Source organism: Desmodus rotundus, chromosome 9, assembly GCF_022682495.2.
Source record: "Desmodus rotundus isolate HL8 chromosome 9, HLdesRot8A.1, whole genome shotgun sequence".
NCBI lineage: Eukaryota > Metazoa > Chordata > Mammalia > Chiroptera > Phyllostomidae > Desmodus > Desmodus rotundus.
In genome coordinates, this window is record NC_071395.1 from 32423875 (window position 1) to 32495963 (window position 72089).

The window sequence follows — 72089 nt, forward strand, 5'->3', positions numbered from 1 at the left end:
TCTAGACCAGGGGACTGTAGTTGAGGTTAGATGAATGCTTACCACGTGTGACCAAGTGGGAGGAAACTGCGGTGAGACAGGGAAGAAGAGACATAACTCACTTGTGTCTGGTGTGATGATGTTGAATCTCTTTTGCAATGATTTCTGTGTTATGTATGGGTTATGGGAGTTTGATCTTGCTCTATGCCAGCTGCAAATGCCTTTTGGCTCAGATTAAGTTGTGATCACTTCACTTTAGCACCTCTTCACTGGTGTCAGCATTTCCAGTTCATTCCCAGCTGTGGCTGCAGTAAGGCTTTGAGATCTCAAGAGCTACAGAATGCAAACCCAGGTTGCACTCTGGCATTTGGGGAACCTGCCAAATTCCATAGGGTAATGACAGCTCAATCATAACGCAGCACTGGACTCTCCATCCGTGACCCATTTTATTACACTGCGTCAGTGGCGGCTCTCACAAGTTAATTGGGTTCATTACAGCAGAAAAGGAAACAGGAAGATGGAACGGGACAAACTACTTCCACCCATATTTTATGGGGTATTTAAGTTGAAGGGAGAGATTCTTGGCTTTTCCACAGGCACCAAAGAGAAAGGAGATAGACAGTTGGGAAGAGAATTCTCATACACTATGCAGATTATTATGATTAAAACCCCCTAAGTAAACGGTGCTGCTGCGTATCCTTTACATTTTTGTCTTCTTGAAATCCCAAATGCTTTTGAAATTTGAAAACTCAAACTACTGGCCTAGGAAAGCCTAGAGAACCAGCAGACCAGAAAAGGAAACCTGGCATAATAAGAATAAACAATGATTCTGCTTAAGATGGATGTGAATTGTCAAAAGCAAGGTAAAATGCAGACAAATTTCAATCTCTCCAGACCCTTTCCAAATTCTGCTGCTTATCTTTTCTCCTCTGACAGCTCCCTAGAGCTCTCTGTCTCTCTTGGACAATTCTGGTAGCTAAGCTCCCTTCAGCAGTAGTTCTTAACCCCCCAGCGTGTCTTTGCCTTGTCTTTATCTTCCCAAGGGGTTTTCATTAAATCCTGGCCTGTGATAAGAATAATTAGACATTTTTCTTTAAAACTTTTTTTCTATTAAAGTCCTAACCACATGCCTTACATTTTTGCTTTATTTTATTTGTTTTATTTATTTACTTTATTTATTGTATTTAATTAACAACTGCATACTGCATTACTGTGCCCTGACTGAGAAGCTGTGACCCAGGCATGGCACCCTGTGACTCTGGGCTCCCACTTGCTCATTTGGGAGATAAAAACACTCATACTGCAGCGCGTTCATGAAATGATTGGATTCTGTAATGCCAAACACATAGTCACCATTCAATAGATTGTGGAACACATTTGTTTTTCTTGTAAAGAAGGTGCTGAGATATGATTTTTTATAAGTCTATAGAATTCTCTTCCCTAAGCCATATCAGCTACTAATATGATGTAAGAATAGATAAAAGAGATACATTTACCCTAGGTGTCTCCATCATCCTGTACCCAATAACCAAGAATTCCTCAGACTTGGCCATTTTCCAAGCTGCACTTATAATTCACATTTCAGTTCTGTATTTGTGTATGTAGGTGAAAGATATAAATTACCTAAATAAAAAATAATCTCTTTACTATCCTTACTGCCTTCCATTCACACTTCATGCTATTTCTCTTGGTCTCCCCTGAGGAAGTATATCTCCAGACAAAATGTGCCTTTTCTATAAGGCCCAGACCTGATTAATGTTCTTTTAAAGTGATTCCTTTTATAGACTAAGTGGAAATTAATCTCTATTTACAACCCACAGTGTGTGATTATATGCAGTACTTGATTATTTAATATTTTATATTATTTTCCAATCACTTTGTTTTTAAGTCTGACTTGTGAATTCTAGAACTTGAGCTAAGGCTTATGAGGAAAGACTTCCTAGAACTAAGGATATTTCACAGTGGTAATTGTTTATTTTCTTGGCTTAAGATAAGATACTTAATCATGTTGAAAGGTGTAAGAATTGTATCTTAAATAGTAATTAAACAAAACAAACCTCTACCACCATGATTCCTTGTTTTTTTTTAAACATAAATGGTTTAAGCCTTTCAGAATAGGCATTTGAATCCCAAGTCTCTACTACACTGGTTTCTAAAGCATGGTGTACCAAAAAATCCATTAGGGTGCAATAGAAATATTAGAATCTATGCTCAAGCTTATTTTTTAATCTAAAGAAATACCTTAGCTTTGTTGTGCTTAGTAAATTATTGTCACTGGTTCCTCCTCACTCCACTGTAGGTCCTATATATCCGACAATTGCATATAATGACCTCTATGCAAAGTACACTGGGGCAAGGGTGCTGGCTTTGCTGTGAGGAGGCGTTAACAGTGGTGTTTTCATTAGACCTTTTGATCATCTCTGCAAATTGCAACCTAATACAATTTTTATATGTCTCTGGTTATGTGGGTTATAGTTATCATTAAAACACACCCACATGATGGACGTGATGCTTAAAAATATTCCTTTTGACAAACTGCCACTATAAAACAATATTATAAATGCAAACCCAAGGGACCAAAGGGAAGACAGCATAGTCGATACATTTTCTGCTATCACTAAAGGTCTTTGTCAGCCACAAAACATGGTAAAAAAACATTAACAGTCTGATACTATGTGTCAAGTGGTCAGTCAAAAGGAAAACTTATCGAGGAGGCTACACAAAAGGGATTTACATCCTCCAGCTTTCACTCAAACCTTTCATTAAGTACAACATATATTGTGTGGTGAGCTATTAATTAATGATAGCATAAAGCTGTCATGTTTAACAGTTTCCAAATATGATTTCCTTTTTATTGCTTATTACCAAAGAATACTATTTTTGTGTATTTCCTAATGTATGTAACTAGCATGCCAGTATGCATATGTCATTTACAGGTAAATGATCAACAATGGAGAGTCCATGCACAAAATTCCTTTCCAAATAGGTGTGAAAGATCAAAATGTGGACACCGATACTCCACTAGAATACACGTTTCTTGCTACACTGAAAGACCCTTAAAGGCCGGGATCATAAATCATCTAGCCTGGAGTCCCTCAAGGAGTGAGTGAGTGGGGGAGTGTGTGCGTGAGTGAAGAGTCCAATGACTCACATTCCTCGAGACCAGGGCCCTTCAGCATCTACACCGGTCCAGGCAGCACTCACTGTAAAGACCACAGCCCCGAACGTACTCTGTCCCAGAATCATGGTAGCAGCAGCCTGGCAGAATGTCAGCCTTGACCTCATCAGATAACACAAAGATAGTGCCTTCTTTTGAAGTTCCATCTTTATTTTATACTGGCTTTTTGTCTGCTAGAAATGACATATTTATGGAAAAAAATACCTTTTCTTTGCTCTGGAAATTATCTCTACATCTATGAATACTTCTAGATGTGTCATTTTACCTATTTTCTAAGACTCATAGTTCTTCACTGATTACTAACATTATACGAAAAGGCACACATATGGTAATTTATGACCAGACTTCCGTGACATTGGAGTTAGGTGTTCCATTAAATTCAACTCCACATTTATTTAATTCCACCTGCCATGAGTTCTGTATTGTGATTCTCGTGAGCTATGCAAACAAGTCCTTGTCTTTAATGAATGCGTACTCATATTAATTTGGTAAGCACGCACACTTTTTTCTTTTTTTGGTATGAGGCTTCTTTTTTGGAGTTAGACATAAAATATACCTATAACCCGCATTTGTAATTCTAGAGGTATCATATTTTGTATATGTGATTTGGTACAGAATTTACTAATATTTAGTTATTCAATATGTACCGAGCCCTTTATAAACCGGGCACTTAGATAAGCAACAGCCTTTGTCTTTGAGAAGCTCCAAGTCTAGTAGGAAATACAGAAACACAAGTACATACATTCAATACATTGTAATTGATAGATATTTGGCTATGAGCAGCAAGATTTCTTACAGATAATACAGGACATCAGTTCCCCAGATCAACCTTCTCTGCTGAAACATCCTAAAACTTCTGGATACAGTATTAAATATTTTCTTATGAAAATAGAATATAGATACAAATAGAAGGATGAAGATTTGTCATCTTATAGACTTGGAGGCATGTGACCCCATCCTGTGCTTACGAGAGAGAGAGAGAGAGAGAGAGAGAGAGAGAGAAAGAGAGAGAGAGAGAAAACCCATTTCATAACAGCTGGATAGGAGGCAGAGGTGAGCATGCAGTGTCTGAAGATGATGAGGAGGCATCGCTGGCAGAGAGGAGCTGGGGCGCTCACATGACCCCAGGGTCCAATGTGGGACATAGGGTTTGAAACAATCTCTTCTGTCCCAGTTGAGAAATGACTCCCCTAATTAAGGAGCCAGAATACTTCCTAATTGAAACGGCTATTACCAATGACACCTTCGTATTCTCTGCTAGTTCAACTTTTCGTCACTGTTCCCTCCAGTGCTCACACACACACACCCCTTCACAGAAACATCTGACACAATTTCTCTTCAATTCCTTTGAGTCATAAAAGGAACAAAGAGGTAACTGATTCCTATATTAGACTGAGTCTTATAGGGAACATACAGACATACCATTGTTCATCTAATTATCCATTCCCTAATTAAGCAATGAACATTGAGTGAACACCTACTATGTTAGAAACTGCTTAACTGTCTCACAGAATCCAATCTCCCCTTCTGCATATTCATGATAGTATACTTTGGACTTTCCGCAGGATTCGAGCTTCCTAGTGAGATGCTGGCTGTGGGCTAATGTGAGCAACATCTGAGTCACTTCCTTGGAAAAGCAGCTTCTTGCCCCCCACTTTCTCCTTATCCCAATACAGGAATGCCGACGTGGTGCCAGTGCGCTAGCATCACCCTTTTGAATGAGGGCAATCTTGAGGCTGGTAGGGCAACAGGGCAGAAGGAGCCTGGGTCCCTGTGTGACCTTGAAAAAGCACAGCAACTGACCCGCCCTGGACTGCCAGCACACACCGAGCTTGAAAGAGAACAAAACTTCTGGCTTGTTTGAGCAAATGTGCCTTTGGGAATCTCTGTATCTTAATGGGTAGGCCAACTTTGCATGTGGAAGTATGGAAGGTTGTGTAAATATTTAAGATAACATTTTCTTAGGTATGAAATATTTGTCCCTTATACCTTTACAGTGTCAGGTTTCATTCATGCCTTTCCCTCTCCCTGTAATATGTGTAGAAATGCTATTTTTCTGTCAAGGGTTTGCTCAAGTGCCATTTCCTTGTCAGTTTTGTCTTTTCTACTGAGTCGACTCTATGCCTTCTGTACTGTTCCAGGTAATAAACTCTTGCTTCCAGTAAAAACTCCTTCTTTGCGCTCTCACAACATTATTTTTGTCTGCTATAATAAGGGTGCGTATGTTTATATAGTCTACTCGAAGCTTCAGAACAAAGACTATCGTCTTCCTAATTTTTCCATCGTCCTGACATCTAGAATACTGCCTTTAATAATACCATAAATGTTTGTGGGATGGTCACCGAATGCCAGCTTTACTCTTCGTGTACTTATCAGGCTAAAATAGATGTTTTTCACATTTAATCTGAAGAAATGTTCACATTTCCTCCTTTCCTATTTGTCAAATGGAAAAGTAATTGTTATTTCAAAAATTTCAAGAGGTCTTCTTTTTTCCAATTAGGAAGTACTAGCCTGCCTTGGAAATATATGCCAGAAAAGCTGACTATTGTTGGGATAAGATACTTATGATTGTAATAACCCTTTTAAAAGAAATGTCAACTGTTCCTGTTTTATTTTTCTCATAATAGAGCTATGCCCTATTTCAGGATGATGTTTTCAGGAGCCGGTATATGTTTTTATTTCCTTACATGAATCTTTCATCCTTTTACTGACATTTATTCTTTTGATGTAATTATCCTAACAGGAAAGCTCTGGCCAGGCAAATGGGTTGTTGTCTGCCTCTGAAGAGACACTCATATCTTGTTTCTTAGCTTTCAAGTTCTGTGATCAGGAACCCTCAGGCCCATTTTTAAGGAAGTTTCAGGCTAGTTGAGCTTCACTGTCTCCCAAAATGTCCAAAATGAGATTACATGATAGGCAAGATCAATTTACTAGAAGGTACTTAAGCAGTAAATCTGGAGCTTTTTGTCCAGTCACCATTTCTTTCAAGCTTTGTGGCAGAAAATTAAGCCACAAGAGCTTTGACAAATTAGATATTACTACATCTAATTGTGTATGTTTTAGCTTATCACACTGAATCACCGCATTGTAACTGACTCCTATGCCAACAAGGCCTTCGTTTAATCAGCGCAGTGCCATTTAACAGCGATTAATCACCCAACTAAAATGTCATATTAAGGTCACAGAAACTTGAAAGCTAAAAAGAGAACATTAAAGTCAGCTGATAAATAGGGGAAAGAGCACGTTGAGCCAAGGGAAGTTCTGAGCGCTTTGTTTTGGTAAATGCTGGTAGAACATCTAATGGGAAGTCAAGCTTAACTTTCAACTGAGATCAGAAAACTTTCGTTCACTAAGTTCAGAAGGAAGCCATTCTGCCAGTTCTTTAGTGAGCTACTCTCTATAAATAGGCAATTCCTGCCCACAGAATACTTGAAATTGGTGGTTCATCTCATAGGTATTTATATCTCCATGGATACCAGTTTATAATTTTTATTTGACTTATTCTTTGGGGATTTTTTTTTGCATGTTTTCCCTTGCTGTTTCTTTTTTAAGAATAAATAGATCAGATATAATATGGCACTTAAGACAAGATGAAATAACGTCATCATTTTACAGTCAGTTTCAAAATATTTATGAAAAGGTACAATGTGAAAAGTTTGATTCACTTCTTTGCAAGGGAGTTTGCATTTCCCAGAAAATTTGCCAAACTATTACAGGACAAAAAAAAAAGTGACTAAATATATTTTTTTATTTTTATTGTTAATACCCAAGAGCGTACTGTGTACTGTGCAAGAGGGTATTCTGATAAGTCCTTCACAAGACACAGCTTGTGCAAAGCAGAAATAATTTTACCTGAGTGGACCCAGAATAGAGGTTCCTTGAAGACCAGGACTCTGTGCCCCTTGTGGCTTGTCCCTAGCACTTTAACCACACCTGGCACTAAAAAATATTGCTTGACAGGCTCATTGACTCTGAAAACAGAGCTGTGGTATATGCTAAACAAACAAACAAAAAATGTACACCTAATGTCTTTTTTAATTAAGGAGTACTAGGTAATTACCATTCAGCTAGTAGACTTCCTATAGAATTTTAGAATATTTTGAAGTGTGATGAAACTGACTGTAATAGGAAGGACGGATTCAGTTTGCATGCCAGTGTGCCTATCAGCAGGGGAGATGTCCGTGTTTTGAGCAAGGTCCCCTGAGACTGCCATCTGGTTTGTACAGACCTGTGCGGTCCGAAATAGTACCCCCGAGCCACATCTGGCTGTTGAACACTTGAGTGCGACTAGTCTACATTGAGATGTGCTACAAATGTAAAGTGCATACTAGATTTCAAAGACAGCATAAAAAAGAACGTGAACTGTCTCATTAGTAATTTTATTACATTTTGAAATGACAATATTTGGGGTATGCTGAGTTAAATGAAATACATTATTAAAAGTAGCTTCACCTGTTTCTTTTCACTGTTTTTTTTTAAGTGACTACTAGGAAATTTAAAATTACACATAACGGTAGTGAAGAGTGGTAGACCAATGAAGAGTCTCCTATGTTGGTATCATTACTGACCTGGAGCAGAAGCAATTTGATAACGCAGAGGCGCAACACTTCCTAACTCATTGTAATCCCCTAAACCAGGCTGTGAGCCAGAGCTTTTAGCTCTCAGTCAAAGAGCTGGAGTTGTTACAATACCAAACAGAGACCAAATCTAACACTATCAACAGTATACTTGACAACTAAAGGATTACTTCTACAAAGATGGAAATTGGCATTATTCACCTTGAAAGAGGGAAAAACAAAACGCAATTTAATAAACATCTTTGAGGACATAGTGAAACAAGCTAAGATTGTAGCATGAAGGTTGCAGGTTAACTCAAATGATTGCTTAAGTGTCGGGTTGTTTAACACTTGAGAGAGGTTGTGACTCTTCTTTTTCTGGAGGGCAAGGATAACAAGGTAGGGCCTCCTCTGAAGTCTCAGATAAGTATGAGATTGTGGAAGACAATGTAAGATAGCAGCCCCAATATCAGTCCTTATTCAGATACTTGGAGTGCTTCTGAAAGTTGGTGACAAGACCGGACAAGATCACTAGCTCCTTCCAACACAATGAGCCTCTAATTGGAGCCAGATTTAATTCCTCTCCTCAAGTGTTAATAAAATTCACTTTAAAATGTATTCGTTTGTGACATTTTACCATTCTCTTATAAAATTTGCATATTAAATTTGTCAAAATATTATATCTGGGACTGGATTGAAAGCCCCACCCTTGTGAGCATATAATTATATTGTACTTATTATATAACTAAATGAGTATATGTGCTACAGGACATGTAGCCATTTACAAATATTTGATGAATGAATATATATGTTGAATGATAGTAAAAAACCCAAACATCTGCTCTTGCACTGTTTAGGTGGGAAAAGTAGCTAAAGTGGCAGAAATCCCCATGCCCCCAATTCTGGTTCAATACATGTGTATATAGCAAAACCTTGATAAGCACATGCTGCACTTAAGTGTAATACAGTTTGGATTTTTTGCCAGTGAGATGTATTGCTGGATCAGTCTTCTGTAAGTTACCAGTAATTTCTGTAAATATACTGATGTTTTAAAGTCTTTTACAAGATAAGTTCTTCTGGTAGTATGGCTTAAAATTACTAAGTGAAGGAATAGTCACTACATATATCAATATGAGAAAAGCAAATGGAGCCCCAAAGCTCTAATAAAAAGCATTCTATTTAAATAGAAGTCCCTGATCAAGTTAAAAGCCTGGCTTACAACCTGTGATGCATTACCTGAATTCTACAATCAAAATGACTTTTTGAGTGGAAGCCTTTGGTTTTCGCTGTTTTGTTGTTTTTTGTTTTTTGTTTTTTTTTAGAAAAATGTTTCCGGCCTCAGTTTTTATAGTGTTTAGTAAACTTGTATGCTGGTATCTTTGGCAGATCACAAGTTTATTTGCTCTATGTGTATATCCACGCATTAATTTTTAAATGGAAACATCTGAGTTTTCAGTGGCTATAAGCCAATCTTAAGTGAGAAAGCAGTGTTCACACAACACATGATACAATGTCTAGGTGTGGCCAAAATAATGCACATCCATGTGCGTCTCGAGTTTCTGCCACATGAGGAGATTAATGACAGAGTTCACCACTTCTCTGAACTATTTGGGTTTCCTTCCTCTTACTCTGTCACTGAGGAAAAGTAATTTTAATTTGGTCTTTGTAAAAAGCATCTATTGTTCTTCCTAAACTATCAACTTCACATCCAAACACTTTAAACAATGCCAAAATTAGCTAACTTCCAGACATTTACTCTACCTTTGGCTGGACACATCCCGTTCATTTCAGTGCCAGCACACAACTATTTGGCCTTTTATAAAGGTCACATATTTTTCTTCTAAGTAGAGTTGCCTTAGCTATGTCTGAAAACATGTGTCTCCATTCCTCCAAATGAGAGACTTGTATTCTCACTGATGATGATCCTAGAGAGTGAGCCACTCAAGCTGTTGTTACTCTTTGGGGGGTGTTGACTGGGGCAGGGGTGGGGGGACTAGTGCCTTATAAAAGACAGCTTAACTCTTTCCAGGTATTGCCAGATCACTAGGCTAGAGTAGTGACATTGGATTGGGTTGTGAGGTTTACATCTATGGCTAGAAGCCCATGTTGTTCCTGTCGGTAAACCCTATGAAAAGATGAAAAAAATAACATAAACTGTAACATCTTCACGACAGGTTTGCAGAAATGTTTCTTTAAATATTAGGAAAACCTGCGTTACGTCACCTAGTACTTACTGAAAAGGAAAGTGACTGCCACATGCTTTTTTGGAGATGTTAATGATATTTCTAAATGTCCTAAAAAAAAAACCCTCCCTCCCTCCCCCACCCCTCCCCCACCTTCCTGTTAATGAGCAGCCATTTCTTGGGCCAGGCAATTTAATTCTTAGTACTTTTATCAACATGAGAGGTCCCAGCCTGAAGCAGGGAACTTGGTTTTTTCCTTTTTATTTGTTTTCTTTTCAAGATATCGATGATATGCCCCTATCAAATGTACAGTTTAGTGAGATGGATGACACTTCACTAACTGGCAGTTCAAGGAAGTCTTGCCCTGGCTTGTTTACATGAACACGTTTTAGAACAGCCATTTAGCTTCCAGCCAGCTCGGCCCCGCTGCCCAGCGCTAAGGGGAAAAGCAGTCAGTGGGCCTAGAGGTCACTGATAAACTAACCCCCCATTTGGCAAGCAAGGAAGCAGAATGATAAGGGCTCTGATTTATGTTTTATCTGTCACTAAGTTTTCAGTCAAGTCGGGCAGCCAGCCTGAAATGACTGGGTTCTGTTATCACCTCGGATGCCACAGGTTTCTTAAGTGAAGCAGAGTCTTTGGCGACTTTTAAAAAGGACTTCATTTCACCTCTTGGAGAAGCTCAGTGATGCTGATTTAAAACGCCAGCATCTGGCTCAGTAAACTTTGAGGCTATAAACCGGCATGTGGGGCTCAATTCCAGGGCTAATTCTCAACTGCCTGGTCACCTACACGTGACAGTGGTACTCTTTTGGAAACACAAAACCGGCCTTCATAATATGATTTGAGAAATCCTTGAAGTTTTTAAGAATTTAGATACCTAAAAAATGTGTTAATATGAAGATGGCATAAACCCTTCTCCTCCAGTTTCCCCAAAAAGAAAACTTTCTACAAATAGCATTAATCCACACTCGGAATAAAATGTAGGTTGAATTCAGATAATAAAAATTAATTCACTGAAGGAGATAATCTATCTCCAGGGAGAAAACGAGTGTCAGAGGATACAAGTGGAAAGCAAAACCTCCTGTGTACTGTGTGATGGATGCTGCAGCGGGGCTGTGGGGGGCAATGGGGGATCAGCCGACATAAAAGCCAGGGAGTGTGTCCTTATCTGGTCAACCAGCTCAAGTCGGTGAATGAAAGCCCTTCGTACCTCTCCCCAACCTGTTTCAAGTTGTTTCCCCCCAAGTTTAAATTGGCTTGTCGTTTTACAAGGATGGATGGGTATTATTTTTAAGCTTTTATTTTACAATGGAAGAATGTGAGTGTTTCACAAGGGAAGGTTTCCCATGGAAAAAGGAATGGCAATGAATCATAAACCATGTAAACACTTCAAAGCCATATATATATACACACACGCACACACACATACACACACACACATATATATGGGTATGTTCCAATATCTTCTCTTCCAGTCATATTTTCTTTCCAAACATCATAAGAAGAGAAGTAGGGTGGGGGAAGACTGTTGGAAGCTATCTTTTGAAAACAATGGTAGTCTATCTTCTATATTCTCAAATGTATCATTTTGGTAGATGACATGGACCCAGACAAATTAGGTATTTCCCCTGAGGAATATCCTTTAATGACGTCTCTCCCCCACCTTCCTTCAGGGTAAGAGCCAAACGTCTTAGCATGAGAACTAGACCTTCAGGAGCTGCCACTGTTAACTACCGTCTGGCCTCATCCTCTGCCACCCTCCACAGACACTTTTCATGGGTCACAGTAAGGTGCCCGAAGTTCCCTGAATATCCCATGCCCTTATTCCTGTCCACAACAGCAAGAACATATTCACCGATACATCCGACAAGGGGTCAATCTCCAAAATTCATAGAGAACCTACAAAACTCAACACCAAAAAAACACAAACACCCAATTAAAAAATGGGCAAAGGACCTGACTAGACACTTCTCCAGAGAGGACTCACAGATGGCCCAGAGACATGAAAAGATGCTCAAGGTCACTAATCATCAGAGAAATGCAAACTAAAACCACAATGAGATATCACCTTGCACCTGGCAGAATGGCTATCACCAATAAATCAACAAAAAACAAGTGCTGGCAAAGATGTGGAGAAAAGGGAACTCTTTCACCCTGTTGGTGGGAATGCAGACTGGTGCAGGGACTGTGGACAGCAGTATGGAGATACCTCAACAAATTAAAAATGGATCTGCCTTTTGACCCAGGAATCCCACTTCTGGGAATATATCCAAAGGAACCCAAAACACTAATTTGAAAAAACATAAGCACCCATATGTTCACTGCAGTGTTATTTACAATAGCCAAGACATGGAAGCAGCCCCAGTGTCCATCAGTAGATGAGTGGATAAAACAACTATGGGACATTTACACAATGGAATACTACTCAGCCATAAAAAAGAAGGAAATATTACCCTTTGCAAAAGCATGGATGGACCTGGAGAACATTATGCTGAGTAAAATAAGCCAGAGAAAGACAAATACCATATGATTTCACTCATATATGGAATCTAATGAACAAAGTAGACTAACAACCAAAATAGAGACCAATTCATAGATGGACAGCAGGATGACAGCTATGGGGCAGGGGTTAGGGGGTGGAGAGAATGAACAATAAGGAGGAAGGACTCATGGACATGGATGACAGTGTGGTGATTGCTGGGGCGAGGGGGTATAAGAGGGCTAAATGGTAATGCAAAAAGATATAATAACATTTTTAAAAATACCAGTTTTGATAACCACTGTCCCCCTAATGCCTACAATTATTCCTAGAATTTACTAAGTGTCAAATAGCTATTTGTTAATAGAATAATGGGTACATCCTGCTCCCTTAGTCTAAAAAATCCTTCTCCCTTCTTCTCCTGCCTGAGTTTTCCTTATATTTCAAAAGCTTGGGTCAGTTAGGGAAAGTCTTCTACCTCTCAGCTCTAGATCTGGAAAAAATGGGACATTCATGGGGTCTTACAGCACCCGCTGCACCCCTTCAACATTTTCTACATCACATTCTAATTACTTGTATCCACTAGCAGACAAGGAGCCCCTTAAGGGGGCAGGGTGGGGTTGTTTTCCACTTCTGTACAACCTGTGTCTCGATGAGTAGATGGTTAGTTTAACTAGTGCCCAAGTCCTCTCCATGACCGAAGGCCTAGGTACTGTGGTCCCTAATCAACCTTTCAGACCTCTTCTATTTCTCCCTACTCTCCCTCGCCCTACCTTACTCACCTGGGCGTCCCAGCTCTTCACACTCCATACATGCCTTAACCCCTGCACACTCTTCCTTCTGTCTGGATTGCCCTTCCTGAAGATACAGCTCTGCCTACAACTCCCTCACTGTCTTTGCTTGAATGGGCACCTGCTGAATGAGGTCTACCTTACATATGCTACTGAAAACTGCAACCCTACCTTCCTACCTTCTGCCATTCCTTATCCTCTCAACACTTTCTCTCTTCGAACATATAATAGAATACTGTGTTTGCAGGTTCACTCTTTGTCATAGGTCACCCCACCTGAACATTAAGTTTCACAAAAGCAAGGTTCTTTGACTGTTTTATTCATTGAATTATCTTAAGCACTTAGAATGATTTCTGGAATGCAGTAGGCAATCAATAGTTGTTGAATAAATACATGTTTACTGTATACAGATACATATATACATATATTTATATATACTATTTTTTCATAAAAATTCTAAGTTAAAATACTAACTAATTTCTAAAGTGACCATAGGTTCAAGAGCATCTCGCTCCCTTCTTTCCATGCCCTCCCAACCTTGCAACCCTCTTCCTTTCTGGACGAAACGCAGAATTCAGCCTCTGGTGAGGTCTGGGCTCTATGCAGCCAAGGTTGTGGGTTCAATCCCTGGTCAGGCCACCTACAAAAATCAAAATCAACCAATGAATGTATAAATAAGTGGAACAACAAATTGATGTATTTTTTTTCTTTCTCTTTAAAAATCAATTATTGAGAGTTAGTGCTTGGCCTCCAGTGGAGCAGGACCAGCAGCACAGCAGCTCAGTGAGAGAGGACTGTGGCCTCTGGGGCCTGCGCTTTCTTCTGTCTCTTCAAAAGCAGACATTTGGAGACATTTCCAATCTTTTCTTAATCTTGATTTCCTTGTAGTGGCCAAGGCACTGGTCACTTCTTCTTGACATCCTTGCACCACTTCTTGTTCCCTTTCAGGACCTGGCTGGTATGTGCATGCCTATATGTGTGTGTGCATATAATATATAAATTATATAATATACAACATACACAATATATAAATATACATATAAAATCAATTGCATAGATGAATAGGGTTATTATCTACCTTAACACGTGTCCTTTCTTCCCTTTAATAAAAGCTATAAAGAGGTTTAACTGCTTCTTTTAAGAGGCCGGTATACTACCTAATGGAAGTCACAGTCCAGTTCTTAAATGTGACATTTAAATTTTCCTTTTAAATCTAATTATTTGCCTTTCGAAAGAATACTTTCTTTGGCTAAAACTTTTCATAAACTTGCAAAATCTTGCCTCGTAAGCCACAGGCTTCAGCCCCTGTTTAAAATCATGGTGGATTTTAAATCAGTCTTTTCCACCTTTGATGAGTTCATAAAAACCCTGTTGTACACTCTGAAATTCCTCAGTGTGTTTCCACCACTCACGGGCCAGCCGAGAGGAAGACGCTGGAGGCTGGACGGGTGTCCTGCGCCTTGGCTTCTGAAGCTTCCTTATGCTGGACGGTTGACTCTAAAAGTGTTTGCATTCCTTATAAAAATTGTTTCACTTTATTTATTTACCCGCTTTTTTTACTACAGGTCTTTTTTAACCACTAATAAGCACAACATGAAAATATTTATATGTGCGCTCTCAGCCTCATGCTGGCCTGTTACTGTTGGCACTGGGCATGGGACAGACAGGTCTCTGGCAGTCCCGCGTGCATTTATCATTCTCTTCATCATCCTATCGTTAGGACCAAGAGGGCCAAACTTCTCCGAAATGTGGTGATTTGATATTTCTCTTCAGTTTGTGTATGGATGCTTAAACATATTTAGAAAATAAAATTATCCTTTTAGTTTTGATGTGTTTGGTGTTCCTTTTTTCTTTATGTATCGCTATCCTTTTTCTAACTCATTTCTTCCTTTCTACTTTCTGCAGGGTTGTTTTTACACTTATTAACTAGATGACCTCATATTAGCTTCCTCATTTGGTATTTATGTTGTATCTATTTATACCTCTATCAGTATAATTAGAATAGTCCTGTTACCCAGCTCCTTTTCCTTGCTCAAGGACATCGTCTTATGTATGTATGTGGTCTTCTGGGGTCATGTCCACTTGAGACAACCAAGTCAGGTGGCACGGCCTAACTCCAAATTAGTTGTACATTTTACAACATGTAGAACTGCTATGTACAAATGGTATATATAGTTTATTTAAATCACTGCTTGCACTTTATAACAAAAGCTTTGCATGTACTCTGTTAAAGAGAGTTTTTCAAAAGTGTCTTAATTATTTTGAAAATATTTTCCATGTCTTACACATACTATACTGAGAAACAGGATATCCGGGCTTTATGTACAATAAAACAGAAGTTCATTTGGGTGAAACGTGGCCAAATGCAGGCTCAATCAAATGTTATCTTATTGTCAACATTAACCAGATATCTTCTGTGTATATTAAGCAAAGGCTTGGCATTGACTTTATATTTGAACAGCATTTGTGGTGTCCTGTACATTAAATTTAATTTCTACAATTCTGTGAGATTATCTTTTTTTTTTAAATAACTTTTTAAGGTAACTTTACTCAAAGTCACTCATTTTGTTTAGTGAAAGATGATATATTCTCTATATTAACACATACACGTTTATATATTTAGGAATGGACTAAATTTTACCTACTGGATAATGATATGTTCCTAGAGACAAGACTGGTACATTTTTAGAGGCAGGAAGGGTAAGTTACTGAGAACTTTATAGGCTGGGCTGCACCCAGGATGGCTAATCCCAGTAAATTGCTGTGATGGGAGATTATGGGTATGCTGGGGCCTTGAGGACTGAGTCTTCAGACTCCACCTTGAAGGTGCAAAAGCCTTAAGAAAAAAGAATCTCTACTTCATTGGTGTAGTTGTAGCATTCCAAATAGTTTATGGTGGGAAGTGTTCTGTTTTGATAATAAAATGTATTGTAGGATAATAGGTTAAACTATCCCCTTGCCTGATCTTCAATGTGTGAAGACCTTGAGGCCCTTTTCTCTGCTCAACTGGACTTCACCCAATACCTCGGTGGAAGGACATCAGAGGCCAAGCTGGGGGCTAGGTATAGGAGAAGCAAGGATTTAGGAGAAATGGGTTCAGATTTTTGCACTACCAGACTCATCTGCTTGGAGAGGAAGTTGGAGAGGAACCACGTAGGGGCACTGATTGGACCTCAGAGCCCAACCTGAGCAGGCAGTGAGGCAGCAGCACTGAGCAGCCCCATGCGAGCCCTGACATTGTCCAAGCTCCTTTCAAGGACACAGTGGAAACCATCTGTCCCTCGTAAGAGTGACATCTGTCCTCTCTGTTACTCCTCTTTGAATGATGAACAGATGGTTTAGCTCAAACATTACGAGGGTGGACCCCAAATCCCTGGAATTTATTTACAAAAAATGTCGTATTTATTCTTACATGTTTAAACTTCAGTCACCTGCAAAGTACTCTCCATTGGATGCAATACCCCTACGGAGACATTTTTTCCACTGCTCAAAAGAGTTTTTGAACTCATCAATTTTGATGTTTAGTGCTTCTGCTGTTTTTTGTCTCACCTCTTCCACATTCACAAAACATATCCCTTTGAGGACTTTTTTCATCCTGGGAAATTAAAAAAAAAGTTGCTTGAGGTGAGATTGTGCGAATAGGGAGGGTAGATCACAGGGGCCATGCCGATTTTGGTTGAAAATTCAGCGTGGTGTGGGCAGACACGCTGGTAAATCACCCATCGTGAAATGGGCAAGTGCATTGCAAGAGTCTTCAAAAAAAATTCACTGAGGCCAAACCAGACCCTCATAACACTGCCAGCTGGTACACTGATACAGATGGGTTCCTAGGACACTCACATCGTGGGAGGAAGCCTGTATACTACAAGAAGCCCGCCCTCCAGAAGATAATTCTGGGTTTTTCTGGTCCTCATTTGTACAAGGGAAAAGTGACCCATCATAGACACAAACACTCTCTTATCTGAAAAAACTCATAGTTGCTGACTGTTATGCCTAAGCTAGAGGTTGTCAGAGGCACAATGTGAACTGGAGGTTAAAAATTATCCTGTCTCTTTAAGAGAGTCAGATGGCCCAGCAGGTACATAATGTGAAATATACGTTCATTTCCACCTATTCTTGAATTGCTTTGGTGCTTCACAACCAAGAAGGACATTTGATTCAGTCATTTGGATAAACTAAAGCTGGATAATTCTAGTACAATTCCTGAACATAAATTATAAATATTCTGAAAAGAAATCTATAACTTTAAAGAAAACAATGTTAAAGGTACTATGCTATATTCCGTGACAGGAATATATATGACAAATGGTACAGTTCGCCATTGATTTAGTTCTATTTGGGTGTATAGTAATGAACCCCAGAATAATGCAGCGAAACACTCATTTTTAGAATTCGAGGCATGAAGCAGCCACAGAATAAAGATAATATTCTAGTACAAGTGTCAAAATGATGAATAATATCAGTATTGTAATATGTGCAGACACCAGACGTCATTGGTGTTGACAAGTTTGTGACTATTTCGCTAACAGACTGTGTCTTTCAGGGAATGCGCCTGGATTCTTGGAGCTGGCCCTTGCTTGGATTCCAGCTTTTCCAGCTGTCATCTAGGAGAACCCCAGAGTCTTGAGCAGATGCTATTTTAATAGCACATGTAACAAGCAATTTCTCCTGCAGCATTTGTGAATCCAAAGTGAGGCTATGTGCTCACATCCCCATTTCTGAGTTTGCCCAGGGATGTGCCTGCTCCTGACCCTGGTTTGGGAGAGAGATTTTGAAATGTGAGGTTATGTATCTATAGTCGCCCCAGAATACCTCGTCAAGAGCTGGACACCTCTCCTGCCAACTTTATTTTTTACGGAATGGTTTAGAAATAGCCACGTGTTCAGTTGTTGCCAAGGATACAAGTGAGAAAACACCTAAAATATGCACAGCTTGTGCCATACCATTGCCTAATAAGTTAGTACAAAACAAGCACAAAACCTCAGGAATACTTAATGATGATGGGATATTTTATCACACTGTAGCAGTGTAAAAATAACCTGGAAATCTTGCCAGGAAAGTGGAGGGACAACATTCGACAGTCCATTTCACATGCCATGTGGTACTATGGGCATCCAAGATGCGGAAACCCATTCAGATACCCAGACTGGAGACACTCGGCATCATCGCTGAGACACTGTCTACCAATTTTCTTAAACTGTTTTGAAGCATGTGCAAAGGTACAAACTGTCCTGCAATGTGCCCTCTGCACCCCCCTCACCACGTTTAGCCGTGAGCAGCATTTTTCATCACTTTTTTCCTTTAGATGCTTCTCCCCAACATTTTTGTCAAGAGTATTAAAAAAATCTCAGACATCATGTCATTTTACCCATATATATTGTCAGTATGCAACTTTAATTTCTAAGGACTTAAAAAAAATTAACCACAATGCCCAATGCCAACAAAATTAACAATTGGTAAATGTCATCTATATTCAATTTCCAGTTGGTATTGAAGTTACCCTGATTGTCTTAAAAATGTCTTTCTACAGCTGGTTGTTTCCAATAGGATTTAAATAATATGAATAAAGACAAATACTACATCGAATCCCTTAAGTAGCCAGTGGTGGAAGAGGAAGCATAGAGAGAGATTGCTAAAAGGGTACCAACTTTCAGTTATAAGATAAATAAGGACTTAGGATCTAATGTAAAACACGCAGACTATAGTTGATAATACTGTATTGTATAACTGAAATTTGCTAAGAAATAGAACTTAAATTCTCTCTCTCTCTCCCTCTCCCTTTCTCTCTCTCTCCATATATACATATGGCCTTTCCAGAAGGTATCCAGCCATGTACTCTGAAAAAGAGAGAGTTATTGAAGAAGATATAAGACACAAGAAACACTGTATATATGACAACAATGCTTCAGTTCCCTTCAAAGTAGGCACCTTGGGCCCTCACACAGATCTTCTGATCGCCATCAGCTGCCCCTTCTTATTTGCTGAATCTCATCTACGGTGTGGGATCTATTCCCTTTCAAAGGTGATTTCAGTCTTGAGAAAAGCCAAAAGTAGCAGGGTGCCAAATCTGGCCTGTAGAGGGGCTGAACCACCTGGGCAATTTGATGTTTCACCAAAAAACTGCATGAGACATGATGCACGAGTGGGTGCGTTGTCATGATGAAGCTGCCAATCACGAGATGTCCATAGCTGTGGCCTTCTGAGTCATCCAAATAGTTTCTGCTGAGGAATGTTCAAGCTTAAAGCAAAATTTAATGCAGATTCATTGCTCTACTTGCTCAGTCATTTTGAATGTGACAGCCACGCAGTACACATGTTCACTCAATGGTGTCTACTGCTCCCACTGACTAGTACAGTGAAGTCATCATTGTTCATGCATGTGCATTCCAGTGCACTCTCCTTGGCTGCCAGGTTACATGGATGTTGTGTAAACTGTTCTTATTATATTAATGATGGCAGGACTTTTTCACACAGACATATATATTCTCTCTCTCTCTCTCTCTCTCTCTCTTGGCTACTGTCAAAATAATAATTTCCTAATTCTGTCATTTTTGCAATTCCTTTTATAAAAGGAGTTCTACTTTATCAATTATTTAGTTACCCAGAAATGCAGGACTCTTTCCTCTTACACTGATGTTCAGGATATTATGTTATTGCACTAACAACCCTGAAGGTGCTCAAAGTGAGGTCGTTTTTCGTATCATTATGAATGCATAGATTTTTATATACATAATGCATGTTAATCCATTGTAATCATTATTTGCATATGAACACTATCCCATCCTAAACCAGTGGGAGCTTCTTCAAGTTGTCTTCTACATCCTTTTGACACGATACGATTCCTCTTTGATAGCTTTCTGGCTTCCTGGCACACTAACGCGTCCTGGGCTCATCTCACACATTTGCTGGACCCCGTGTCAGCTCTTCCTGTAAGAACCCTTGGTTCTTGTTAGTGAAAAATCTGACCACCAAAATTTGACCTTTACAAGAAATATTGTCCTTGAGTCACAGGCATAAACATTGCACACAGTATTTTGAACCTTTTCAAAGTTCCCAAAGTATTTGAAAAAGCTAGACATGTGAAACTTTAAAGTTTTACAGGGACATGAAAAATCCATGTTAGACATGGATCTTTCAAGGTTTGGCAATCCCACCTGTTACTTCTGTAACAATTTAGAATTTTACATAAAATTGTTGGTAGCATGTGTGTTTTCATTTATGCCTTTATAAGGTTTATTTTTTAAAAAATTTTGGTTTTCTGAAACAGGAAACACATATACCAGTATTCACTCAGCAATCTCACAGTGTAGATATAACATAGTTTAACAGATGATCTTTGAAATCACATAACTATTTTTCCTATTTTTTAAAAAGATTGTATTTATTTATTTTTAGAGAGGGGAAGGGAGGCAAAAAGAGAGGGAGAGAAACATCAGTGTGTGGTTACCTCTTGCATGGCCTGCACTGAGGACCTGGCCGGCAACCCAGGCATGTGCCCTGACTGGGAATTGAACCTGCAACCCTTTGGTTTGCAGGCCAGCACTCAATCCACTGAGCCTCACCAGCCAGGGCTACTTTTCTTATTTTTAATAATTAAATTACTTGTGATTCAGCTGTTCTTAAGCTAGCGTTTTTATAAAAGAACATTCAATGCCAAGATCTGAAATGTAGGCTTCAAGAGAGTTACTAGCTATAATTTAGATAAATCAAGTGCATTTCTGTAAACAGGAATTGAACTCAGGTTAGTTGTTTGTAATTAGAAATACAGTTTATGGGGCACAGCTTCCCACTTCTCTATTGCTATGTATATTTTCCTTGTTTACTTGAAAGAAGCCCCCATAGGTGCAGATCCAACAGCACAGAGGAAGACTCTATTTTTGTCTTTTGCCTGAACTTCTTTGTTGGTTCTGTGCTCCAACTAAAACCTGATAGATAAGACTTTTGTACCAGAGAAAGTTAGCTCAGCTGTCTTCAGAAAATCCCTGGAGCCTGGCATGCAAAGGGCTCTGCTTTGTCCAGTTGTCTTTCAACACAGTGCTATTCCTTAGTCAAACAGTGCTGGATAATGTTTTGTTGAATTGTACACTTGATACCTGTATGGTTTTGTGGACCAATGTCACCCCAATAAATTCAATTAAAAAATAGTTCTGGAAACTTCAATAAGATTAGACTTTTCCTAAATTTCTAAGTTTTATTCACTGACCAAAATACAAAATTCTCCACATAAGCCTTTTTTGGTTTTTTCCCCTTTACTTACTTTGATTACTTGTGTCCCAATAGGCATATTTTAAGAGTTTTTTAATTGAATTTATTGGGGGTAACATTGGTTAATAAAATTATACAGGTTTCAGGTGTACAATTCTATAATACATCGTCTGTATATCGTATTGTGTTCACCACCTGAAGTCAAGTCTCTTTCCATCACCATTTATACTCCCCTTACCCTCTTCTACCTCCCCCTCCCCCTTTCCCTTTGGTAATCACCATAATGTCATCTGTGTCTGTGAGGTTTTTCTTGGTTAATCCCTTTACCTTTTTCAGCCAGCCCCCGACCCCCTTCACTCTGACAGTTATCAGTCTGTTCTCTGTATCTATGTGTCTGTTTCTGTTTTGTTAGTTTATTTTGTTTACTAGATTCCACATATAAGTGAGATCATATGGTATTAGTCTTTCTCTAACTGGCTTATTTCCCTTAGCACAATACTCTCCAGGTCCATCCATGCTGATGCAATGGGTAAGATTTCCTTCTTTTTAAAGGTTAGTCGTATTTAATTGTGTAAATGACCTACACAGCTTTTTTATCCACTCACTGATGGGCACTTGGGCTGCTTCCAAATCTCTATTGTAAATAACACTTCAGTGAACATAGGGGTGCATATATTCTTTCAAATTAGTGTGTTGGGTTTCTTCAAATATATTTTGACAAGTGAAATTCCTGGGTTATAAAGCAGTTCCATTTTTAATTTTCTGAAGAAACTCCACACTGTTTCCCACAGTGCCTGCACCAATCTGCAGAGTGAATGTTACTTAGGGCTTTTAGGCACCTGGGGCCAGTGTAGTGTCAATCAATATTTTGAAAAAAAAAAAAAGTGCCAAAGAATCTCACGAGCAGACTCAGCATTAGAGGATACAGATGGGCGAAAGTCAAAGTGGAAAAGAGAAGACATGGTCTTCCCCACCCCTGACTCCATTTAATTTCAGTTCAGGGTGCTGGCTGGCCTAATGCAGCAGTCCTGAGATTGGCCTAACTAAATAAAGGGGTGTCTCCCCCACCTTCTCTCTTTTAAATGCCTTTTGACTCACATAGACCATTCATTTTTAGATTTTATGTGCCATCTTTTCATTATCAAATAGAGTCTCTATGGCCTTCTGGACATACTCGTCAAATTAGAGGACGTTTGTTGTTGTTCTTCTCTTACGAAATAAGAGCAAACCTTTCTGTAACACTCACTCTGTGAGACATACAACCCCACGCACTTGACAGAGATCAACTCACAACAGCCCTGAGATACAGATACCGTTTTAAGTCCCATTTTATAGATAAGAAAATTGAGACGTGTAGAGATTAAGTAACGTTTGCAGTATCACACACGTGATTAAGGGCAGGGCTGTGATTTGAACCCAGTCAATGGGCTTCCCTCTAGTCCCAGAGCCACTCAAGGCTAGTCTGATATCTAATTAGCTTCTGTGAGCTGGAACCTTGAGGGGTTACAAAGACCAGGGGCTTTGTCTTTGAATGGTCTGCAGTTTAATATTGGAACCGTGATAATGATATAAAGCCATTGCCAGTTATTGTAATGGAGTGAAAGTCTTTCTAAAGTAAAGAAAGCTGCCAATAAATAAAACTGATGCATTAGGTCATCCTTGAATGTAAATAAAGTAGAAAATGAAATATTACCATTATAGCAACTGCATTGTGCATCAGTTTTTGGGATATAATTTGAGTGAATACCAAAGTAAAGATTGAAAGGTAATGAATCAAAGGAATGATACTCATATCAGAAATTATGGATTGGGATCTGGACTAATCACAACCTATTAAGAAATATTCTAAGCCAAAACCATGAATACAGAGAACCAAAAGTTGATCTATCGCCACCAGCACCCAGCCTCCTACAGAATATTTTCTACAAAACTGGAAGTTACCGAAGTCAACCAGAAAGTCTACCGGATCCGAGACGATGGGAAGACAGGAAAACGGCGTATGATTTCCCATGACCCTGCGTCTGCACACCTTACTGCCGATTCCTCCTTGGCATCAATGTAATGTTGCTCCCAAATGCCATGTGGCTGTGTGGCATTGAAAGATACCTGGTGTTGACTGGGCAGAGACCACCAACCTCTAGAGAGCCTTGGAACCCAGGTCTCCAAAGGTGAAAGGTCACAGCCTCACCTCACAGCACCACCCTGGGTCTGTTTCTTATTACCAAATAATTTCCAGAAGGAGACCAACCAGACTTGGGCCCGATGTTCCCATGTCAGTAGAGAGGGAAGGAGAGTTTGAGGAGAAGCGATATTCTCCATGCGGTCGCTTGTAAGTGACTGACAGTGGTCCTAGGTGACTGACAGTGGTTGTAGGTGACTGACAGTGGTTGTAGGTGACTGACAGCGGTTTAAAGTGACTGACAGCGGCTGTAAGTGACTGACAGTGGGAACCGCAGTGGTGTCAGGAAGAAGACAGCTCTCTCTCAGTCCTGCTCACAGGAAAGCGTGGCTGTCTGAGTGAGCTGGATGCTCCTCTGAGGACAGAAACTTACTGTGAGGAGACAGGAGGAAATGAGGAATCTGCCAACAGAAGGGCCAGCGATTTCTCAGAGCCACGTTCAATGGAGCCTTTGACAGGCACAGTCCCAAAAGAGGAGAGGTGAAAACCACATTCATGTACCCGAGGTGAAGGACCACCATTAAAAATAAATAAGAAACTCCAAATGTGTAAATCCGATCTAAGCCAAACCATATGGCATAAAATGAAAACATTTTCTCCCTGTACCTTTGGTAAAATTTTTACTAGATTTTATATACAGGAAAGTATTAACACACCTTTTGCCATGTAGTTTCTCCCCTGATATATGGCATTGATAATATAAGTAGTTCAATGATACTTCCACTGTTTGTGTAGCTATGTATATAAAAAGAAGGCTGTGCATATAGTAGAAGTACTAAAATCCTGGGGTAACACCTCATACATTAGTGGCCTTCCAGGGTGAACACAGTCATTTTTCAGGCAAGTCATAAAGTAGCCTAAAAAACAAGTGTTTCAGTGTTTCCTCCAAATGAGGCAGTGGTCCGGGGACTGCCGTTCATCTGACATCATTTCTGACACAGGCAGTGCAGGGTTGGTATCTGATTAGGGCTCCCCGCCACTGTGGTGCCAGACTTCGTCTTTAAGTGAGGTGGCTGAGGTAAATTAATGTGTCAGAGTTACCAGAAGGTGAGAGTGTCTGCTTCAAGTTTCCTTTGGAGAGCTTCAGCTACAATGGCCTTTGATTCTTTCCAGGAGAATCTTTTGAAGCTGTTTATGGAGCTCAGTAATAGGTAAAGATGAGCTTCCAATGGGAAACTTCGCTGGCATCAGAAGCAAAGCAGAGGGACCCTCAAGGATGCAGCGACATTTACATTCACATGTGCTAAAATAGCTGACTTATTTAAAGGATGCACTGAGATCTCCTTGGAAGCCAAAGCAGCTGTAGCCCTTTATTCCTAAAGACCGAATTTTCAACTTGGCCAAGCCACTGCCCTGCTGCTGCCTGGTCCCGGAGAATCACATAACCAATCTCAGTGTCGAGTTGTTTACCTTGCAAATAAGGAAAATGCTACACACTTCACTGTAGCATGAGAACATTGGGTAGAAAATACCAAAATGTGCTTTGAGATTTCTTGATGAAAGGATGATATATATCTAAAGGTGTTATTTCTGTTGCATGCTTTTCTCCCCCCTCTCCTCCTAGACTGTCAGCTGGTACATACCTAAAACTTATCGCAACTCCCAACCCTCCTGCGTTCCAGGAAAACTTTTCAATCTGTAGATGGAAGATTTCATGGTGCACCTTTTCTTTATTCAGCTGAAACGATGCACACAAGATAATTTGACAGACCTTAAGGTCAAACAGAAATACAAATTCTGCTTTCTGTATACAGTATAAGAATATATGCTTTGCATCAAACAAACGTGGACTTGAATCCTGGTTCTGCCACTTACACATGTGTAGCTCATGCATTCATACATACACTCAAGTGTTAGCAAATACACACACTACACACACATACACAGATGTGCTCACTAGTGCGTGTACACACACGCACAGACGCAAACCCGCAGGCACTCATACATACATGAAGCTTACGCACATTCAGCTTATTTCCTGCAGCAGTTCTGAGACTAGAGAAGCAGTTATATATGATTGGCAGTCCTGACACTACACTGGAGCACGTGGCTGTACTCTCCAGGGGGGACATTTTCTTTTACACCTTCTGTCTAGCACAGAAAACCAGTCCTCTGAGTGAAGGGACCAAAAGTGTCAATGAGGAGCCAGAAGACTGGCTTTGAATCCTGCCGCTACTACATAATAGTGGTGTGATCTTGGATACATTACTACGCATTTGTGCCTCTGTCTCCTCATTTGGAAATCAGGAATAATAATGGTATTGATTTCACAAGGTTATTGTAAAAATTAAATTAATAAGCTACTCAGAACAATGCTTGGTACATGGTATTTGCTACACGTTTATTTGTTATTATATCAAGGGGAGAAACTCAACACAGCTAGAAAGAAGATTTCTTTCCCAATGTGACCTTTAATAAAATCTTCCGTGTGTAAGAGGGAGAAGGATGCACATTTTATTGTGCATTAACAAAAATTTTAATGGGTCAGGTCACTTTAATACTGCACATGAGAAGGATAGGCAGTCTCCATAGCAAATGTCAGGCTTTTCCGGTTTACCCCTAAGGAGGGTCAGCTCTGTGCTCCAGGGACTTGGAGGAGTTTTGAGAGATGCTGTCAGCTTACAGCCATGGTCCCAAGGCTCATTTCAAACTCTTCTCCTAAGAGTTTAATGGTAGGCAATCATCTGCCTTCTCAGAAATCTGGGAGATGAGTGGGGCCACTAAGGGTGAAAAAAAATAGGCCCCACCATTTAATATCTATTTTCCTGACTGACATAATTTGTTAGTGCTCTATTTCCCTCGTGCCCAAAACCCTTAGAGTGGCTCCATGGCTCTGAATTATATTAGAATTGCTTTAGGTTCCTAAGAATTGTTCAAAAATGTTTATTACTTCTCAGATTCTCTCCATAGCTCTGATGTGCTTTGGATGGACAAATGTTGCCTTCCCCCCGACTTCTGGATTGAACAGGCTTGCCTTACGGAGGTGCAAAAGGAAGAGTGAGGACTGTGTGTTAAGCAGCATAACTGACCGACACTTAAAGAAACACTAACTCCCAAATTAACAGTCTTGGTTATTAACTCCAAATTATTCTTCATTACAGCTTACTCTAACCTTGATTTCAGCAAGTTTAAAGAGTAGAACCTACTGTTGGAGGCATTCCCTAGGGGTCCATCCCCCTTCCGGTTGAGTTATGGACACCTGGTGAGTCTGCACCTGAGCTGGGTGACTGCCTTTCCCTCAAATGTCAATGTTCAGTCACATTATCAACTCACTGCTTGCTTCTCATTTTTTTAAAGGAGTATGAGCGGCTTGAAGTTTTTAGATAAATATAATAAATATTTATATTTACCCAACTAACCATTTTGTTCTTTGAGATACTCCCACTAAAAATGTTTAATAGAAATTGCTTTCAGAAAACATTTGGAGTTATGCCAACTCATAGCTTAAACACATATTCAAACAAAACCTAAAGTGTGTAAATGGAAATAAGTGATGGAAAGGGAATTAATTTTTTTGATAACCTATGATGTATCAGCCACAATTCTTCATTTGAGTTATCTTACTTAATTCCCACAACAACCCTGTGAAATATGAAGTTGTAAGGATAAGAAAACCAAGGGATTATTGAAACTAAGGAAATTGCACTCAATATAAGTGCAAGAAATTTTATCCTAGATACAAGTAGCTACAATTCTGTTTTTCCAACATAGAAGTACTTCATGAATATTTCAAGCATACTATTTATTTTTAGTATCATCACTTTTTCAATCAACAGTTATTAAGAGCTTTGTATACATAATGCATTATGATAGGCACTAGAAAAATGAAAAAATCTGATTCCAATCTTCAAAATGGGAATTTGGTTGGCAAGACGGAAGACATCTGACTCACACCCTCAATAACTGCATCGCTCCTTTGGACAGAATGTGGGATGACTAGGAATAAAGAAATTTAAGTCAGTATGCATTTATGGAAAACCTTCGGGAGGAGGGGGCAATTAATTAAACCAGGCCCTCAAGGACGGGAAAGAATGCACGGGGAGAAGGAAGGGCCTAGCACTGCCTGGTGGTGAGAGTGCGGTGCAGTACGTTCAGGTGTCGGCAGGAGACGTGCTTGAATCAAAGAGCCGTGAGCAGGTGGAGGCTGTGACCAGTTTGACCAAGACTGTAACGCTAGGTGGAGAGTCTGGACTAAATAATACATGAATTTTATGAGTACTAAAGTATCATAATGATGAAAGAATTTTAAAACATTGTGGGGTCAAAAAGGACAATAAATGATGATTCAATCTGGAGGGTAATAGGGCAATTTGGAATGGAGGACATACAATCCGGCTCAAGAAAATGATAATATGCACATAAAGGGGCTGGGAAACAGAATCTGGTGTCTCCATAGATCTGAGAGATCAAGTGGAAAGTTTCAGTGACAATTGTTTGATTCGGAAAAATGGTTCTGCAATGTGTTTGATTTTACAGAAGCCACCTTACCCAACACAACTAGTCACGGTGTCCGGTTGCATAACTGAGATAAAGAGAGAAATCATTACAGATATGATATGTACCTGTATTTTAACCATTTTAGTTACATTGAAAACAATAAATGTTTATGAATCTTACTAACTCATTCACATTCAAGCCTTTCTTTGATGGATGTGTCATCGGGGTCCCACACCATCTTTGTTGTATAAATCACACACTTAGGGCATTACTTACAATTTCAGGTTGTTGTTTTCTTTCAAGTGAATTAAAAAGCTACAAAATAATTTGACCTAAAAATTCACCTACATTAATTTTCCCCCAATCTCTCAATGCTGTCTTACCTACATCACATTCAACCACATATCTAATGGTATTACAATAACACATCCAATAACACATCCAACTGGCATAGACAGGTTTAGAAAAACCACAACTACTCCTTTTCAAAGATGACTCAACGTGTGATCACAGAGTACAGGGGAGCCTGGAGCGAAACTGCCAGGTGAAGTGGGGGCCTGCAGTGGGCTCCACGCAGCAGCCGCCGCACTGTACTCACAGCACAGAGGCATTACACAATCCAGTAAGTCAGACAACTGAAGACTGGTGAAGAGCTTGCACGGTCCCATGCAGAACACGTTCTTCTAAATACCAACTCATAGTAACTCATATTGAACATGGGTACTGTGTGCATTAAAATGGAACCTGGCACAAACTATTCCTCACTTTATAAGAGCAAGGCTTGACTTTAAACATAAAGACTTTCTATATTTTCTTTTGGGGAACTGTAAGTATAAAAAAGATTAAATGTCAAGTCTGACAAGTTTTAAGTTGTGGCAGAATCTAGGCAGGAAGAAGGTAAGAAAGGAGATAGAACTTGACATTATAAGGTAAAAAAGGTTTTTTAATGCATTAAGCTACCATTTTATTCATTTCCCACATTTTTTAGTGGCTAATTCAGATGAACACCCATTTATTTTTTGAAAACAATCTATTTCCAACACATACACAATTATAAAGTATTTCTTTTCAAAAACCATTTTAGGAATTTTTTTTACAACTTTCAAACTCACAAAATAAATGGATCATCCTAATTTCCTAACGTAAAGGTAAGCCCAAAGTTATCATGCATTTTCCTGAAGTCACCAAATTTGTCTACAAAGGCAAAGCCTATAACAAAGCACCCAGAGTACAGCAAAGACTCTAATGAAGTACAACGCTCACCCCAAAGTTTATCCTTGCACATGATGGCCCTATGTCACTTATCTCCTGTCACTCTCTCCTAAGCCTAAGACTGTCACGGGTACACCTGCCTGGCAGAGTCTTGGTCACAGGCCATCTCCCCAGCTGCATGGCAGGCTGCTGAAGTTAGTTCCTGGCTTTTACCTTGGCATCCCAGGTTCATAAATTACAAAAGACCCCAACATAAACTACTAAAATGACAGATTATGACAACCGTACACTATAGCTGGTAGTCAAATCATGCCATTACACGTGTCAAAGTGAAACTTTTTTAAGGGTAAAGGATATAAATGTGAATATTTCAACTTCTTATCTTAAAAAACAGTCAAATTTAACATAATGAATGGTCCAAAAATAAAAACCAACACAAGGGACCTTGAATGTGTTAATCATTGAAGATTATCTCCATCATAGTTCATCTTTTGAACACTTATATGTGATAACCACACCATATCTAGTCTTTTATAAGTTGAGTGATTCTCGAAAATCTATTTTAGTGGGTATATTTCATCTAGCAAGCATTTGGGGGGCCACTAGCAGCTTTTAGGTCCCTCAGAAAATTTTAATTATGACAGGGTGGCTAGGCATGCCATGGAACAGTGGAACGTGGCAATGCATTACTTAGCTGACACTGTACTTAAGAAGCAGGGGAGCTTGAAGCTGAGTACTTTAGTCGATAAAGCACTCATTTTTCACCTATCAGACCTCAGTTCCTGTTGTCTCTGCTTCCTTAAGTGAAATTAATTTGGTTATGCCAACTCTGTTACCATCAGTTGATAATCCAGGAGGCAATATGCATATCTCATCTTTCCTTCGCTGCACCGGGTTTCTGAATGTGAACTAAATAAGAAAAGGAGGCCTTTCAGATGTGCTTACAGACCCACTAATTTTAGTTTCAGCTCAGAAATTGTAAAAGTTCGACAAATTGTTAACAGTTTCGAGCAGGAGCAGTAGACACTTGGCGTGATTATTCTCATTTCTGTAAGGGGACAAATATTGGCGGTTTTAACTAAAGCGTCCCATGTTCAGATTAAGAATTCATTTGTGTTTCCAACATGAACTCTGAGGATACATATTGCTTTGGGAGTTCTAGTGTTCTGTGTTTGCATCCCGGTCAGGCCTATAAAGCCCCTAGGTTAAGGATGAAATCCCAAATGTCTAGTGGAGTGCTCAGCATATAACATGCTCTTAAAATATGAAGAGAGAAAGGGTGGTCTGATTTTTACAAGGACCAAATGAACCCACTGGGAACATTGTGACAGATGATTTGAGAATTAATGATCAGACTCCAGGATATAGGAATTAAGACTCTGGACAGATGATAGAAGCAACTTTCTAGGAATACTTCAGGTGGACAGAAAAGTCAGGCAGAAATAATTGATGATCTGATGTCAGGCAGAGAGTACATTTTTAGGCGAGTGGTTTCAGATTCTGTTCAAATGTCCTCCAACTCAGCAGTGGAAAACATAACAAGTTCATTGAGTGTGGGACATTAGGAAACTAAAAGAATTAGATCGCTCTTTTGGGACTCTTGAACCAGTTGTGCTACAATCAGGGAAGGAAACGCTTCACTGTGAAGCATTTGGGAACTTTAATGACAAGCTGGAAGGGTAGAAGAAAGCCCTGTGATCTATCCTAGCTATATACCCGAGCTACAGGGCTGGCTGGTCTTGCAGGGTGAGTATGGCATACCCGATCATAGACCTTACACACTTGGGTTTGTTTGGAGATAGTGTCACTCACCAAAAGGGCCTAGGCCGGCTGACTGGTAACATTAACAACCTGTCATGGCTGACAAGTGGCTGAGTGAAGAGAAGTAGCATGGGCAGAAGCACGGAGAACTTAATGACCTCCAAGGAGAATGTGGGGGCCACTTGGATTCTATCTGGGAATGGGGATGGCTTTAGGAGGTCAAGTCCAAGGTGCTTCTGGTCTCAGACACAAAGACTGGCTATAGTATTATTGTAGTGGATTTATTCACATTACAATTTTACACAGATTTACCCACACTACAATTTAGAGGTATACAAAAAATGTAGTTAATTTATTTTGTCTGTAACTGGTCTCTCAAGAGTCCTCAATGAGAATTGAGGCACAGAGAAAAGGTATTTTTTTCCTGTTTGCCATTCAAATTTCTAGAGTAAGATTGTCCCAGGCAGCCCTGAATCACTGCAAAACATGACCACATTATAATAGATCGGGCCGTTCCCTGTAGGCAGGCACAGGGAAGCCTGGGTGTTCAGCTCCCTTGGACTGCTCCAGTTCCTACAGAAGCAATGGCCCGGCTGGCACCCAGACATTCCCACAGGCTCCTGAATGGGCCTGGGCAGGTAGGTGACTTGCCAACTAATAAATATGTCCTTGGATCTGCTCTAAGGGAGGCTGGGGTGATACTACAGAAGAAGTCAGGAGGCAGAGACGGAGAATGGGGCATGTATCTGGCTTTTTAAATATGCTGCCATAGATCTTCTCAGCCTCACCCACCTCCTTGCTCATGACAGGGACTAGCTGTTGTCATCTTGCCATCATAGCTGCCGCTTCTCATACCTCATTAGGAAGGAAACAGAATTGTCCTTCTGTGTGATTCAGCAACACTTGAACAATATTATTATGATAATATACAATGAACATAATGAATGTTATCTCTGAGAAGCCCTCAAAACAGATGTGTCTTTAATAACTGAAATTTTGAAATGAGAAAATGATACTTGCATTGGGACTATAGCATCAATGCTTCTCTTTATCTTCTCTGAGTATAAAAGATATCTCAGTCTCCTTGTAAGGCAAGTATTTGTGTTGTGAGAATTGCTCTTTAGACATAATTCAAGTGGTGAAGAACTAGGGTGAGCCTCTGATGCCATCTCAACTGAGTGCCATAAAAATCGTGAAGGATAAGTTTTGCTCTAATATTAGAGTCTACTTTTTTCACCTTATCTGATTAAAAGTGAAGAAGCATCTTTAGGGGCAACATCATGATACAATAGTGATTTAGAAGTTAAAAATCTAATCTAGTTCTCATCACTTTGTGTCTTAAAATGGGCATTGTGTAGGGACCTGATTATCATCTGGTCATCAGCAGAACAGGGAACAGGGTGAAGTGGTGAGGTACCCTTCTCCTGGTCCTGTTTGTCAAGAGGTCAGGAAGTGAGATGAGCTAGGAACAGTCTTGTCTCTTTTAAACTTTTCGGGTAATTATCGTCAAATCTAGTTAACTATATGAAGTCAGGAGATCCTGGTTTTAGAAGGATGATGCGACCCCAATAGAGACATTAGGCTCTGAATTGACTGTAAGCAGTAGCTTTTGAAAAATCACAAGTAATTGAAAAGGAATGGTTTCATTCTTGAGAACTTTTTTTTTGTCATATTTGAGACCATGAATATTTATCAAAAGAAAGGAGAAGACTAGTAAAAGTCACTCTGCTAAATAATGTAATTCTGCTAAATCACAGCATCTGTATTTTAAACTCCTTCTAGTGCGCTGTTCACAAAATAATTAATAGCCTGGACACTGACAGACTGTGGACACTGAAAACAGAAAGGCCCTACAATAAATTCTTGGGCATTTCTCTCTATATTGTTTACGTTATGCTTTCCTATCTCGCCAATCCCCTGTTGACTTAAATTAGGTGGCAAAAGGATATTTGATTATGTTAGATTTCTGCCCTAAGGTTAATGAATAATGTTTGTGATCTGAAACAGGTATATTATATTGATAGTGTCAGGAATGCCCCCCACTGTGCAAAAAAAGGTGTCAAAATGCCAATAACCAAGTGTGTGGTGAAGGTCATAGGGACTATATCTGGCCACTTGGTGGGCAGATCATAAACCCTTAATAAGTGGCACTTGGGCTGGGAAAGCCTCATAATTTGTCCACACATGTCTTTTCTTCTATACCACCACACCCCATCAATTCGCAGCCTGCGGCTTTAAGCATTTTCACGAGCAAATCTCAAGGTATTTCTTTCTAACTCCCCTGCGTATAGGTGGTAAAGAGAAGCATCTACTTTGCTTTCAGAAGCCTCATTATTTTAGACCTCCAATGCCATTTATCTGTTTTCACCTTTTAAGAAATAAATTATACATATGAATATCTTTAAGACGATGTGCTGCTTAAAGCTGGGGATACATTCTGAGGCATGGGTCACTCGGCAATTCCGTCCTGTGCGAACACCACAGAGTGCACTTACACACACCTAGATGTACAGCCAGCTACACACCTAGGCTGCACGGTACACCTCCTAGGTACAGCTCCTCTGGGGCACTGCTCCTAGGCTACAAATCTCTACAGCGCGTTGCTGTACTGAATACTGTAGGCAAATGTAACCCAATGGTAAATATTTGTGTATCGAAACATATCTAAACATAAAAAATGGTACAGTAAAAATACAATTTAAAGGATCAAACACGGTACACCTGTAGAGGGCACATAGCATGAATGAAGCTTGCGGAACTGGAAGTTGCTTTAAGGAAGACAGTGAGTGAGTAGTAAGTGCATGTGAAGGCGTAGGACAGTATTGCACACAACTGTACACTTTAAACACTGTGTACTTTGGCGACCCTGAGTGTACAAAACACACATCACCAGATTAAATGAAGCACAGGAGAAAATGATGCAATCTAGGTACACAGGAAACAAGATGCATGAGGCTGCTGCTGGCGTAACCTGGCGTAATGTTTTACAGCAATTTGTTTTATAAGCGGAATGACTGCATTCTAAAATAATGATAAAGAGCACAGTACAGGAAATACGTATCATTATCAAGTATTACGTCCCATACATAATAGGATGTGCTATATTTTTATATGATTGGTACACAGTAGGTTTGTTTACACCGACATCACCACACACACAGAAGTGGCGCTTTGCACTAAGACTCTACCAGGGCTACAACGTTGCTAAGTGATAGGAATTTTTCTGCTCCATTGTAAATGTATGGGACCAAAACCTCGTTTTGCGGCACCTGACTATAACTGAATCGTGAGGTTGTATTTAAACCTCCCAGTTGCCACAGGATGAAGCTCTGAATTGTAATGGCCTTCAGAAGCAGTTTATAGAACTCCTAATCCAGTTACCTTGTTGAAAGAAACAAATACTACATTTGTCTTGTTTTAAGTAGATTTTTAAATGTTGTAGATGTTTTTCCAAATTAATATTCATGATAAGTTACAAAGGTATGTCTTTCTCCATTCCATGTTGATGGAGTGTCTACTACAGGCTAGGCAGAACTCTAGGATTTGGGATATTAATACAGAGAACAGACATGTTTATTAACCTTGTTTTTGCATAATTCTCTACTGGATTTCGGCTAGTTTTATATGTGAATTATTTCTCTATCACTGGAATGCAGAGCAACCAGGAGCATTTACAGACTGCACACTGCAATCTTTGTGTGAAAGAAGAATTATGACAATTAATCCCATTATTCTTATATAGCAATTATGCCTACTGTTTCTCCACTCATCGAAGCTGAAGGGTATAACCTTTCTCTCTTTCCCCTGGTCTATCACCTGCCAGTCAAATAATCTGCCTCCCACATCTTGAATATCTATAATTCAGAACCTCTGCAATTCCTATCTGGGACAACATTGGGGGGAAAATCATAAAAAGGTAGTTTCTTGTAACCTCCTAATGTTCTACTTTCCCTGCCTCTGTCTTCCTTTTGCACTTCCATTGGTGCTGTCATTTAGTCTACTGTTAATTTGCTGGGGACGAAAGTGAAAGAGCCACACGTGTGTGGTGGCCCGTCGTACTTGCACTTTTAATGGAGAATTTTCTGGTTGCCCTATTGAACTCATGTTATGAATGGCTCCTGCTGGCAGCAGAACGCAGCTGTGGAATGTGTCGGAGTTCCGTGTTGCACGTGCCGCAGTCCTATCAGTATTCTCACTGTTGGAAATAGGTTTGCACTGTAAGACATCAAAGATCTGAGTGAGAGGTTAGAGGGCATTCATGAGTCTCCTCCTCCTACAGCTGAAGAGCCTTTATTTTCAGATTCATGAATTTGGTGAAAATGGTTTTCCCCCCAAACTGTGATGTTATGTTTTGATTTAGATTCTCACAATACTGTACAAAAGAGTTTGATTCACATTCCACTCCCCCCTCAGAGCCTTTCCCTGCTGTTGGTTATGCAGGATGTCAAAGGAGTTGTCAATCTTTTAATGTAAATCTTTGGGCAATGGGGTTTCTTTAAAAGCAACCAAATTGTAAGATATGCTCTACATTTTTAAGCAGTAAATTTAAATACATTGTATCTCTAAATAATAAACCTTCATCTCTATAGGAAAAGTTTAATTTTTGTTTTCAAAAGATCATGTGTAATATCAGCTAAAGTATTATTTATTAGAGAAATATATGCTGAATGAATGAGTTTTTACAGGACTATCACCTTTTTGTTTTGTTTTGGTAGAAACAGACAAGAGGTAAAACTTAATTTCAAGGAAGGTCATGAAATTACCAAAAGAACTAGACAAAAGCATAAATAAAATATAATACTTTTGTTATTGTGTATGTGAAGTAGAATCAATAACATTACTTACTGAAACCACATAATCAGAGAGATATATTTAATGAGTGATTATTTTATTTTGGGTTTTCTGGAGTTTATCAAAGAGATTTAGTAGCTTTAATAGCTTTTCTACAACATAGAAATCTAGGGTAAAACATAAATAAAATATTCTTCCAGATGATATTCATAGAAGTAACTGCCACAGTTTGTCTTCTTTCTAATCACTGATTTTTAATCTTCAGTTTTCGCCTTGACTAAACTGTCAAATTAGCTATCTCAGTGAAAATAAAATCTTATGTCAATTAAAATCTGTGTATTCATAACATAGGAAGCTGAGCTACTGATGAAGTGACTTTTTTCTTTAATTGTGGCACATCACTGATTTCCCTAGTACAGGGACAAGTTCTGGTTTAATTAACTAAAACAGATGACTAAGGAAGCATAAACTCAAACAGTGGGAAACCTGGCAACCAGCACAATAAATTATAATGCGCCCAGTGCAAAATCATGTTCCTACTTTGAAGTTTCGCTAACAAGGCATATTGCTAATTCCTGCAGGGTGGGGGCAGTTGTGAGGGGGAATCTCTCCTAAAATATTTAGACATGAAATAAGTTTATAGTAGTATTTTTTAAAAGGTTTCATGGTTGCTTTACATGCTCATATAGCATTACTTAGCAAACAATTTCTAAAATTAAATAATTAAATATTGTAACTGAAAAACAAAGCAATTGAGAAAGGGCAATCATTGACTTGTAAGGGCCAGGTTTTTAAATATTATTTATAAAGTACTTAGAAATGAGTAGATTCTTACCTAACATTTTTGGACCTATTTATAGTTATCTTAACTTGCCTTCCTTTTATTTTTTTCTACTTGGTATTTATTCTAATTATTTTTTCTTTATTTAATTATGAAAATATTTCTATAGTGTTACCAAATTAATGAGACCACCAGGGTTCTATCTAAAGGCATATTACGACAGTCAATTTTGTTGATTTAATAACAGTGAAAAATGGCAAACACACATTCATGTTGCCTTTGGGTACATTTCAAGAAGGAGAGAAACTTTGTAAACATGTCTGCGCAGTCATAAAAATGGAGTCAATGTTTATCACATTGTTGCGGTGATATCTTTCCTAAGTCTCATTATTATATCCACAACATTTATTTTCAATAAAAATAGACTGATTTTATCAATTAGGGACACTATACAAGATTTCTATGAATATTATTCCTACACTGAAGTATAAAAGAAGTAGCAAAGAAAAAGTATACACTCAATTCAAGAAGTACTTATTACGTCTCTACCACGGACCAAGGACTGTTCTAAATGGGGATGCCAAAAAGCATACACGTGATACCTGTTATCAGGGACCTTACAATTTGTTACGTAGATAAATTATGCTCCCATGAATAATGTTTACTTAGGACAATACACTGTTGAGTGCAGTTGAGAGGATGGTGTATTGAAACTTTAGAAAAGAGAACAAGTGTTTTCCTGGTGTTTAGGAAAGTTTTCATGGACAAGAAGAGATTTAACCTGGAAGGCGTAAGAGCTTTTCAATCAGTGGAAGGAACAAAGATGCCAAGATCAGACTAAGAAGAACTCGTTTAGGGAGTTGATGTGAAGAGCCCCTTGCTTGAAAGAGGAAACAGTGGAGGGAAATGATGGGAAATAAGCACGGAAAGGAAATCCAGTTTCGGTCAAATTTAGGGGACTTTAAATACTTCTCTAATGTAATAATTTTTATATTTTATACCTCGGTAATTGGGCTCTACCCCATAAACCGTGGGAGACACTGGAAGTCCAGAGAAATGCGGTGTTTGAAAAGATTAATCCAACAGTAACACTTAGGATGTATTTAGTGGGAAAGATAACACAGGCAAGAAGGTAAGAAGTTGAACAAAATTAATAATTCAGTTCCTGAATTACAGTAGCAACATTTCAAGTGCCTGGTAGCTACATATGGAAAATTCAGACGAGAACATTCTCACCATTACAGAAAGTTCTATTGAACAGTGCTGGTGTAGAGAATAGATTAACCACATCAAACATTAGAGGGATGTAAATCCCTTAAGGGGGCTCCTTCCACAGTCACCAAAAGAGATAATATGGGCCTCGATCTAAGGAGAGTGGCATTGGGAATATAAATTGACGGGATAAAGGCAAAATCAAGATATGCCTTAAAGGCAATTGGGAGCTAATTGTGGAATTTAACTAACTCATAAGCCCACCCTCTCTGAGAGCAACTATTTAAGAAACAGTTACAAGATTCAGAACCAAAATATTAGCTAAATTACTAAAATTGCAGGAATGTACTTTTACCCTAAGTCTACATGGTAGGGGCTCTATCGAAGAAAGAGTTTGCCACACCAGGGGAGTGCAGTAGCCCGCCTCCCTCAACCTCCATCCCTCTGGTATCCATACTTGCTTCGTTCACTCCACTTTAAATGGAGCTGACTTGTGTAACCAATAAAATATCATGGAAATGACTGTGTAACTTATAACTTGGCTACAACAACATGGACATTGAGGTACCCATTCTACTCTCTCTTGGATTGATCATTCTGGAAGCCAGCCACACAGGAGGGACACTTCAGCAACCCTATGGAGAAGTCCACATGGCCACGAACTGAGGCCTCCGCCAACATCCAGTACTACCTTGCCAAGCGTGTGTAAACTTCCTTGGAAACAGAGTCTCCAGGCCCAGTCAAGCCTTCAAATAACAGTAGTCCTAGCTGACACTATGACTGTAACCTCATGAGAAACTCTGAACCAGGGATGTGCCAGGTCCTTAGAATTCTGACCCCACAGAAACTGATACTATAAATGTTTATTGTTTTAAAAAGCTACGTTTTAGGGAAATTTCTATGCACCAGTGAATGCAAGGAGTTATTCTTTATACAACTGATCATTCATCCAAAGATGTAAAGAAAGACTTTTAAACTTACTCCACCCAGTTAAGACATACGAGCAAATAGACATCTGGGTCCTCCTACTCACACCTCTGAAGTAAATCAGCTCTCCCCTCACCAAGGCCTTGGGAGACAAGTTTTGCAAGTGTCACTCTAAAGGAAATCCTGTATGAAGCACAGCACCGACTTCCCCTACATCAGTGACTGGCTGTGGAACGTCAAGTTGAAGAATGAGGCTTAGATGACTTTGGACATAGACTACACTTAGATAAAGATGGGATTTACAACAGAATTTCTGTGGGTTGTACTTTTTCAGATGCAAAGAAAAGACTGTGGATGAGGTGTGGTAGCCAATTCAGGAAATTTACTTCACAAGCTGACTCTACTTTTGGTGGGCGGTGATTACCTCTGCTTGTGTATTTGGTTATTAGCATTTCATATTTCTACCCTGTAGTGTTCACTACAGATGTTATTTTCATTAATTCATTCAAAGCGTTTTAATTTAGTGTTAGAAATGCTTGAGAAACATTGACACAATTTCAGTTCTTCTTCCTATAACACTTACTCTAATTAGTTTTTGCTTTGATTATCCAAAGTTAATGCCAAAACCATATCAGAAGCTGACATGCCATTAGACTAGAATATAAGTAATAAAAAATCTACATCATAAAAAGTTCAAATGAAGTATTGTAAACAAAGTCTCTTACTAGGCACATTCATGGAGCCTCTACATTAGGCCTTCTTCCTCAAACCCGCGTCACGGGATTCTCCGAAAGAAAACTTTATTTTGTGTTTCTGTTTCAATGGTAAGCTAAAAACTTAACATACGCGTACGCTGGACCACACAGATGACCACGTTGTGTCTGAGTGTGGCTGCTCCGGTTCAGGACTCATGTCTGCATATGTATTTACAGTCCCATTCACAGTAAGTGAAGGCCAAATGATGTCACAATGTGCTGTAAGAATAAAAAGTTAACAGCATTTTTAATTTGGAAAAATGAAGTGGGAATTAAATAACTGTGAAATAATTATTAATTACTTAATAATTACAGAGTACAAAGTAAAATTACAAGTCAAACCCTAACAAACAAATAAATAAAAACCTCATATCGTGGCATCGGGTGCCATCTTTGAGTGTGAATGGGCACACGGGACACATCCTGTCTGCCCCTGTGCAGCAGCTGATGGGCGGCATGCATAACAATAAATGAGGAGGGAAAGTAGTTCTGTTAGGATGCAGAAATAATTGGTTTAGATATCCACTTAATGTTAATTTCAGTAACGCTCAATTTCACCCTAACTCCAAATAAACAATACAGTTTTACAGAGTCGTAAAGGATTACCTCGTTAATATTGAGACTAATTCTGGGTTTCTACCTATCATTTTGATTGTTTTTGTACATGTCAAATAGAGTAACTATCATTTTATCCATTAAATAATTTGCCCAAAGAATTAGCTTTTATAAAGGACTGAGTAATAGTATGCTCAGAATAGTAGGAAAAGATAAGAAAACACAACTTGTTTATCTGTTCAATCTTATGCTATATCTTTGTTATATGTAAGCTTTCAGAATTAGTAAATTTTTTTAATGTAGTAATTCTAATTTTTTCCCTTATATTTTAAGCCTTCCACTTTTCCCCCTTTAAAACTCACACCCTAATGGGGTCAATTCTCTAAGCACAGACTTTAAAACCATGCAAAAGTTGCATACATGTTGTATATAATGAGTTTGTTTACGGCACCACATGTCATTTCGGTGTTTTGTGTTTGTCCTCACACCTATACCAGTACTGAGAGATGCAATAGAGTAATCAGCAAATATATGACTTCAGTATCAGCTAAAAGCACTTTACAGAAGAGGAGACTCCGAGGCAACAGATTTCCTATAGCAGTACTTTCCTAAGTGTACTAAGGTAATTAGCCTCAATAGGAGATAATTTTGGTTCACAGGGGTTGCTGTTGTTTTAAGTCTTGCTGGGAAATTTGGATTTTCCATTGATAGCAGTTTTAAAATGTCACACTGGAGCCAGAGTGAATTAAAGTGAAGAGCTACACAGTCTAAACAAACATTCCTTCTCATTATCAGAAGCCTGACAACATAATAGCATAAACTATAGTCATGTGGTCACATTCACAAGTAAGGCAGGAACAATTAAAAATCAAAGAAATGCTACATTTCCTAAATCAGACTTGAGTTGGGGTAAGCATGTTTAAAATTACCACTTTCCTCCCTTTGCCGATAACTTTTATATTGTGTTTTAAATTGAAAATAAAAATATGTAGCAATGTTTACATGAATCATTCTCATGATTAGTCTGTCCCTATGTTTTGTAAAATTAAGGTAGACCATAGTAATATTGCCACACAACTTCAGATATCTAAACCTTGAAAACCCCATGTGATTTGGCATGCTTAATTTTTTAAAGCAATAATTCCTTACTTTACCAGTTTTACAATTACTGAAACAAATTCAGAGCTGTAATTCTGCTACATGTTATAATTTTCCCCAAGGATGTTAATAGAATTTGGTTACATTTACTATGAAGAGTTTTTAAACATGGGATGAGTAATGTAGTTTACATGTTAAAAGTGAAATGTTTTTCTATGTATTTTTTCTTATTTTTATAAATAGGACATATTTTAAAATAACCCATAAAATTGATAGAATTATACTTCAATGGGCTCTGAAGTGAAAATATTTTGTCAATAATTTTAGTATTCTAGTATTACCTTATTACTTTTATAGAATTATAGGAATAATAATAATAACTTATCAAAATGTTTTTGGCCGCAAAATGCTTGTCTTATAAAACAGCAACAGATTTTGTGTTGTTGTTAAGGGAGGTGGTATTAATTATATTTCAAGAAGTCTTTTAGGTTTAGACCTTCTCTGTCCGTGTGTGTGGGACTGAAGGTGAATTCACCTGCACAGGCTTGGAGCTTAGTGCCCACACACATCCTTCACTTTCTAAGACCCTTATTTTCAAATACTTTGTTTCCTTAAGTATGTTTAGATTTGCCCAAACTTAATTATTTTATTCAGAAAAAGAAAGAAATCGGTTACCAATATAGTAAAGCATCTAAAGCATCTCTAAGTGAGGGTTTGTGGTTTCTTCTGCAGCAATTCCGAGTAGTGGTTCTTCCCAACCTCTCAGCCTACCCTTAACTTTATCCTCGTTCGTGCCTCTGAAAAACGACTATTGGTCTAAATTCAAAGATCAGGGTTAAGGTGTAAGTGACCAGAACACACCAAGATGCACCAAAATGAATGATGATAGATATTCAGTTAATTTTTAATATACCTACTGTACACTAAAACTGTGCTAGGTACTGTGTGGGATATAATAACTAGAAACATTCTTATATCATCTTCCTCCCTTTCTTCCTTCCCTCCTTCCTTCCTTTGCTTCTGTCCATCATGAAAAATTTTCTCAGAAAATGTTGACTAACTCAGGAAAAGCATTTACAGAAAATATTCAGCAAGTATTTACTGAGCATTGGCTATGTCTAACCCTGGCTTAAGGATTATAAAATGATGTAAATCGAGAAGGCATGGCTCCTGTGTTTAAGGAGTTTTCAGTCCCATCAAGAATATATAAGGCATGAAAAAAATGTACATGATAAAGATTGCCTGAGGGGTAGGGTAATCTTTTATCTACCTGCTACATGCCCACTGTGTTTTGGGGGCACCACAGGATGACAGCCCTCTACCAGCTGGTGTTGGTGAAATGGGAAGGACCTGACCTCCATTTAGCTGAAACCTCCGCTGTAATAGCATTTGTCTTGAAGCAAGTCACTTAGCATTCTCTTAGTGTCTATTTCCTAAGCAGCAAAATGGAGATAATACCTTTTCTTATTTATAAAAATTGTAGTAAGAGAAGAAAATTGAGATAATACCTGTAAAAATGAGTTTGTTCTTAATCATGTAGTTAAATCTCGAGCTCATTAAGATTCATATGCTTTGTACTCAAGATCGTCTTATGAGTTGTATAAATGGTGTCTAAACACCATTATGCTCCCTGTTTACTAACAGAAGAAACTGAGGCAAAGAAGTTTGGTAAAATGTGCTAAGGTCACACTATAGTAAGTGGAAGTGTTAAAATCCAGATTTTTCTGAATCATGGAGAACACTCTTGGTACTCTAAATCAATATTCTATGTTGCTGGCGGTTTTGTGCAAAAGAAATGATTGATTTCTAAAGTATTATTAATAACTTATTAGTTCCTCTCTAAAATTCCTGCATGGACTCTTAGTTGTCAGTACGGTGGTCTCTCTAGAATATCACCGTTAAATGTCCATGTCAAATGGGAGAAGAGAATAGAACTGGCCTCCTAGCCTTCTCTGGTAAGGATGTTAGTTTATCAAACTCTATGATTGCCATATCCAAAGAAACAGGAAACGTGGTACTGGGGAGATGAAGTATGTAACCCAAGCATCCATAAGAAAAAGATGGAAAAAAGAGAGTTGCCCCCACCAAGCCCCATGAAACAAGATCCACTAGATGAGGGAGCAAGCCTAATGGTGCTTTGGGACTTTGAGAGAACCCTGCTCAGTGACTGAATGCAAAGAATGTACCTGAAGAAGATAAACAGACATAGAAAGGATTTGATTCTAAAGCGATCACAAACATTTTCCTTAGATGCCCCTGTGTTACCATTTAACATCCAGCTTTGACTTTGTAATTAACTGGGTGGGGTGAGTTATAAAGACAAAGATGGGAAACACAGCAAACAGCAATATCACTTCTTTGGATTAGATTAAAACTATTCAAAATAATTTTTGATTAAAAAAACCCTTTATACTCAGTTATACGAAGTAAGATCACGTGGTCATTTACAATTGGCTTGTGCATAAAGAGATATGATATGCTGCTTCTCTGTTTGACAAATACTTGTATTTTAAGATCATTACCACCATAAAGGAATTCTGGCAGAATGATTCAAATAAAGTAAGTTAAGTATTAAAGTCACTGCCATTAACACTTAAATGAGTTTCTAGAAATTCCCGATGTGGAGGTAATTTTAATCTGACACTCTGCCCATTAAATAAATGACTTCCTTTAAACTGTAACCCTCTTGAGAAAAAATAGTATCTCTTTTCAGTTTTGCACAATACTTAGTGCACTTAGTTTAGTTTTTTAAAATCCATTAGTTAGGCCAGTAAAAAAATTATTTTTAAAAGCTATGTTTCCCAGACATCTCCAGTGTACAGTACCCAAAATTAGAATATTGATCTTCTTGACAAATGTGCTTCTCCCATAGTTTGCCTTGTCCCAGTAAAGGGCAATTTCTTTCTACCTGAGCTCAGGCCCAAATCCCTGGAGTCAGCCTTGACTCCTCTCTCTCTCTCACCCACATCTGATCCATTAGCAAACCTCATAAGCTCCTATTATACTTAGGGTAGAGGCTAAGTCGCTCGAATAAGGAGACCATGAAATAGAGTCTTAAAGACCTTGAAAGTTGGTTCTTTGTCCTATAAGAATTTGAGAAAGATAGTACTTATTCTATCTATTCCAGGGCAGTGGTGGATCTGCCTTCCTCAACACATTCCAAGGTGCTCTCGTCATCACCATTTCCAGAAAGAATGAAGAGAAGAGAAGAAGCTAATACGTACAAGACCACTATCGTTAGGAGGATGGCTAGGAGTTGACACACAGCACTTCTACTTAACACCCCATTGGAGAGAACCTAGTCATTTGCATACTTTTTGCTGCAAAGGAAGCTGGGAGATGTTTCTAGCTAGACACCTATATGCCCAGGAAGAAGAGATCCGATGCAGGACAGCCAGTGATTTCTGCCACAAGTTTTTGTTTTCAAAATACGTTTAGTCCCCAATTATTTATTATCTCCATTATGACACAACTAATGCAGGATTGGAAGGCCCCATCACCCCCACATCCATCACCTGGAACTGCTGTTACTACTTCTGCTCCTGCCTCTCTAAATTTATTCACAACATCTCAGTCAATGATGGTGTTGAAATTCCCATTGGGCCAATGCATTTTCCTGCTCTTAGCCCTGCAGTAACTTTTCATCTTTCTCTAAATAAAAGTGCATGGCCTGGCCCTGTTATTTCTTGAGCTCATTCCTACTCATACTGTAGACCACCTGGCTCCTAACACGGCCTGCATGCTCCCACATCAGGGAACTTGTGTCCCCTCAGCCTAGAACTTTCCTCCCCAAGCTCTCTCCATTCTTACCCCTCACCCTCATCTTGATTCAAATAGTGACACTTTCCTGGCACCCCATTTGAAATTGCAACTCCTCTACCACCTTGACACTCCTTATTCTCCTTTCCTTTTTTTCTTTTTCTCCTCAGCACCTTCTAACATATATGTATTTTACTCAATCTTGTTCACTCTCCCCCACCTCCTCCCTTTCCTCCCAATGCCAGAAGAAAAACTCCAGGATAGTAGATGGTTTTGTTTGTTTTGTTCTCTGTACTTTGTATAATGCTTGGCCTATACTAAATACTCAATAAATAATTTTGAGTGAACTTTAGGAAAAATAAATGTATAAGAAATCAATCTTGCAATAATAATTAACATGGTAAAGCTCTAAGACTAGCGACCAAATATTAACTGAATAAAGGAAGGAAACAAAGACTTATACTTCAGAGAAATTACATTTATTGCCTTTCTGAGGATAACCTACTCATGAAATTAATTAATTTCCTCTCTATTTGCCTCAGTTTTCTCAACTCAGTAAAATATAAATACCTACTTCAGTTTTATAGAGATTTGGAAACTTAAATATGTGAAAAATATAATGTAATATCTTAAAAGTATTTGCATATAATTTATCTTTAAGTTTACAGCCTTTAAAGTTAGAGAGTTTCAAAGAATTTGCTAATTCCAAACAGCATATCTGGGTAATTTGTACAGAACAGTCCTTCCCTATTTTGCATTTCAGTCTCTATGTCTAAGTCTATAGTAAACCTCAAAGATGTCTTGAATATGTTTAATAAAATAATCATAGTAATAGTAATTGAGAACTTCTGTATGTAAAAATATTTTTACATGTTATGTTAAATCCTTATAAAAGCTCTATGAGGTAGGTACTTATAGAAGCATGTAGGATATAATTATAGCTGACTTTAACAATTAAAATAATACTATATATAATCTGATAATTTAAAAACATTTCAGTTTTGACACTAAAGCACAATTAACAAAATGTGTAAATATAAAACAAGTATATTTTTCTGAGATGAGTATTTACTTACATGGGATATTCCTTTACTTTTGTTCCACGATCTGGTATTTATTCAAATTCAATCAACAAAGAATATCCAAATATATTTAAAATGTAAAAATAAATAGCCCTTAAAATAATTTCCTCTCTAACAGCATGATAAAGATGCAATGTTTGGCAAGCTTCACTATTTCAAAACTAACTGCTCCAGTTTTATTTTCTCAATTAGAAAGAAAAAAAGAACATGAACTTTTCTACATGTTACCTACACATATCCCCATAAATATGTTTTTATATAAAATTTATAAGAGTGACAATCTTAGGAAAAGAAGCAATTTGTGAATAAAAGGACAGGGTTTGGAATTATCAAGGAAACAACCCAGATTCCTGCTAATTTGGTTTCAGGAGATGATAATAATGCTTTTTTATCTCAGACTTGGCTCAAGCTTCGGGAAAAAAATATTTCCCCAGGAAATTTTAGCCCAGCTGAAGCAATTAATTTTTCCTGACTATATCCAGGATCCTTATTTCTCAATTTTTGCTACTCAATGAATGGTCGCTCAATCACACGCATTTGGATGGTTATTCAAAACTGAATCAACAACTTTGACGGAGTTAATATCTCTGCTGGCCTTTCACAAAATGCCCTTGTTACACCAGAAGATGGACAAGAACCAGAATAGACATCCCAGTTTCCCAGCTACAGCAGTTTGGACAATCAAAACCAGTGTCTGACTATCCACTGTTTCTTAAGACGCTGTGGAAGGAACACAAATTTCAAAAAGGACATGGTACAAGTCTTTGGGAAATAAAATTTATCATGTTCTTGAAAATATCTTTCAAAAATGACATCCAAACCTCCTCTTATTTTATGGGGAAGTGTGGACACATTCACAAAGCTTATTATTTCTGTAAAATTCTCCACAGTGGTGGCCATAATAAAATTCTTGACAGTATTACTTTTAGCACAAACAACAGATAACTTCAAAACCATTGAAATAAAAATGTAAAAGCCTTCTGGTTATTAAAAAATAATTTAATGTTTTTTTGTAAATCTCCTACTTAGATACATTTTATGTTGACTATGAAAGTTTTAGGATGACCATTACTACTTTCATTGTTTTATCATGGTAGCTAAGATTAGTGTAGCTAAAAAATTTTGAGTGTTCTTGGGCTTAAAGGGTCACTTCCTTATTAGATTGAGGCTATGTCAAATCTACTTTAGAGTGAGACAGTACATATAAAAATACTTTGTATATTTTAAAAACATCATATAAATGCAGGACCTTGCATAGATTGAGACCCAGTTTTGGAAGCATTTAACTATAGTTACAAAGGCTGGTAAATAAATTTTAAAAAATGGGGCACCCAAAATGCTTTTATTGCCTTTTTTCCCCAATGCCGGGGCATTCACTGATGAGGAGAAATCTATGCCACCCATTAACATGGCAAGACCATTTCAAACATGTAACAAGTATTCAAATCTGAAGTCTCTTTTTGAGCTAAATACCAGAATGCCTGATCCCTCAACCCCACTTTTGACCCTGTATCAATGTAAGCTTGTTTTAATAACATCTTTAAAATTATGGTAGTCTAATAAGCATAATTATAAATATGATTTGTCTTTCAGAAACAATTCACTCTTCTGCCCTGGCTGGCGTAGCTCGGTGGATTGAGCACAGGCCTGCAAACCAAAGGGTGGCTGGTTCGATTGCAAGTCAGGGACATGCCTGGGTTGCGGGCCCGGTCCCCAGCAGAGGGTACACAAGAGGCAACCACACATTGATGTTTCTCTCCCTCTTTTTCTTCTTCCCTTCACCTCTTTCTAAAAATAAATAAAATAAAATATAAAATTCACTCTTTCACAGCTACTTCAAAAAATCAATAAGCTTCTTCTGACTTGTTGTTTGCCTAAAGTATAGGGATGGTTTACTTCTTTACTTTTATGGAGAAAAAATGTACAAAACTGTCCTATCAGTGGAGCATTAAGAATCAGCTTCATACAAGAAAAAAATGAGCATATCCTTGGGGTGTGCCCTGTAAAGCTCTGAGATAGCTCTATCTCCCTCTACTGGCTACATTATCCTTCCAGTTTCTGAGTTCTGTTGACCCAGAGGCTGACACTCTCCCAGAAAGAAGGCAGAAAACCAAGGAGAGCTACTCTGGTCAGGCGCTGGGCTTCCAGAGGCAGTCCTGTGCCTTGGAATTTTCTTCCCATCTTAAAAACCAAAACAAGTGATTGTCATGAATAAAGAGCCCTCAATGGAAAAAAGTATCTTCCTTATTTTTTTTTAAGAGTACCGAGACAATTCTTTTAAGATTAAAGTACAAACGCACAGTGTATAGCATGTGACTTTTCCCAGGAAAGATAGAGAAGAACTAAGCAATATCTGAAATAGTCACATCAAATCTTATGGCTGAGGATGTGTAAATGTTAAAAAGAATCCTGTATTTACCTTCTTGATAAATGTCTCACTAGGGAAAGACTAACAGAAGTCAGGGAATGCATAACCTGGGTGCAGGTATTGTAAGTGGCATTGCATGTTTTCCTTAAGTTCTGAGGGTTAAACAGGTAAGTGGTTTCATATGGAGGTCCTTCCTTAAAAATTAGGACACAAATGATGAGCTAGCTACTTTCTCAGAGATGGAAAAAAAAAAACTGAGTTAGAATGCACCACCTCTGGAGCCACGGTCCTGCAGTAAGTGGAACCTTCTGACGGAGGAGGCCCTGCGAGGCAGCAGCTGGGTTCTGTCACCCTGACTGGGGCGGCCTTGTTAGTGTAGCGTGACCCCTGGGGCCCTCGCACAGATAATACCGGCACCTCTCTCCACTCTAATCTCCTACCCGTCTGAGCAATTCAGCAGGAGATAGGGGCACTAAGGCCATATTATTCCAAACAACATTTAGCTGAATGGTAGCTGAAGATTGTGACAGCAAAAGACAAATTCTCCTAGTCAAATACTTTCCTTCCCAGAAAAGTTTCCTGTGGTAGTACTTCTGAGACACAAAGATGTCACTAAAAAGGATCCGGAGTGGAAATCCCACATCAGCCTCAGCTGAATGTAGGAAAACTTGAATTTCAGACAGAATTTTTGGGGAGCTTATGCTACAATGAGCTCTGGTAAATACCGCCAAATATCCACATACCGACTAAGTCATTCATTCATATATTTCGTTGGCATTATATCATATCTCCAGATACACACAGACAGCTTGTTTTAGCAGTTTGCGTCTGGTGGCTTGAATACTTGGTGGCCTCTCTCTGGAATGAGGCAGTGTTATGACCTAGCTCATAACCTGGGTCAAAACTCTAAATGCTGGTGGTAAAGTGCTGCTTTTCCTGTTAGTGACACTACTGAATGTGTTTTCCCACAGCCCGGGGGGAAAAAAGTAAAAACTTTCTTAAATTTTTGCAAATAATTTTCAGAGCTCCAATGGTACTCTAACATTATTTTGTACTTAGAAGTGGGAATCGGAGCAAATCAATATTTAATGTATGTAAGAAGATTAAGAGCACCCCCTCGGATTGCTTTTTCTATTTCTATTAGTTTTCCTTTCAAAACGTACAGCAACAGGATTTTGCTCTGATGTTCTAATAATCCAATTTGGGTTTTAAATTCTGGCAATGGGACTTATGGGAAAAAATAAACCATCTCTCCGGTAATCTGCCACGCCTGGTGCTCTGAGATGAGATCAGACAGGGGTGGGAGATGACGCTTTCCTGTGACTGGACACTGTGCTTTGGGGAAGGCTGATTGCTCTTAGTTTTACCTGCACAAAAGATGAGCTGCCTACCTGCCCAAATTTGATTAAATGCTACCTGTGGGGGGAGGGTCTCCTACATCTTTGAGGTTCACAGTAGTTAGGAATTATGAAGGATGCCAATCATTTAGAAATATCTTTCCAAAATGTGCACACGACATACTTCAGAGGAGATGAATATATCAGTAAAGAGCCATTTTTTCTATTGTTCTTTTAAACAATATTGATAGACTTGTTTAATAATAAGGATCAGATTTCCTATATTGAATAACATAATATATAGCATTGAAATTCATACTTCATCTGAAAAAATATATTTCCCACGTGTCAACTGCAATAGGTTCATTTGATGTTAATCAGAGGAAGTAAGCTCACTCTGTGTGTATGTGTGTGTGTGTGTGTGTAAGAGGTGGGCGAATGTTGGTGGGCCGCAAAGATGATTATTCACTCTCGTACACTAAAGTAATTTTTTGTTGAATCTGCCTGTAAGTCTTGATGGATGAGGAAACATGGCTAACTACTCCATCCTTTTAGGATGATTTGAGCAATTTATTAAGAGCAATATCTTTATGTCCTTTTTGTCACAAAAACAAAAGAAATAATTTTATTAATGGTAAGCATGCTATTTTGACATAAAAAGCATATCACTTTACAATCAGAACTTGCTAATTTTTTCAAGTAAGTCCATTATTTTACCAATTCAGAAACAGAATCAAAGAGATGAAATAAGTATTTTAAGTTCACCTACCTGGTTGTCCTGGGAATTCATGATAGGTCTAGTCTGCTGAATGAACCTGTGTGTCCTTTCCTCTTCAACCTCCTGTACTTGAGAATGTTTAAGCTATTTGTTATGGTGGTTAGTAAGTAAGTGGAGAAATAGAAATGCAAACATTATTCTATGGTTAAAATGTATTCAAATGGGATTACAGGAAGAGCCAGAGTAAAACACAGGCAGATCAGGCCATCTGTGTAGGGCACTGTGTTACATAAATTGCTGGAATAAATCAGCAATCTGAAGCCAGGAAACTAGGGTTTCTGTGGAACACTTTGTACAGAACTGATAAACTGTAACTCAGTCCTGCTCTTGACGAAAATTATAACATTAGTTGACCACACAAACCTATCTCTGAGTATTTTATTTGGGCTGTGATTCACGAGTAGGCAGGGAGTGCCAGGGACAGTTAGTTAAAATTCAGAAACATCTAGTACGAGGCTTTACTGGAAAGGTGATTTGTTATATGATTGAAATAACTTTTAATTTTATATTGTTTAATATACTTCCTGAGAAACTATCTATTCCAGAATGTTGAAAATGCAAGTTTGCGGAATAAAAAATGAAGGTAAATGAGGAGATTTTACAGACATGAAAGCCAAGAGAAAACATTTACATTATTTTGAACTGAACTTTGTAATTTTATCTGTGCATGCTATAGCCTCCTGTAGTGAGTGATGGAGAAACTTTTTTAAAAAGGCAATTTTTTGATTCTTAAAATGTTATATTTTTATAGATGAGAGAATTTAATTTACAATAGCAACAACAACAAAAATGCTTAGAAATAGGTTTAACAAGAAATATTCTAATCTTATGTAAAAAGCCATATAATATTATTAAAATCAAAACATTCTTGAAGGTATAGAAAGCATTCATTGTTCTAGAATTGGATATCCAATACTAGGATGCTAGTTCTCTAGTACTTAAGAGTTTAATGTGATCCCGATAGAAATACCAATGACCTTTTCTTTTTATAACAGAACTAGATGAATTTGTACTTAAGTTTATATGAAACAATAAATATGAAGACTAAAGAAATACTGTTAGGACTCATATATACATCTATATGTATGTGTACTTGTACGTTCACACATACACATGCACATATACATACATACATGGGTATATGCTTATGTGTATATATGTTGCATACATGTAGGTATGGGTATGTATATGTACATGTATTGCTTTTCTTTTAGTTTTCCTAGAAGCAATGACACACCAGTATACCAAGTGCCATCTTGTCTCTAGTGCCATTACCCTGTGAAAGGGACCAGGGCTTCCCTGAGAAATGTCTGATTCCAGAGTGGGCAAAAAATAAAACCAACACCAAAAGCAAAAACAAACACAGAAAACCATGTAATTCCAGAAAACAAGGAAACACTACAAAAAACAAGGAGGCATGCCATAAGAATATGGGATCCAACTTGAAGAAGCTCCCACTGCAGAAATCTGGAACAATCTGAGTAATAAAACAATTAAGAATCAGTAATAGAATATAGAGAACTGAAAAATAGGAATCTGTGAGTCCACACCAATAATAAGTAAATAATAAAATAACAGAAGGAGGGAGGAAGGAAAGGGAAAAGGAGGGGTCCTGCCTGGAGTGTAGTACCGACTGGTAAATGTGGAGGGAGTGATAGAGTTGGCAAATCATCATTTTGCAGCCAACATAGTAAACACTGGTTCAGACAAACATCATAAAGGGATGCTAAATCAAGAGAGAGATAAACTTGATAAGGAGCAGGGTATTTGTATGGACTTTAATGTATGTCCTACAGATTGCTATTACTTACAAGGCAGAAAAAGTAATAACTATACAACAGCAAAATCAGACAACACCCTGAAAGGGTTATCAAAGTTAACACCAATGAGAGGTGGGTGGACGCAAAACCTTGAGAAGGATGTAGCTTCTTCGATTCAATATTTCGCCTGAGACTGCAACTTCCATCTAATCTTGAAGAAACATTGACAAGACGTATAACAAGTAAATGCCTTACTGGATTCTAGTATAGATACTGTACTGGAAGAAAAATAATGTTATATGTGAAGTTATTAGGTCAATTAAGAGACTTGCTATACAGACGAGGGATAAGACAAAATTTAAACATATTAAAGTTGGTAAATGTATGTGGTTATGTAAATGAATATCCTTCTTCTTAAAAAATATACCCTGAAGTAGTAGGAGTAAAGGACCATAATGCACAATATTTGCTCTCAAACAGCGCAGAAAAGTATTACATAAGTAGTGGAAGGGTAGACTGTTTAGGTAGGTAGATATATTACAAGACAGACAGATAGATGACAGATGATAGATAGATAGATAATAAAGCAAATAGGGCTAAATTTTAAATATAGGAATATCTGAGTAAAAGCTATACAAGCATTCTATGTATGATTCTTTTTCTTACAACTTCCAAGTTTGAAATGATTTCCAAATTTAAAAAAATAGCTTATAGACAGCACACCTAATTTTGAATACAGAGATACAATTGTTTAATTCATATAAGATCAATTTAGTTCCCCCCCACACCTAACAATTGTTGAACAAATATTTAGCAATTGCTAGTTTAAGGGACACCAAACACTGGCCTGGCTGGAGTCCGCATCTCCGTGCAGCCCTGGGCATCAGTGAACTTGATAGGTAAACTAAATTTTTCTTGATATCACTTATATCTCCTGGAAATCAGAGCATAAAACCAACAGCATCAAACTTCTGGACTAATTCTTGCCAATAAGAAAAACCTTCTTAGTTATCAAAGAGAAAATGTTAAAATCCCTGAAGAAAGACCAGTAAGCTCATCTTAGAGACCTTGGCACCAGTAAGTGAAAGCATGGAGCTAGTTAGACTTGGTAGCCAAAGTTTTAGGAGAGCAGAGTTCAGAAGACTTCAGAGAAAAGTTAGAGTTGACCCCAAGACATGAATTTCTGGAAAAGAGTCCAAAATGTGTGAGGAGCTAGGAAGGCCTCCTAAATGCAATTTTAGCTGATGAAGAATAAAAAGGGAGGTACATATAGAACAGGATTACAATGCATAATAATTTATGACCTTAAAGAAGTTTAATATAGGCATAAAAGTTAAAAAAACCAACTAGGCATATCGCAAAGGGTAAATCAACTAGGGTGGTAAGGTATTTTCATTATGTGAAAATAATGTCAGGGAGACTAATGTCCCTCACGAAGCGAGCTTTTCTCACCAGCCTCCTCCCCCCTCAACAAAGCTAAAGAAAACAAAAATATTTCTGCTGCTGTATTTAAAGCAACACAGTTAAGGAATAGAAGACACTTGCCTCTGCCTGAAGAGTCATGGATAAGACATTGGACTGAATTTTACACGTAAAGCTTAAGAAGTAAGAGGGTAAAGAGGGCTATATGGAGAGGGATTGCCAAGACACATGCCATGGAGGTGTGGCGCTGAGGAGCTCAGAACTTTGGCTGGTTCACAAGGCAGATGAGGGGAGGTGGCATGTGACTCTCAAGGAGGGGGGATGACAGCGGGGCCATCTTACAGCTTCACCCCACACACAGTCTGTCATGCCGACCTCACATCCTTTCAGAAAAGGCAGCAAAGATCTCAAGAGGTTTTTCGCCATGGTGTCCTAGCTGCTATAAAAAAGTTTTGGCCCCTGGGAGAAACTTCCTAAAGACCCCCAGACTCCAGTGGGAAGCCACAGATAAGGCACTAAAAATCACTGCGGACATGATATTTTTTCCCCAGCAAGATATTTATCGACCATCCATTGACAAATATGGTAAACCCTTCAAAATAAAGAAGCTTTAGATAACTGAATAAATCTCTAAATAACAGATACCTGTTAACCAGCCATGGAGCCTTCATCTTTCCCTTTCCCAAAAGCCGTGTCTCTATCAATACCCCGTCTGATTGCCAAAACTGTGAATACTGTGTGCCAGACAGTTTTTTAGAGACGCCAGTTAGTAGGCCAGTTCAATGTTGAAGGGCATGTAAAAAAATTATGGCTCTGGTTTTGGAGGAGTTTATCTAGAGATTTTCTCTCATAGAGAAATTTGCTAGTAGGGCTAGTTATCTTTTGAGGCTAGTCCTAATTTTTTTATATGGTACCTATGACATTTTTACATTTTTTAGAATACTAGGGTGGGCTGGGAAGAAACAAGAATCCATAGTGTTTATCCTTAATTTCTTCTCCCCTTAACCTTGTACATCTGTTTGGCCAATGGTTCATGTAAAGGAAAAAGTCTGACCTAAATCTGGAGTCTGGAGCCTTCTGGTTCCTGAGACATGGAACAGGCAAGAGTACTTCACTACCTTCAGCAGGCCACAGTTTGCAAGGGGGCCCATAGAGAGGCGGGGGTCTGCCTCTTTGACAAAGCTTGGGGTGAAGACAACTAACCCAAGGGATTCCTGAGAAGGTGCAGCTATTTTGAGCATTCAGAATAAATATTACTCCTGGTGTCCTGCTCACTGGTCCAGAGTCAAGAGATAAGCTACAATGCTTCTCATGCTGGCTTCTTTTGAATAACTCTTTGAATATTGAACAGAACTGTTGTACTCATAAAACCAGGAAGATAATTACCCTCTAAGATTGAAATTTCTCCAGAATTGCTACAACCACATGGGCTCCCCACACGCTACCCTCCTGGTAAGAAACAGGTCGGTCACCTACCTTCCCCCACCTGCTCACCTACCAGGCGAAATAAATAACCTCCAGAAGAAATAAATAACTACAATGTTCCTCATAGACCTGGTGAGTTTTAATGATGATCAGAAAATAAAAACCACTAATCATTTAACAGCAACCCACAGTTTTAAGGATGAAAGTGAAATTGAAATAGAACAGATTGATTCCACTGAAACAGAAAAAAAAATCATTACAGTAATGTAATGAAGGAAATAGGAAAGAACTAAAAATAATTCAATGAGATCTTGGGGAGAGGGAATTCTACAAAAAAGAGAGGAGACATTATAATAATAAAGAATTGTGTTAGTAAAACTTTTGATGTGTTCATTTTTAAATTTCAATAGAGACAGTGGAAAATAAAATGGATGCTGATTAAAGCCTCATTCATAATATGGTCAGTGAACTAGAAAATACCCTAACATGCAGAGAGAAACAGACAGAGTGGTAAATAGGCAAAAAAGGATAAACTTAATGGAAGATAGTCCCAGGGTACCAAACAGCCCAATAATTCAGAAACAGATAAAGAAACGGAGAAAGAGAAACAAATAAATAAGAGAATATTTCTCTGAGTTGAGTTTTCAGATCAAGGCTCCCGATTGGCAGGCCAGGTTAACAATAAGCAAAACACATTCTATACAACCTGGAATATTTTCTGAACTCCAGGGCTACAGGGCCAATCTTGCAAGCTTCCAAACACAGAGCAGTTTACCAATAATGAATCAGAATAGGGAGAGGAGTTCCCTCCACAACTCAGGAGGCTGCAACAAATACTGTATTTTTCGGACCATAAGACACACCTAGGTTTTAGAGAGGAAAATGGGGGAAAATTTTTTGAAGCAAAAAATGTGGCAAAATATTTAATAACATCCTTGAAAGCAGAAGTTCTGTAGCTAGCCAGGTAAGCTACATTCGGACTATAAGACACACCCCCATTTTCCTCTCAAGTTTGGGGGGGTGGGGTAGTGTGTCTTATAGTCTGAAAAATACAATACTACTTACAGTTTTCCAGAGAAAAAAAGACTAGCACTCAAGGATTCTACAGGCAGCCAAGATATGACTACACAGAGAAGGAGAGGATTTAAAACTTATCTCACAGACTCTGAGTGATTAAGTAGTCAAAATGTATAAGAATATAAAGAATTTAAGGAATATAAATTGATATATGAGCTATGCATAGAATAAAAACTGAGAATAGTCATTTTTACTTATGCTTGTGAAGTACTTTTTTAAAATGAATATGTTTATTCATTTTTTCACACACAGAAAAAAAATTTTTATCAGTTGTTAATGAGGTTACTTCTTTTTCTTCCTATATTTTTATTGCCGACACCAGTACAGATGTCGCCTCACTTTGCCCTCCTCCGTCAGCCATCGCCACACTGTTGTCTGTGTACAACTTATGTGTGTATGTTCTCTGGATAATCCCTTAACTGAAAATCTTAGTAGGTTCCAGCAAAGCATATTTTATGACAACATCTTTGGACTTAAAATAAATTAAAATTTAAAATTTCCGGTTATTTAGAGGTAGTAAACATTCAAATATTCTATATCAAAAGCTACCATCTACAGTTAAAGGAAATCCCACAGCTTAAGATTTCACAATTAAATAAGAAAAATTTAAAACAAATGGAATAGCCATTCAATTTAGGAAAGGAGAAAAATACAGGAGATGGAAATTAATAAAGATAAAAGCAGAAATTACTGATTTAGGAAACAATAGTAATAGTTAACATTTATAGAGCATTTGCCATATACCAATTACTGAATAAGTGCTTTGTAAGCATTGTCTTATTTAATCTTCATAATAGCTCTAAGAGATAATATCCATTATGAAAAATAACAGTCACAGATCTTTCTGAGGCAAGTAACTGCATCAGACTCTATTAAGAAAAACAGAACTACAGTTGTTATTGTGGTCTTTTACAGAACTCTTTCAGCCTTCAATAAGTTTAGAAAATAGAAGGCCAACAGTTCCAGCAAAACAAAACAAAACAAATATACCTCAGGCAGTTTGAATAAGACAAGGTGGAACACAGGTCTATTTACATTTCTCGCATACAGATCTGACATATCCTTGGAATTAATAAGCATGACTCATATATTAAGACCCCAGTGGAAATTAAATCTGAAAAGATGAATCTTATACAGGTCACTGTCTTTGTCTAGAATTTAATATAATATATCAGGAGACTAATATAATAGAAAAATCTTGCAGTTTTAAATATATCCTCATCTGAAATTGTATAATATTAAGAAAGTAACAAATGAAATTTTTTCACAAAATTTATGGATGAGGATAAATCTAGAAATAAAATAAAATTAACAGCCTGAAATATTCTGAATATTAAACAATAAGGAAATAAATTATTCAACTCAATAAATTCTGATATTTGAAAACTGGCAAAGAATAATTTCTGAAAGTAAAGTAAAACTTATTTTTAAAGCAGACATAAAGAATTGTTGAAGTTTTTTGCTCTTTTTGTTTCTTTTTTTCTATTCTAACTCACTCTGAGTGAACTCAAGTTTATATCATAATTGTATTTTTTCTCAGTATTGATTCTGTTCTGAATTGCTCCAAAAATTGATTTTAGTGATGGGATTTCTTTGTGTTCTTTCCTGATTTCATTCAGCTACTTTTTCCATGTATGCCTACCTCCCATCTCACAGTCCTTTCTTGTCACCTGCAGTGGAAACTATTGTATCATGGGTCCAGCATTCTCTTCAATGAATTGCTTATTCCTTCACACAGTGGCATTAGGAGCTGGCGGGATTGCACAGGACCCAAAGTAGGAAAAATCAGTCCCTTTTCCTTTTTGAGCAAGAGAAAGAGAGGGACATTAATCAGTCTCTCCCTGGGACTGTAGATCTTTGAAATATAAAGCCTGATGCTTCTGGAAGTCTTTTTAATGCCACACAGCCTGGTCTGTAGTGAAGGAGTGGAATGAAGCAGATGCATGGAGGGGGACAGAAGTGAGGAGGCAAGCCAATTGCCCATCACCAAACAGACAAGTGGATGAAGAAGCTGTGGCACATATATGCAATGGAATATTACCCAGCCTTAAAAAAAAGAGTGAAATCCTAAGATTTGTGACAGCATGAATGAACCTAGAGGTGTTACGGTAAGTGAAATAAGTCAGACAGAGAAAGACAAATACCATACAATTTCACTTATATGTGGAATCTAAAGAACAAAAAGAAACAAACAAAATAGAAACAGACATAGATACAGAAAACAGACTGATGGTTGCCAGACGAGAGAGGGGTGGGGGTTGGGTGAAAAAGGTAAAGGGATTGAGCAGTATAAATTGGTAGTTACAGACGTCATTGGGATGTAAAGTACAGCATAGGGAATATAGCAAATGATATTGTAATAACTCTGTATGGTGCCAGGTGGGTACTGGAAATATCAGGGACAATCACTTGTAAAGAACGTGATTGTCTGTCTACTACGCTGTACACCTGAACCTAATACAAAATAATATCGAATGTAAATGCTAACTGACAAAATTAAAAAAAAAAAAAAAGGCTCTCTGGTGCTTGCACAGTTCATTCTCGCGACCCACTTACATCCCAGCATCTCTCTTTTCCCTGGTGCTAGCTGCTGGGAACCAAAAGAATCTTTACTCAACACGTTACTTCACTTTGCATTTCTTCTACATTTCTAGTAATTATTTTTCTCTGACTCAACTGAGAATACAAAGTCGGCTGTTTAAATATCCAGTTTTGCTTCCTCTAGTCAATCCTTTCTGCAAGGGTGCTGCTCCTCCTCGGCGCCTCAAGCATCGCATCCTCCACTTTTCTACCATCATCTCCACGGAGGCGCTTTTTCTCTCTGTTGTGGCAACCCACTACTGAAGAAAGACAAGCCCGCCCAGTTGCGGGTGGATTCTCTTTGATTTTTCTCCAGTGCCGCTGGATGTACACCTTCCCTAGTCACCAATCTGAAGGCCTACAGCCTTTCTCCACGCGACTCTGCCGCCCGCTGGTGGAATCCCCTGGCCTTCTTGCCCCGACCGGTAGAGTTCATTTCTGGTCATTCTGAGGCAGCCTTACATCTTCAATCAGCAAATGAAGAATGCTAATCCCTACATGAGCCACTTTCAGCTCGCGCAGGCTCAGCTTGTTCCTGCAGCTGATTTCCTATCTTGGAATGTCAAGTGCCACCCCCTGTCCAGTGGGCCCCCGGCTTCATGCAGTCCTGGCAGTACCCTCCCTCCAGGGCTGGCGGATAGAGGTGTGTGGCAGGGTGTGCTTGTTTGTAACACAGTGATGCACTTTGCCAACACCACTGGTTCTGTGTCAGAGACCACAGATGCTAAAACGGGCAGTTCCAAATATAGACTGTCTAGTGTGGAAAATACAGTGTTGGAAAAGTATAGGACTTGTATAAAGAGAATAAGTTGTCCTGAGGAACATAAGTCTGTAGGCCCCTGAGAGCCTCAGTGTTGGTAATATTTTTAGAGAAACAATTTTAAAAGAGATTAGAAATCGACTGAGGAAACTGGTTATAAGACTGGGGGAGAACTGAAGGAAAGGCCCCCCCACCTCCGGTCTGCGGTGTGGGTGCTCTCTCTCGTCATCCTCTGTCTTTTATGCTTTCTGAAAGTCACTACAAAGTCCAAATATAAATCACAACACTAGAGAAGTACAGGATAAAATTCATCATGAATATTTAATAAATAAAATAGGGTAAATTACGTGTTTTAACACTGTTTAAAGGAGTCGATATTAAACATAAGGGAATTTAACTATAATGCAAAAATAAAAACCTTTTACAATACTTAAAAATATTAATGAGATAAAATTGTTTCCATCATTACTTCAGCATGAAATTAATGGCCTTCTCAAAGGGTTTAACTGAAAGAAGTTCAAAGAAGGGTCAGTCCACAGAGGAGTGAGGAGTGTTAAAGGGAACCAAAAAGGACCGGTAGAAGGAAATGGGAAACCATGACTGCTTCTAGATGTGAAGGGGAAAACTGTTTTCAAAATAGTGTTGCCAGAACCAGTGAGGGCCACGCTGCCAAGGGGAGGATAACCTAAGTTAAAGGAACAGTGAGGCCAGGTACGGAGGGGACCTCTCTCCCTGACCTCTTTCCACCCACCGCCCAATCTTCTTCCAGTGTCTCTCAGGCCACAAAACAGGGCAGAGAGAGATCAAAGAATGAATCTGAAAAGGCAAACAGGGAAATATCAACCTGAAGGAAAAAGAATTTCAGGTTAGAAAATTATAACAAAAATAAAAACATGAAGGTAAAGGTGAGAAATACTGATAAATTTAAAATATGAAAGCTCATTAAGCAAAAAACTAGAAAAGTATAGTCCTAGTGGGATTACAGAGCAGATACAAGAAGAAGGGGCTAGAAATCTGAGTCAAAATATGTTGAAACACTAATCAACTAAGTAAGCTTCCAAGCAAAATAATTTATTTTAGAAAATGAAACCAAGAGAGGAAATTCTAATGTTAAAAAGACATGATAAAAATTGGAATGCAACACTGAAAATAAAACCAACATAAGCTGAGGCAACAATAGACACAAAAACGTAACCTAACTATGCACTTGAGTAGAATTACTTTCATGGTTTCTATTTTTATACTTTATATATTTTCAGATGTTTAAAATAATAAGTATGTCTTATTTTTATCATCATAAAGGGAAAAGGTATTTGCAAATAAGAAACACATGTAAGCACAGCCTGTTAGCCTGATGATACTCAGAGTGATACATCAATTAAAAGACTTTACAACATGAGAGAACTGTTCATAATTAATTTACCAAAAACCACACCAAAAGTCAGTGAGGAAATAAAATTGTTCTGCTATGTTATATCCACCTTCTCTCAGCTATATTTTAAACTTAGTCTCAACAGTGCCTCTCTCACAAGGTTTGTGCCACAGTTATTTTATCTCTTTCCCTCTCAGGTAGAGAAGAGATAAACATCTCTCTGTCTTTTATTATATACTATTTCAAATAATTTGGGGAAGCAGACACAGTATGCTTGGTATCTAAAAGCCTAATGTGAATATTCCAATATTGAAAAACACATATGAGGATGTCATTGTACTGCTTTCCCAAGGCAAGCAATTGTACAATATAAGCACGAAAGAAAGGGAGGGGGGGATATAGTAGAGGCCATGTGTCGTCCTCCCTCACCACCAGCATGGGGCTCCCAGCCCCACCGGTGCCACTACCACCCACTGCCCGAGGATTCTTAGAGCTGTTCCACCACTGCCCTGTCCACCACGAGAAACATGTCTGTTGAGAATCACTACATATTTTTTTTAATTTTTCAATCCAAAACATTTTTTCAACCTTTACTTTCTGTAGCTTATACAATGAAAGCAAGGTGTTTTTTTTTCCTTCTTCCTAGTATAGTAAACATTGATTCAATATTTTTAGAAACTGTGCCTGTCCCTCTGCCCCCAAGGGTACAGAAAATTCTCTTAGACACACGATCTTTCTTTCTTGCTATTACTTGGATAATGATAGCCAAGCTGAGAACTAGGGTCCTAGAAAATAGCAGAAAGGCCCTAAAGATCTCAAATGGTTTGTCTCTCTAAGGAAGATGGAAAAAATGTCTTCCTGGTCCTTACATTTTCTCTTTTGTATAATACAGTCATGTTGTCTCCAAGTGTGTATTTTTGCCGCTTGTCTGGATCTGCAAGGTTAAATTGGCAAGTGGAAAGTCTTGGCCTGGTCATCGCAACTTTGGTTAGGTAAACCCATGTTCAGGAAATCGACACCCTGGTTAAGGCAGACTTTCCAGGGATGAAGGGAAAGTGCTGAACACACTGGACTTTCCTGTCATTTGTCATCTCTACCAGAGCACCCAGAAGAATCCACGGTCAGTGGCTTTTTTTTTTTTTTATGGAAGCAAAGTCTATTTCCACTGCCCTGTACTTCTGTTCCTGACATTTTACATTTAAGAGAAAGTCCAGACATCAAACAGAAATATAAGGGGAAGCTGAAAACTGAATATAAATAAATAAAGTAAGCCTTGAATAATGGGAGTTGTTGATGTTACTATAATTGGTCCTTGCAACTTTATGGAACAGATGGGAGTCCTAAAAGATCTTAAGAAAAGATAACTGGAGGTTGGCATATATTATATAACTGTCATATTTTGAACTGAAGGGGAGTCCTGGGGGAGAAATAACTGAATTAGGAGCATGTAAAACAAATGTGTTTATTGTTATCTATTATTTATGGCCCTCTGGATAGATGGTAGTTCATTTGACCATACTTCTGCCTAAACCAATTTAAATTAATCTAGCGGGTAAATTGAATAATACTGTATCAACTGCTTTGTTGCAATCAAGATATATTGTATATACTCAACTCTCTTAATCTAGTAACCATATTTTCCAACGTTGATGGATAATTGTCCTTAAGTGCATCCCTGCCCTCTCTGCTTTTAGGTCTGGTTGATAGGATCATTACTGGAAGTGGTATGTTCCCAGAACCTTTTTGAGAATGCAATTTGGCTTAACTCTGCTATCAGTAATATCAGTATAATCTGAGGGTTCTAAAGGCTATTAGCTTTCTCTAATGGTCTTTGACTCCCTTAAATAATGACCAGAAAGGGTCCCACAGACAAGAGGAAACAAACTTCAACCTTCAACTCCCTAATCTTTCCACTTTGGTATGAATGTTCACAGTTACTCATAAACATATACTCCTGAAGGAAAAGAACACCTCCATAAAGATTTCTGTGCTATGTCAATGAATTCAGAGAATACAATCTAATCAATCCTGTAATTTCCAAAAATAAATTTGAAACTGCAGTCGATGTTTCCATTTATACTTTCCTTGGACATTTATATCTTGGCATAGCAGGAAGCTATCAAGAAAGAGTTTGATAAAAGTCTTGCTCTGTAGACCTGTATTGACAACTAAGCTAAAAACATTTCAATAGTGCACGAAATCTCAAGTCCTTTCAGCAATATGACAGGCTGGAATTATGAGCCTGTGCACTTCCTGTTTCTTTTTAAACAATTGGTAGATATTAGGATTCGCTTTAAAATCTCAGCTTGCATATGCCCCTATCCTGGCCAAGAGATCTTTTCTTCTGGTTTTTATCACTGTTTGCTTGTCCCTTTAATGTTTGATGCTAGAGCCACAATTTTATGAACTTAGTTTAGATGCCCTCTTCACTTTTTAACATTAAGTTTATGAAAACTCACCTGATCGTTATTTTTGATAACTAAAATGGTAGCCTTGGTAGACTTGATAACTGGGCTCCTACTCTAGGGTTTTCCAAGTGTGACTGGCTACATGTGGGCCCACCTTTGTTTGCTGCTTCTCCTTCTGATCAGTGAACCCAAATGTGAATGTAGCATTTAGTCCCAGCAGTGTCACTCTGGAGAGGAGAACAGGGGCTGCCTGTTTTAGACCATAGAGAAAACCACAGATTTCCAAGGATCGTAGTTCTTTTCAGCTGAAGAATAAAGGAGACCCACAGAAACTTGGCAGGGTTAAACATTATGGAGATGAAGATAATCTCTAAGTGATTATACCTCTAAAGCCAAGAGTACCCACTATGACAAGAGAAAAAACAGATAAGCAAGTAAACAAACAAAAATAATAGGCTTCTCTTTGTTATATCATCCAGTGAGACTGTTGATACATGCGTACATTCTGTTTTTATCTTGAGTTGACACAAATGTGTACAACTAGTGTATACTTACATAGTAGAAACGTATTCATATGTGTTTGGACCAAAATAAAAATGAGATAATACATGGGAAAGTTCTCCATGCTTTATAATACATTTAAAGTAGAAGATTTATCATGTATAGATTTATAGGCCTAAGAAGCAAGATGCTCCTTCAGCATTATCACATGGTACTACTATCCAACTGAAAGTATGTATGTCATCTGATTCTTCACTGACATTTCCAAGTAATTATCTGAATATCATATAGTTTCCCAACCCAGATTCTTCCCTAAATGGAAAGCTAGAAATCATAAAATATTTACCAGAGGGACCAAGATGACTGTCCCGAATCTCTGGTTTCAGATACAGGTGTTAAGACAATATTTCACAAAGCATAAATATGTATAACTTCTCCATGAATATCCATGTGAGTTATTCTGATGCATTAGCTAATTCTCTATGGTTCTACATGCATATGTGTCTACACACATGCACATACATGTAAATCCATGTATATAGGGTGTGTATAGCATGTGTGTGCTGCCAGAGCAATGCTCCCCCTTCATTACTCCATTGCCTTTCTCCACATCTGTCTGTGGCCTTCACCCCGGCATACTGGCCAGGAGCAGTGTGAAAGCCTGGAGCCCTTGAACCCTCAAACCTTTCTTTGCCTCTAGCGCAGTCATTTCTGGGGGGGTCAGTCACCCTGTCTCCCTCTTGGCATTCCTAGTGGGAGTCTAGCACAGGCCCATTGTTCCTCAAGAACAACAGGGGCAAAAATAAAACAAAAATAATAAAAGTGATAAAATACCCACATTTAGTGTTATATTCTAATCTCTACTTCCATGTACTGCAAATAATGCAGTGCCTATGAATAGCCCTTCCTTCCCACCTCTTTCCTCTACAAGTGGGAGAGATAAAAGTGAGAGGAGGAAAGCATTCTGGCTGGGGAAATGGGACATAGAAAAACACTTAACAGTACAGTATGACAGAAATGGTGTGGGGATTATTCTAAGGCATCAAATGAGATGGGCCATAGGGGAGCTGGCAATAAGGATTTGGCATTTTAAATTTACATAGTGTGGTAATTAAGCATTTAGTTCATGGGGTCAGAAAGAGCTGGATCCTGACTCTGCTCCTATTAGCTGTGCAACCTTGGGTACCTTACTTAAATTGTCTAAGCTCCAAGTACTTCATCCTTAAAACAGGTATCAGAATGTCACCTAATTTGTCCAGTAATATTTGAGAGTCTACCATATGCCCAGCTCTAGGGATACTGGTTATGTACAAGCCTTCGTTACACAATAAGCAAGAAGTCAAATTGTGGAACGCATTCTGAAAGGGAAATAGAAGAATGCAAAAAAATAAAACTAACCCTAAAAGAAGAACCCTTCTGAGAAATTGGTCTTTGATGGAGGCCAACATGCCATGCTGCAGGTAGTCTACTTGATGTGGTGAGGAGAGTTGGGAGGCCTGTGGTTAGGGGTGCTCAGTGCCGTCAAGGAAGGACAGAAGCCTGATGGCCAGGGCAGAGACGGGGAGAAGGTGCGGACAGAAGAGGGGGCCAAGGACTCTAACAGATGATGGCTTTCAGAGGACTGGTAAGTCACAGTATGGATGTTAGACTAAGTGCAATTAGAATGTATGGAAGGGTTTTAAGTACAGTACTTCACTTAAAGAAGTGTTAGAAGAATTACATGAGAAACTGCATGTAAAATGTCACTCCCTCCTTCTCTTCCTTTTTTTTCCCTTCCTTCCTTCCTTTCTTCCTTCTTTCCTTCCTTCCTTCCTTCCTCCCTCCCTCCCTCCCTCCCTTCCTGACTTCCTTCCTACCTTCCTTCCTTCCTGCCTTCCTCCCTTCCTTTTATCTTTCCTTTTTTTTCAAATCAAGAGCTCTTTCTAATTCAGGGGAAGTGATACTAATTCATATCTCACTCATTATATAAGAATCTATGTGTTAAGAAACAAGTTCTTGAGTAGCCTACTTCTGAGTCATTTTACAGATGCATAGCATGCCAAGGCCAAAGGGAGATTAAACAAGGCTTTGCAGGAGTGGTAAGACAGATGAACAGAGAGAAGAGAAACATGTTCTAGGCAGGGGACATAGTGGACGAAAATGCACTGCATTAGTTCACACCCATTCAGCTGCAGAGATAATCAGGGGAGAGATCTGGATAGGACAGGGTTGGGGTTAGGGGTGGGGTTGGAAAATATGTAGTGAGACCAGAGAGAGAGAGAGAGGTAGGATGAGGCTGCAGTGTGATGACTAATTCCAGGATAAAAAAAAAAAGTATGATTTTGACTCAACAAGCTTCTTTAGTCTCTAAGGCTCAAAATACATTTATACATAATTGTGAGTATGAAAAAGTAGTCTCGGAGATATAATAAAATCCCTAAATATATAAATACATTTCCCCTTACGTGCACTGATGGAGGAAACAGTAACTGATGGAGATGAATGCCACTGCGTGCTAAACTAGGTTTCATTCAATGGAATAGAAAAAATGAATCTGGGATCAGACCCCTTCGGATGGAAATGCATGGTCATGAGTTTCTTCAAAACCCAGGAAGGGAGGTCATACATTAAGTATTTAATACAGTACATTCTGCCGCATTGCAGAGTGCATTGATTCCTATCACATACAACATAAATTAATCCACTATACAGTGGATTGTTCATTTCAGGCTGACTGAGTATGAAGTCAGCCTGAAAGAACCTCATACAATCATAAAATTAAAAGAATGATACTAGTAAAAATTAAAACCTTTAAATAAATTTATTAAAAGAAAACTAGCAATGCTCTATTAACAGAAAACTTACTTAACAAGTTTAACAGAATTTAGAAAAACTAACACAGAAAGGCCATTCAGTTCCAGTGCCATTTGCCCACTTTCACACTGGCCCCCAAAATGCTAGAAAAGAGCTGCCCCCTTGTAGGTGATGAGTAACTCTCCCAGCTTATATACATTCTGACTTAGAGATCTTTTCCCATTCTTAATAATGTGCTGAGCTTTTGCATGTAAAGTTTCAGGAGACAGCATTTGTCTTAAACTATTTTTAGTTTATGGGTCTTTGGGAAAGCCAGTCAGGAGAAAGGCAACAGAGCTATTTTTAGAACATTTTCCTACATTTTTATTGCCTTTTAATGAAAGAGATCCTTGGTTTTTGAGGAGTATATGATAAATGGTAGGGAGTGTGAAGTTTAAAAGAACATATATCTTGGCTATAAATTCAATAATTTGGATACAATCTCTCTTGGTGAGATCTTTTAATTTTTCTCTCAGCAATGTATAGTCCGTTTGGGAATTGTTCACATATTTAAGTTGTATTTACATATTAGAATTGTGTTTTGGTGAAAAAGGTGATAAAGATATGGAAATTTTCAAAGAGAAAAAATAATCAGATAAATAGAGTTTTTAAAAACCCAATCTTTAAAAGCTTTCGTTCATTCACTTTGAGACAACTTGCAAAATGTTGAGCACATGCATCTGGGGGAAAATTTGTGATTTCAAAAATAAAGACAAAAGTTCTACAATCCTCCAGAAAAAGGGAAAGAAAGAACCTACAGCAACTAAAATCAGACTGCATTAGATTTTTATGAAGCAGATGCTAGAAGACAATGGAGCAAATTATTCAGATACTCAGAGTTCCAGGAAAACACTTTGAATCTACAACTTTTAAATTATGTATCATACACATAGATGTAATTTCATTTTTGAAGAGATATGTTTATATGGTTCAAAAATCAAAACAACATAAAAATATATAATCTACAAAGAGAAGACTCCTTTCTCTTTTTCCATTCTCCCCCTTACAGATGGCAATTTTATTCGAGTTTTTTGGTGTATATTCTAATGTTTTTATACATGTATAAACAAACATGAATATATATTTCCAAGTTTCTTACACACAAAATAGCTTACTATAAATATCGTTCTATTGCATTTATCACTTAACAAATGTTGGAGACCTCACCATTCGGTACCCAGATCTGTCATGTCACTCTTTTCTACAGCTTCCTATGACTGTGTTGGGTAGGTTCTCCAGAATTCACGTGACTAGCCCTTCACTGGTGAAGACTTGAGCAGTTCCCAGTCTTGCAGTGTTAGAAACAATCCTGTAGTTACTATTGTATAGAGAAGTAATTTCTTAAATGTCCATATTAGTCTGTACGATTACATCCCGGCAGTGGGATTACAAAGGAAGGGTAGATGAATTTTGGTTAAAAACATCAAATTTCCTTCCTTCAGAATTGTTTCACTTTGGAATCCTAAAAACAATGTACAAGAGCACTCGTTTTCCCACAGTTTTGCTAGAAGAATTTGTCAGCCTTTCAGACGTTTGCCAATAAAATGTTAAAAATGGTATCTCACTGTAGATTAAACCTGCATTTCTCATATTAGCATTGAGGTGTTGCTTCTTCTCCTATGCGAGGTGTTGCTCCTTTTCCCAAGGAGGGGGCATTTATGTATTTGTCTGTGAACAATCTTAACCTTGTTACGTGGGGTTGTTAGTCTGTTTCTATCTTAATTCCCCAGAGCTATCCATATATTAGGGAATTAACCTTCGTTGATGATATGAGTTAAAATCCTAACTCCCCCACCATCATGAAATCCGTATTTATTTTTTGAGTTTGTTACGGTGTTATTTTTCATTCCATGCAGAAGCTCTTGATTTTTATCTAGTCAAAAATATCATTTTTACCTTTAATGACTTTTAGATTTTGCATTATAATAAAAAGGCTTTGCCAGTTGTAAGGCTATAAAAGAATTCAACGATTCTTTCCTGTAGCATTTGCGTGGTTTTATTTTCAAAGCTTCAATCTGTGATCCACTTGGAATGTGTCCTGGTGTAAGATGTGCAACATTAACTCACTCCAGATGGCCAACGCATTGTTCGAATGTGATTGATCAAAAGCTCATGTTTTTTAATGAACAGAAACCATGGGTCAGTTTTTGTTTGTAACTTCAGATCGGGCAAGGTTTTACTAAACATAATACAAAATCCAGCAGCCATGAAAAGGTAAGACTGGTACTCTGGAACACGTAAAAATAAGAAACTTCATCTTTACTCATTTTTGCTGATGACAGCTTTATCATATATTAAATTCCTGAATACATTTTGCTTATTTACGTGTCTGTTCATGCACAAGTATCGTGCCACATTCTCTTCTGAGGTTTATCATATACTTCGTATCTCTTAGGACTAGTTTCTCCTCAGTGTTCTTTTTAGAGGTTATCTGGCTATACTTGCTTTTTTAAGTACATCCTCTGTATGCTGCATGTGTGTTCACCACCCAAAGTCAAGTCGCCTTCCATCACCATTCATCCCCCCCTTACCCTCTTCTACCTCCTCTCACCCCTTTCCCTCTGGTAATCGCCACACTGTTGTCAGTGCCTACGAAGTTTTTTAGGTTTTTTGGCTTAATACCTTTATTTTTTTTACCCAGCCCCTCAAATCTCCTCTCTAACAGCTGTTGATCTATGTATCTATGAGTCTATTTTATTTTTACTGCCTTAAGACCCAGAGATTCTACTTCTGGGAATATATCCGAAGAAACCGGAAACACTGATTCGAAAGAATACATGCACCTCTATGTTTATTGTAGTGTTATTTACAATAGCCAAGACTTGGAAGCAGCCCAAATGCCCATCAGTGGATGTGTGGGTAAAAAAGATGTAGTACATTTAAATAGTGGAATACCATTCGACCATAAGAAATAAAAGAAATCTGACCGTTTGTGACAGCATGGATGGACGTGAAGAGCATTATGCCAGGCAGAGAGGGACAAATACTAGTTTATTTTTTAGGTGAACTTCAGAATCATTTTACATAGTCCCAGTTGGTATCAAATTTAAAATCACATTAAATTAAATTTTTAAAGAAACAAGCAAAAGAACTCAGTGCAAACAGACACCATTGGTATTGAATCTTGCTATCTGAGAGTATGATATGAGTTTCTATTAATTTAAGTTTACCTTTATGCATTTCAGGAGTGATTTAAAGTTTTTTTCATACAAAGTTTATACATTTCTTGGTAAGTTTAGACGTATGGTTTTATTCTTTATGTTGCTATTAAAAATGGGGTCTTCCATTGTACCTTTGAACTAGTTGTTTTTTGTTTAGGTAAATTTTATAGATATATGTATATTAATTTTATATTTTACCGTATTACTATGTTATCTTATACTAGTAGTGTTCTGTTTTCTTAGTGTCTGAGGTTTCCCACAAATAACATTATGTCAACTATAAATGGTAACAGTTTTACCACCTCCTTTCCAATATTTTATACGTCTAATTTCCTCTCTTATCTAACCTACAGGTTAATCTCTTTCAGACAAGGTTAAATTGCAGTAGTGATAGTGGGCACTCATTCCTGTCCTTGACTTTAGTGAAAATGTCTACAATATCTCCCTATTAAGTATGATACTGGCTTTTAGATATATAGAAATTTATACTCATCTATCCACATATACAAAGATAATCAAATTAAGAAAGAAAGAATAATCATTTTAAATGATTCTTATATTATTTGTAAGTGTTTTTAGTGTTCAGTGTTTTTAAAAAACTGAATGCTTACTGTGTCAAATGCCTTCTCCAAATCCAGGGAGATAATCATATAATCTATACGAATAGCTTGATAATGTTGAACCAAAGGGCATATGGGCTCTTTTTGCATTATCTACCCCATTTTCTATAAACCTAAAAACTGCTCTAAAAAATAGAGTCTATTCATTCAAAAAGTTAACTTGCATTATTTTAAAGAAACGGTGACATAGCTTTCAAGATACAGTGTCAACTGAGGATGACTGAGAAGACAAGAAGATATTTAGAAATAGAAAGAGGACTTGTTAGCTTTGGCCTTAGAAAATCCTGCCCAGAATCACAAAGCTTCAGTAGAAATTAACTTCGCTCTCTATCAATTTAGTATCATTTGGAAGTTTTCAATTTTCTGATTTAACTTATATAAAGGTACAAAAACCTGATTAGGGTTACAGAATATAATCGAATATTATAACTTTAAGGATGTAAAAATTATAATGTAACAATGAAAACTGGAAAGTGGAGGGTGACGGAAAGTGGGAGAGTGAACGTGTGTTCTAACACCGTTTGAAATGTTGCAAGATAGTCATGCTCCACTTAACGACGAAGATATGTTCTGAGAAATGTGCCATCAGGCGATTTCATCGTTATGCAAACATCATAGCGTGCATTTCCACAAACTTAAATGGTACAGCCTACTACACGGGTAGGCTGTATGGCATAGCCTATCGCTCCTAGGCTACAGCTTGTGTAGCCTGTTACTGTTCAAAACAACGCAGAACTAAATCAAGCAGGAGAAAATGATGCGATCAAGTGAGGTGGCAACCACGAGAGTTATGAGGCTGCTGGCGTAACACGGCATACTGTTTTACAGTAAGCATTTTTTTTAATAAGTAGAAAGAGTACAGTTAAGATTATGATAAAAATATGTTATAGTAAATACATAAACCAATAACACATATGCAGTCCATCGCTGACCAAAAATTGTCACACAGGCTTGACTGTACTAACTAAAAGTGATAAAGAAATAGAAAATGTGGTGTATATTTTAATGACATAAAAGAACAACTTTAAGGAATGAAAAACATACAACAAAATTTAAAGGTTAATAAGAAAGGGAACATGATATTTGGTATATGTTAAATGCTCATATTTTCACAAAGGAGAGTAAACAAATATTAACTAAAATTAATCAGGAATCAGAAGTACAATAAGATTTTTCACAAGTTTAAAAGAATCTAGAATAATTAAAATCAGAAACTGTTATTAGTTGTGACCTATCAGGTTATGAGAGTGGTGAAAAACAGAGGAAGTTACACTTTTTCTTTTTACATGGACTATATATTATTTTAAAAAGGTAATCCATGTTCATGCATTAATTCAATAACCATGTATGTAATAACTCTTTGATACCCAGACCTGTTATGTAATCAGTTCTCTTGAATGAATAAAGACATAAAAAGAACTGAATGAATTAATTTCAGTATCAAAATCTACTTCCTTCTTAACATGGGGAACTTAAGAATCCCAGAAGGTGGTACAGCTACTCCTTGGACAGTCTCGTTGCTCTTCCTCCTGCTCTGAGTTCGTAATGGGGTTGTTACAGACTGCTTTTACTCCACTTCTTATCGCTTTGTCTGGACCCCTCGTTTGACCCCCAGTCCAGTTACCCTTTTCATGCTAATCTTTCTGAACATGGAAGTCCTGCACCAAAACTTCATTTCCTCTCTTTGGATTCCTGTCTTCTCTCAAATCTGCCTGCCTGTAACCCCTAGTGCCTCACCTATCTCAGACTCCTCTCGTATCACGTG